Source organism: Aulonocara sp. 'chitande type north' Nkhata Bay, linkage group LG5, assembly GCF_057382095.1.
Source record: "Aulonocara sp. 'chitande type north' Nkhata Bay isolate Kocher_YH1m ecotype deep benthic linkage group LG5, A_spYH_male_GT1.1, whole genome shotgun sequence".
NCBI classification, from domain to species: domain Eukaryota; kingdom Metazoa; phylum Chordata; class Actinopteri; order Cichliformes; family Cichlidae; genus Aulonocara; species Aulonocara sp. 'chitande type north' Nkhata Bay.
The window spans coordinates 34632609-34689505 of NC_141348.1; the positions used below are offsets into that span (position 1 = coordinate 34632609).

At 39.2% G+C, this 56897-nt stretch overlaps 3 protein-coding genes and 2 pseudogenes across 5 annotated transcripts in view; 4 read left to right on the forward strand and 1 right to left on the reverse strand.

The window, feature by feature from the left end:
• The first annotated feature begins 1143 nt into the window (after positions 1-1143).
• On the forward strand, positions 1144-7537 carry LOC147331107 (tribbles homolog 2-like). The gene is made up of 4 exons (XM_086293174.1): positions 1144-1697; positions 4242-4520; positions 4716-5008; positions 5458-7537. Exons 2-4 carry the CDS (start codon positions 4242-4244, stop codon positions 5945-5947), a joined length of 1062 nt encoding a protein of 353 aa, XP_086149300.1. The 5' UTR covers positions 1144-1697; the 3' UTR covers positions 5948-7537.
• Positions 6879-26493, reverse strand: atrip (ATR interacting protein). Of its 2 annotated transcripts, none has more exons than XM_086293173.1 (18): positions 26185-26493; positions 25470-25810; positions 21407-21489; positions 20855-21025; positions 20654-20766; positions 19558-19682; positions 19339-19425; positions 18442-18547; positions 17802-17963; positions 16167-16434; positions 15324-15377; positions 15032-15198; positions 13708-13844; positions 13325-13416; positions 12153-12239; positions 11991-12069; positions 11059-11280; positions 6879-8465 (listed from the first exon to the last, which is right to left on the reverse strand). In XM_086293173.1, the coding sequence occupies exons 2-18, from the start codon at positions 25807-25809 to the stop codon at positions 8392-8394; spliced, it is 2367 nt and encodes a 788-aa protein (XP_086149299.1). In that variant the 5' UTR covers position 25810; positions 26185-26493; the 3' UTR covers positions 6879-8391. The 2 variants fall into 2 exon arrangements, with proteins under 2 accessions (XP_086149299.1, XP_086149298.1); XM_086293172.1 differs by having other exon boundaries at positions 19339-19428.
• A 5152-nt stretch (positions 26494-31645) lies between these two features.
• LOC147331109 (uncharacterized) lies at positions 31646-44780 on the forward strand. The gene is made up of 6 exons (XM_086293176.1): positions 31646-32120; positions 34080-34303; positions 35938-36040; positions 36562-36657; positions 37417-37931; positions 38312-44780. Exons 1-6 carry the CDS (start codon positions 32079-32081, stop codon positions 39765-39767), a joined length of 2436 nt encoding a protein of 811 aa, XP_086149302.1. The 5' UTR covers positions 31646-32078; the 3' UTR covers positions 39768-44780.
• A 4124-nt stretch (positions 44781-48904) lies between these two features.
• On the forward strand, positions 48905-49518 carry LOC147331110 (transcription factor HES-2-like; annotated as a pseudogene).
• A 7241-nt stretch (positions 49519-56759) lies between these two features.
• LOC147331111 (transcription factor HES-5-like) overlaps positions 56760-56897 on the forward strand; it is a 1355-nt pseudogene continuing 1217 nt past the window's right edge. The window contains exon 1 of the transcript XR_015129253.1: positions 56760-56882. The product of XR_015129253.1 is annotated as a transcription factor HES-5-like (transcript). The remainder of the gene's footprint in view (positions 56883-56897) is intronic.

The following is a 56897-nucleotide window of genomic DNA, read 5'->3' on the forward strand; positions in this document are numbered from 1 at the left end:
TATTGATCAGTTGGCCATTTACAAGCAATAGTTATCCAACTTAAGGGTTTCCAGGGAGTGCTGGAGCCTATCCCAGCTGCTATAGGGTGTGAAGCAGAGTAGCAGTTCATCACAGGGCAAACACACAGAGAGACAATCGTTCAGACAGTGGGAGAAAGCTGAATCATTCTGAAGAAACCCACACAGGGAGAACATACATCCTCACAATGAGTGGTGTGACAGAAGTGTTAACCACCTTACCCCAAAAAGTCAAACAAATACAACAATTGGTTGAAAATGAAGATTTGGTAGAAGCATTTGGGGGATTTTTTGGACTCTTTAAGCTGAAAACTCCTCTTTACTTTCAGATTTTTAGAATTTTAGCAGTTTAAATCAGGGGTGTCAAACTCAAATACACAGTGGGCCAAAATTCAAAACTGGAACAAAGTCGCGGGCTAACGTTAATATTTATTGAAATATATTTATTCCTCCAGATATAAGAATGAATCTTTTCTTATGGACTCAAACACGTTTTGCTGAAAAACTGAATATGGAACAAGCAAAACTTAATACTAAACAATATATATATTAGCTGTATAATACCAGTAGGCCAGCTCTAATAGTAATTTGGTATGGCTCCGCGGGCCAAAGTTTGACACCTATGGTTTAGATTATCTCACTGCGTTTGTCCTGCTCCATATAATCTCATATGGAGACGGTGCCCCACATGTTGACTTACTTTAGTGAAGTCATGTGAGCCTCACAGGAATGTGTGGTTCATAAAGAGGCATCACTGAACCCCAAAATGCTTACCAGCTGCTGATATGAAGCAGATTAAACATTTCATGCAACAGAAGAACTGAATGCACGAGTGCACATTTATTATAAATAAAATAAACTATTTGTTCTTCATATGATCCATTTCAAACCGGTTTATTAAAGTTACGTATACCCAAATTTCACTCTGCGCCTTCCATATTGTACTACTCAAAAACATTTCCCCACCTCTAGTTTGTTGGGATCTCATTTAGCTGCTCTAATGGGTCAAACTTTGTCGAGGTCTTTCCTTTAATCAGTCACCGCTCTGCCATGCCAACCGTCTATTTTCTGACGACTGCTCGATACAGGATTGCAACATCGAAACCCCGCCCCCGCTAGATGACGACACCGGGGGAAGAAATATCGAAACCAAACAGAGCCGAAGTCACTCTGAGTCCGCTCAGCAGTCCGGCTGAAAGTTCTGAACTGCAGCAGGATCCGTGGAGACCGGAGGGGATCTTATCCGGACCGGGGTCGTTTTAATGAGACCCGCCGATAGACGGATAAACGGACAGACAGGAGGACCCGAGGACTCGCTTTGTTCACTTTATCTCCGGATATTCACACAGAGAAGGACTCAAAACTTTCTCTTCTCTATTTCTTTTTCACACATAAGTTTTGCCGATTTGCTTTCTTTCTGCTGCTTTTTCATTGAAACCAAAGAAGTCGCTCAGAAACCGCCAGCTGACTGACGACAGGTTGCGCAACCTAGACAATAAGAAGCAAACAAAGACGTCACCACCAGTTCTCCCAGTTGCTGGTCCCAGTTGTTTTTATGTCTACACCGATTTCTGCTGCAAAGACAGACAGAAGCCAGCACCTAAACGCCGACTCTACTGGATTTCTACTAAATCTACTGGCTTCCTGTTGACCTGCAGTCCGGACCAGTCTGCCTCAAGGTAAAAAACCCCCCCAAAAAACCCCAACCTGGCTACTTAACAAAACTAACCAAACCATAAACGAATGCGCCTGTACAGACACATGTAAATAACATTCAAACTGTTACTTATAAAATGCAAAAGTATTATCTGTGAAGTGCACTTGAAGTATTACGTCATATTCACGTGTATTTCACTAAGCTTCGTGCATTGTCAGTTTATAAAACGATAATGCAGGTGTATGAGGCAGAGAAAAAGCGCTGTCCTATCAAATATGAACAATAAGAACAGCAAAGATCATTCCTAAACTTTAAAGTAGTTGCTTGGGAAAATCGAGCTGGAGTTTCGCTTTGTTTCCAGGTATGACGTGCTCATCATCATTTGGGTTTTGCGCTCTCGTTTCCGGTAGTAAAACCTGAAACTGAACTTTTAGACAGCTTCACCCTTATTTTCAGGCCTGCAGATCTGAGCTGATGAAAACTGAAGCTGTAAGTTTTATGACAATTTAGGACCTTGAATGATTTACGTTTAAATGCATGTTACAAACTGACTGGATTGTAGCAGTCTGAGTGTGCAGTGTGAACACTAATCATAAACAGACAGATGCATTAAAAACCTCCCAGAATGACACAGTAGACTCAACAGCAAAATACGGCATCAAATAAATTATGAAAACAGGAAGAAGAGAATAGCTGAAAAGCTCTGTAAAAAGTAAAAGTAAATTCTACAAATCAGATTTTCATTTAAGTTATTTAAGCAAAAATGCCAAAAGAAATTGGGATTTTATTGGAGTGACTGTTGAGTATTATCTGCTGCATATCTGAGTTTCTGACCAAGTTAAAAAACAAAACAAAACACTACAGTGCCACACTGTTCCCGTGCGGTTCAAAAGGTTCGGTGGTGAAAACTGCTTCATCTCCTTTTACCTTTAAAGTACATTTGTGGACGGTCAAAACAGCGGTTCTGACTTATCATTCATATGGAGATAAAAGTAAAAATCACAAGTGAGGCTACGTTAAAGACTCAGAAACAGGAAGCCGAGATTAAACTACAGAATGAAGAAACCTTGTAACAAATACCAGTGGGATTTTTGATAACTGCATTTACTTAAACTCAGCCTTGTCACAGATCTGCTTTACCTTTTTAGATGATAAAGTTGGATTGTAATTAAGATTAAAAATAAATAAATAAATGTTAACAGTTGTGTAAACTCCCGTTTCCCATGAGCTCTAGCCCCTCTCAGTTTGAAAAGTCAAAAGTTTATTCTGTTAGTCTATTTAATAACTGTTGTAATTTTGCTGAGCTATCTAAACTATTCCAGCAAATGTTCACTTGTTTTTGAATATGAAGAATAAACAAAAGAAACGGGCATCATTAACAAAATGCTGAGTGCCACTACATTTCAGCACACACTGTTACACACCCCACGAACGTTTTCTTTTAGATTATTTTTAAGAACCGGATTTCTGATTATGAGCTGAACAGAACGTCATGGAGAAATCATTCATCTTAGATTCAGTGTTTGTGTATTTGGGGGTGGATGACGTTGCTGCTGTGACTCAGGGTGTTTCAGCAGAGTGAAAGCAGCATTGCCCCACAGCAGGCAACATAGCGTTACCACAGCGACCACAGGCTCTAAAAAAACTTTACATAAGTCTCACTCACTCACACACACACTCTCTCTCTCTTGCATGTGTGTGTGTGTGTGTGTAATTGTTGACTGTATTTAAAGCCTGTTTAAACTATAAACTGTTGTGCTCTGATGCAACTATCTGAAAGCTGAAGCACCCATCAGCTTACAGGAAGTTGCATCATGAAGCCTATAGACACACCGACTGTGTAACATGTGAGCAGCGGAGACGCAGAACACGGAGAGATATGATACAAATATAACTTCTCTTACTGTATGTGAAAGTGTTACTGACAAGTGTTCAGCGGACAGAAGGGGCCAAGTCAGAGTGTCACCTGCAGAGGGCGCTGCAGTGCGGTCACGGCCTCTAAAATTAAACAGCCAAATTACCAAACACTGAATGAAACATTACTTAATCATTAACAATAGTGCGCTCCTCTTCATAGTAACTGTTTAGGATTAAGGATTTCTGCAATTTTTAAGAGCTTTTTAATGCTGCATAAATTGAGACTCTTCACCCTTTTATCATACTGACCATATAATGACAAAATGCATTTATAAAGGTGCAATGCACAGATACACACGCCTGTTATTAGTGCTAAGTAAGATACTAATAAATTACCAGAATCTCAGAAAATCACGTTTAAAATGCTCCAGAAGTAACCAACAAGAAAAGCAAAGTAAAGAGGACAAGTTCAGTGATTGAATTAGTGGAGATGAGGCCACCCAGAGGTCAGATTGGGGAAAAAGTGTCTGAAAGTGAGGGTTTGGAGCACTCTGAATCCTGGCCTTTTGGCTCACAGGTATTACTTCTAGATATGGTGGCTTTATTCATTGAAATATTGGCTGTGTTTAATTGGGATAGTTTGGGACTGTACTTGCTGCAGCATATTACATGGAAGTGTACATTAACCTGATGATGTCCCCAATCACAGATGAGCGCCAGCGTGTCTACAACCAGATCTCAGCTGTGTCTTAAGAGGCTTCTGGACGAGCCTCAAGTCGATTCACTGAAATGTAAACGAGCCCGTCTGGCTCCACCCCCTACCTCTACTGGGATATCACCCTGCCTGAGACCCACAAGCCCCGCCCCCACATCCAACTCGAGCCAGTCTTCATCAAGAGTTGGGTCATATTTCCTCTTTGAACGGTGTGAGAGGGAAGAGACCTACAGGGCTGTGCATGTGCACACACAGCAGCAGTACACCTGTCAGGTAACACTCAGAAAAACGTCACTGTTACTTTTAATAAGAATTGAATACATGTTAAAAACTGTACTGTCGATACTACAGAAGTAGTGTTAATGATAATATTAGGAAGAGATTACTGTAAAACACTTGTGAAAGTAGTGACTGTATTGTACATCATACTACGTTACCCATGACAGTCACTCCTTTTTTTCCCCACAGGTGCTCCCACTGCGTGGATACCAGGAGCGGTTGGCGGCCTATGACCGGATTGGTAAACATGAAAACATCTGCGCTCTGCAGGACGTTGTAATTGGCCAAAACAAGGTGTATGTCTTCCTGCCTGGTCACCACGGTGACATGCATGCGTATGTGCGCAACAGGAAACGCCTGAACGAGGAGGAGGCGGGGCTTTTGTTCGCCCAGATGCTGAATGCTGTCATGCACTGTCATGACCACGGAGTCGTTCTGAGAGACCTGAAGCTCCGCAGATTCGTCTTCATCGACAAATACAGGTGAGACTCCGAGACTGGTGCTTTGGTAATAGCACTATTACAGCAGTAATACCTGGGACTGTAAAAGACAGATGTAGGGCCCAGGTGGAAGTGCTGTGAAATATTAACTTTAATGGCCTGCAGGGGGAGACTCTTGTGGTTACAAAATACATTCACGAGGCATATCATAAATGGATACAGTCCATTCACGCTTACATTTGTAGTCACAAAGGTCCATTTTGAGGGAGTCTAAAAGAATGCATACTACTCCCAACAAATGGACAAGTATAAATATCGCTAGATTGATCTTACTAGCATGAAGGAGGCATATGGGGGGGAAAAAAAGTACCTCTATTAGTACTTTTACTGTATGTTACAGTCTTGGCTACTTAGCCAAGACTGTACAAATACTACAAATACTGCTGCTGATAAACTTCTGTCTGACTAGTGTTTTCTTTTTCTTTTCCCAGGACTCGTCTGGCACTACTCGGACTCGATGACTGCGTGATCCTGCATGGTAACAACGACGATGACTCTCTAACAGACAGACATGGCTGTCCTGCCTACGTTGGCCCTGAGCTCCTGACCAATGGGAATGGGTCGTACTCAGGCCGTGCCGCAGACATCTGGAGCCTGGGCGTGTCTCTGTACACAATGCTGATTGGCCGATACCCTTTTCAGGACACGCAGCCTGCTGTGCTGTTTGCTAAGATACGCCGTGGAGCATTTAGCCTGCCCGATTGGATGTCGCCAGAGGCCAAGTGTCTGATTGGCTGCATGCTAAGGAAATCTCCCACTGAGAGACTGACGGCATCTGAGCTGCCGATGCACCCGTGGCTTACCAAACCTCGCATGCCACACAGCAACATGCACAAGATACATCACAGCTCCCACACAACACTACAGAATAAACAAGAGGACAATGACCAAGTGGTGCCAATATGGACTGAGACAAATTAAAAGACATCTCTATTTCCTTGTGAGGACCTGAACTGCTATACTGAATCCCTGCAGCCTAAACCTGATTCACACTTCAGGTGTAAAACCTAATCTGGACTATAAAAACAGCGTCTTCGGGATGTGTGGCTCCGTCCTCACACTCAAAACTCCAAAGAGGTCTTCACAGATATAGACACATTAAAAGCACAGCCGCACTACAGAGACAGTCTAATCCTGGATTACTTGACCCTTATGTGCCTTCTTTCTCTACCTGTGTCTCAGTTCAAGCCCGGCCTCTTTTAGGTGGCAGGGCCTCCAAAGGTGGTTTTCTTTCTCAAATTTTCCTTACAGTGGACTCCCAGCAGTCACTTGTTCCAGCAGTAACAGACACAAATGAGAACTAATGGTGTGTTCAGGTGCACATCCTCAACAAGTGCAGTGGAGAATATCCTACATCCCAATCTGCCCAACTAACATGTACTTGAGCAATATGATTAAGCAACTGTCATCTACTAGACTGCCCCTCATTAACTGAAGGTTTGAACAGCAGATGGGTGTGGCTTCTGTGCTCAGTGCTATCAAAGCTGTATATTAGGCATACCTCACTGACATCACATAGAGCCAAGTACTGCAATAAATTGCTAAAATAGTGTTTAAAGGAAGGTTATGTATACATATGTTGACCTTGTTATTTGAAAATGTTAAAGGTTTAGCATTATATTTTTATATATAACAATAAGGCATAATAGGTCCCCTTTAAGGGCAAAAAAATGTACTTGAGTGTGTTGAGAATTGCCCTGAACGCACCTTTATATTTAAAACTGTGGACTCAAAAGGAGGTGGAGCTTAAAATGGGACATAGCTTTTTTGTTTCAGTGTTTACAATGCTGATTTCCTTCTGTGATTGTGAGAAAGATCAAACACATCTTTCTGAAAAACATTAGGAACCAGATTATACGGTAATTGTTTTTAATATAAAAAATGGCATTGAAAAGGAATACAGCTTCAGCTATCAGTGTTCTCATCCATTTTTACACAAGCAGAGAGCAGCCATGGTTGATAAAATATTTTTCAGATCTTAGCAGACCTTAAAATCAAAATTTCATTGGGTAATTTAATATAATTGTTTTTTGTGGACTTATAAAAAAAATCCTGTATCTCATAATATATAATAATAAATAAATAATTATTTATATTTTGATACAAACTTATAAACTGTTTTCTCATGTTTGACATTTATTTGTGAATGAATAACAACTGTTTATTCTGGGACACATCTTATTCTCTCACAATGTCACTGAGCAATTTAATTTGGGAATAACAGGATAAAGGAGAAGCAACATTTGTTGACTCATTAAGAAAATAATGAAGTGATGATCTTGAGATAATGGAATACGATTAATCATCACTTACTGGTCTTGTGTGTCTATTGAGGATGATAATAATTAGAAACAAACCTCAACTCAGACAATAAGCTGCTTCCTGGTATGCTGTATGATTCTGGTCCAACTTACAGATGACGAGAAAAAAAATAAAGGTTTTGAAAAATGTTTTGGTGTCAAAGTTTTTTTTTTGTTGAATTTTAATTAAATAAACTTGACGTGTTCTGAGCCTGCATATGGTCTCTTTTACATGTACACACACAATCCCCGTATTATCTTAAGACAACATTTTTTCAAGTCTGAAGTGTACCTGTACCAGCATTTTGGTATCATTGGCTTGCAATTTTACACCCTTAATTTTTAAACATAATAATAAAAATAATACATGTTTGTATATAACTGCAAACAAGTGAATGACCCTTAGAGGTGCTAGAAAGAGAGACTGTTGACCTGTCTGTGCAAGTGCAAAGTTTAGGGTAGCTCCATATTCAGAGAGGGTTTTGGGAAAAACTGATGAAATTTCCAAAAGTGGTGCAGAGTATCATCTGCTAATCATCCAGTAATAAAGAACTGGAGAGTTGCAGTAAGACTAGTCTGAGTATAACTGGAACTGTTTCATAGTATTATAAATTATACAGCAGTTAAGAAATTCCACCCTTTTTTTTTTAAATATCAGTAGTTGTACTGATATTTGATAGTTGTGGGGTGATACCCAGCTACATATTAGTTGAAAGCACAGAGAAATAAAAGAGTAGCCTTGACTTTAACAAAGAAAGTAGGAGAAGAGAAAGAAAAGAAAGATTACAAGTAAACATAAATACTGACAGGAGATTTTCCCCCCCTCACCTTCATGTTTTATTATGAAATCCCACCTGAAAGCAGAGTAAACACTCTGTGTTCATTACTTCAGTCAGACCTCTGACTCACCTCTATTCCATTTCTGTGAAACCTTCACTTCACTTAGAAGTCTGATAAGAACCACAGGCTGCTCTGTCCTTGTTCCAGTCTAAAACACATTGCATCAGCAGTCAGTAAACTGTCCCGCATGCGTCACTAAATCAAGAGGTCAGTGGGAGCAGCCATTTAGGAGCCGGCGTCAGTGTCCATGTCATCAGCTTCATCCCCCTCTGAGCGGCAGATCTCGTCCAATGCCAACTCTACAAGATGTGAAAGATGGCAAAAAAAATGTGACAGTTTTAACGTATGAGAACACAAGAGCAATCGGGTAAGGTGTAGAGATGGCACGATACCACTTTTTTATGTCCGACACCAATATCATAAATTTGGATATCGGCCGATACCGATATGAATCCGATATAGGGTGTTTTTTAATCAATAAAACTGTTTTTTTAATATCTTGCTGCTTTTTGTATAAGTTCATACTCAAGTTAAAACCCCCCAAAAAAATCCACTAAAGCTATTCCTGTTATACCTGTATGCAAAAAATGCACTGCACCCAAAATATTTCATAGTTCAGCAAAACCCATCAATCTAATAAACTTAAACCTACTCCATCCTCCCTATTCTAGTATTTTAAAGAGTAAGCAACCTAACTAATAGGGCTCTAAAACTCCCAGCAAAAAAAAAAAAAAAAAAAAAAAAAAAAAAAAAAAAAAAAAAGGGAACCACCCCCCACCTCATGATGCTTAGTCGACGTAATCAACTTTAATTTGATGCAGTGTGGAAAAAAATGCCCAGAAATCAATTATTTTTCAAGAATAATTAAATAGATTCAACATCTTTCTTCAACAGAATTGCAGACTGCACAGATGGTATCTTCCCAAAGGAAAAAGTACTATAGCTTACTAGGGTATATTAGACTTAATAGTTACTATATACAGTAATGGACTTCTATTCATTTTACATCAGATTAAAACTTTGGGTGTAAGATTCAGATAATAATTTAATAAAAGCTAGACATTTTAAATGAGAATAAGAAAGAAAAGTATGTCTTTGTGCCCCCTTCTCCCTGTTCATGCCCTATCGGCCCCCCTGGCTAAACTTTGCTAGATCCACCCCTGCACAGTTACCGTCAGCTGCGTAGAAAAGGATCCTGGTCTAGAAAGTAATATTAAATAAATTCTAACAACAGATTATCAAGCTTAAACGTGCTGCTGTTATTCAGCCGCTGGTTTCCTCTTTCTGGTGCAAAGTGGGAGATAAACAAGCAAGAGAGACGGACTCGCGACAGAAAAGCCAATCAGCTGATCACTGATCAGTTTCATGATTGAAGTAGCAGCAGGAGACGGAGAGAAGAGGCAGTCGCTCCATATATCGGTTGTTAAGCTTAACGCTGGAATGCTTTACAAACATTCAGAGATGAACTTACACACTTGCTTTACTTCTCTCTGGGATAACTTCCTCGGAGATGAAATGCTGGTTTGGTAGTGAGGCTACAAATACACACAGCCGCTCTATCACGTGAGCACACTGCGCTACTGTTATGAGGAGAGTTACGCCGTGTCGCAAGTTTTGTGAGGTGCTTTTTTTGATATTTAATGGATCGGATTACATTTTTTATTTCTCTCCGATATCCGATCCAGTAATCTACATCAGTATCGGACCGATACGTAATATTGGATCGGTCCATCTCTAGTAAGGTGTAAATACTGGATGATGTAGCTAGCAGTCATACTAAAATGGTCAAATTGATAATATCAATGACATTCAGACATGATTATGTTTTATTATGAGCAATGCACACTAAGTAGCTCTGACGTGGAAGACAGACAACAAAGAGAATTAGTTTAGATCACTCAAAGAGAAGCAGACCTATAAAGCTGCATCATGCATTAAATATGGAGAAAAAAAAAAACAGAAAGCCATCCTGTCATGTTGGGCTGATGAGTATTTGTTTTCTTTTCTTTCTTTTCGTTTTGCACTACAGCAATACTAAAGTTACATTTAAATATCCAGTGATCCTGGTACATACAGCTAGATTTAAATACTGATGAACAAATAAAAAGCTGTTTAGGTTCGGAGATCTCATCAGGATGCCCCCCCAGAAACTGCCTTTGGATGTTATCTGGGCACGTTTAGCTTTGAGGAGACCCCAGGGAAGACCCACAACTTACGGGAGGTTATAAATATATGATGTGACCTGTGAGCACCCAGCAGCTGCAGCAATGGGAGGTGGAAAATGTTGCTGGACAGAAGGTGCTGTTTCTTTCCTTAAGTTTTATTTCTGGCTTTTCTGATATAATACAGGAATAACGGAAGGTGGGAGAGAGAGGCGGAATGACATGCAGTGAATAGTGCGGGGGCAGTTGAATATAGGAGTGCTGCACTAAGGATTTTAGAGTTAAATTTATGGAGCACATGCTCTACCAGGTGAAATCCAGAAGCACCCCAAACCTCAAGTTTAATACCAGCATAATCACAGATCATCAGGTGGAATTCTAGTATAAAAATGGTTTGACAACACGTACTACCAGAGATGCCTCATCACACAACTGAAGACAGACATGTTGTTATCTAACAGCTAAAATTATCTGCGTGATACATGTAAGATTCGAGGTGGTAATTAGTCATATCCAGGAGGGGGTGTGTGAGGAAAAACTCATCATGCTCTTAGCGGTTAAGAGAAAGGAAAGCCAAAGCTCTTCATACAAAATTCAGCTATGTTTGAGTTGGTGTATTCAGGTGTAAACAGTTATAGTGGAACTTAAACATCACATTAAATCTTCCTAAATAGTTTAAAAGATTAATTCAAGGCTTAGATTCAGCGTGCATGTTTCTGTGCGTCCATACCCTCGCTCTCGGTCAGATCCGGGATCTTCCTCAGCGTGTCTCGTACAGCAGGGATCACCTGGTCGTACATGTGCAGCAGCGGCCTGCAGCTCTCGGAGAAGCTGCCATGATGCAGAAGCAACCAATGCAACAGCAGCACACACTCTCTGAGCAGAGATGCCGCTGAGTTGTGCCACCATGGCAAAGAGGAGCTACAGCATGGCTGCAGAGGTGAGGCAAACCCTGGAACAAGAAGCAATGCAAAGAAACCGTGTTTTTAGAGACAGACTGTCAGAATTATTATAGTTTTGTATTTATTATTGGGTTTGTATTGTTATTGTCATTTTGATTTTCAGTAGATTCAGTTTAGTTTTAAATTCAAATTCAAATTTTATTTGTCACACACACACAACCATACACAGTATGACATGGGGGTGAAATGCTTGTAGCTGTACAATGCCCGACCATTAAATGACAGTTCATTTAAAGAGTGTATTTTCTTATTTCAGTTTTATTTTTATTGTTTGAAATGTTTAGTTTTAGTTTTTTATTAGTTTCAGTGTTTGTTTTAGTCTTTTTTATTATTATGGTAAGTAGATCAGAGGCAAGATTTCAAAATAAATGCAAGTATTACGATAAAAACCTTTCCAAAGCAAGTTGACTCAGATTGTTATAGACATCCAGAACTTCATCCATCAATGGCTCATCAGCCAAGTTGTAACAACATTTTATCAAAAACTAAGGATAATTCCGTTATATTTTTATTTTATTTATTTTTCCAAGTTCCAAACCTGCTATCCTTAGTTTTAAAAATTTCCAAGGTCTAGTTTACTTCTGTTAATTAATTTAGTTAATTATTAAGTTAATTATTTTATAATAGTTTTTAACTATAGTAATCTTTCAGACCATTGTGTTACTGACATTTCATGCTTTCAACCTGAAATATGACCAACCTGTTGGGTCTGTTTGCTCCTGAGAACCACGCAGATCTAACCACTGACGATGGAAAACAATCACTGCTGTCTGAACCAGCTGTGAAGGAATCAAACACAAATGCATAAAGATGCAACACTCGTCACTCTTCACAGGGACACAACATTGTTTCACACAGTTACCTCAGTATAACACTGACAGCTGCTCCGCTGGTTGGTAGCCCAGCTCTCTGATCTCTGAGTCATCAGTCTGCTCAACAAACGAACCACCTGACACACAGAAAAAACCCCACTGATTATTAACGCAGACATATCGTAAATTCTCAAATAAAAGCAGTTCATGTGTTCACAATAACAGCATTCCCAGAACGATTAAGCAGTGTATTAAATGCATTGCTTAAAGTTAACAACTAGAAGAGGGAAAAGATTGTTTAAATCAATGCAATTGATAATTAGTAATATTAATTAAATCAAACATTAATAAAATCAACAAAGCACTTTGGGAGAAATGTATTGTGCAAATGTAAAGTGCAAAAGAAAGAAACACGATGCAAAGAGGATAAACAGTCATAGAGAACAAAGAGGATGAGCACATTGGTGGTTTTTTTTTGTTTTGTTTTGTTTTTAAATAAATGCATCCTTAGGGTTTAAACACTAAATTTCAAATAAACCATGAAATAATTAGTGACCGATATTTTTTCATATACATTTTGATGGCCTTTTTTAAGATTAAGAAGTATGACTCAGGGTGTATTTTAAACTTCAGGGCTTCGCGTGGCCTGTATATTCTCATCCTCCCATTCTAACTTCATCTGGCCTGATCATCATTTCAGCTGCCAACAACTACAGACATCTTACAGTTTGTTCTTAGCTGAAGGAAGCAACTGAATATCTAAAATATTTTCCACATTTCTCTGAACAGGAGACTCACATTTGTTACATTTTCTAGGACTGTTATAAAAAAGTAAAGAAAATATGTGAAGGTTAAGATCCTTAACACAACTACTTGTGTAACTTTTCATAACATTAGCATTCTTAGACAAGATCCTGTCTAAACATGTGGATCAAAGCATGGCTACCACTTATATATATATATATATATATATATATATATATATATATATATATATATATATATATATATATATATATATATCTGATTCAGAGAGTTTAGACTACAAAGCCACAGAGTTGTTGGAGGGAGATAGAGGAGCCCAGACTAACACAAAAAGGATTTTTCTTCTTCCCAGTTTGGATATTCAGAGCACACACAAATCCTGGCTTCAGATGCAGCTGACACACATTAAACAGAATACTGTACAAGTCAGTACACCTTTACAGTGTGTGTGCACTACCTGAAGGTCTAGCTGAATCCAGTTTGTGTGCGCTGTGTGGTTGTCTGGTCTTGTCCTGATGAACTGAAACAACTTCAAGAAAACACAGGGATCTAAAAGAAAAAGAATAAAAACTGCAATTGATTTATTCTGCTTCACACAGAAACTTCAATAACTTTGTGATTTTTTGAGCTGAAATAAAGATACATAAAAGCATAACAGCACACAATAAATGTCATCATCAGAAACATAAGAGGTGGAAACATGGCACTGAAATCTATGGAAGGATTCAATTAGATATAAATAAATAGTTCTGAGACTTGCTTCTTGTAGGACTTTGGTCGAGCATATAAATGATATTAAACTTCAGACAAGGTAAAGTGCTGCAGAGGGGGCAGCCTCACCATGCTGAGAGCATAGCTTCTTCGCCAGTGCTTCATGGTCAGACATCGATGTGAGGATGGACACACACTGTGAAACTGTCTGGAACCGGCTGTCCACTGACACACACGTACACACCACCGGCATCACACACTCTAACCTGTGAGAGGGAGGAATGATGCACACATGACTAACAGAGATTCATACATTTCTAGGTTTACACATATTGAGGCCTATATAAAAATCTTGAACATGGTTACGCACATCTAAAAATGAAGAAATTCATCATAAGCATCTTTCACATAAAATGAATAAACTATAGAAAACAAACACAAACTAGAAATTGCAGCTCTGAATCTCTTTTTGATTAAACTATAATTTTGGACTCTTGGACCCCTGTTGGTTTGGATGTTTCACAGACAGGATTTTTGAAGTTAATATCACAATGAAAAACTGATATTACCAGTAAAATTCACATTGTTGAAACTGTCAGGAGTCATGTTGTTAAGAAATGCATTTAATGATTTATGCTGAATAATTATCATCATTACTTTCCAGCACCTTCATCCAGGTCTTGAATGAGTTGTTGTGATTTCAGACTTGGTATGAAATGATAAAAGGAAAATGAAATTCCTGACACCATCTGGAGTTTTCCAGTTTAAAAGCTGGCCCCTGTGCAGAATAACTGTGGGATGAGTTTCACCATTTTCCAGAAACGTCTACAACTGATGGTAATGAAGTTTATATTTACATTTCATCACATTTCTACTTTTAGTAAGATGACCGCATTGACCATGAATCACCGCAGGTAGTTTACACTAAGATGTTACGCAAGTACTGTGAGCTAGTGGAAATTCAAACAACCCTATCACTCATCACTCCTCTGCCTGCAGCAGTATTCCACGCAACTGCAGCTGTATCATATTCATGTGTATGTATAATCCTGCAGACTTTGCACAATATATAGAAGCATTATCAAGCATTATCAAGCATTAAAATGGAGTTTCTGGTCACTTTCTCTCTTCTTTGCAGTACTGACAAACTTGAGAAACATAAACATAGTTTTTTCTTTGTTTCTTTTTCTCTTTATGTTTTCTTCAAAATCATGAAGAAGTCCTCTAAAAGACAAAAGCAACCATCATGGGATCTGCGCATGTCTATACCAAGTAAGTAACAGGCGAAGTTTCACTTCCACATTACTTTTTAATATTATATTATTTAATGAATTGCTTACATTCTTATTCACAAAGTCTTTTGGTTTCCATATTGCTAAACTATACTAAACAAATGTGTTGCCACAGAATAAGATCTCTTAACCATCAGATTTCAATTAAAAATTTTGTGTACCTGTCAACGTGTTTGTCTGGCGTTCTCTCAATTAAGACACACAGAGTCTTCATGGCATTGAGGGAAATCGCCTCAATCTGTGGGCTGCTTCCACCGGGCCACGGATCACACAACCGCAGCAGTGACTGTAACAAAGTGTTCTGAGAGCAGAGGTCCACTCCATCCGCCTAAAACAAGAGCGAAGATGAAATTACATCATATAAATCTTATTCTCTGTTCTGGTCAAGACAATGAGGGAAAGTTAATAATGTTTAATATAGCACAACAAAGTGAATAGTAATTCCCTCAGTACCTTACGGTCGATGGCTCTGCTCTGACTCTCCTTTGACAACACAGCCTCCACCACCTGAGGACCACGTAAAATGTCATTACTGCACAACTGAACAGCATTACAATTCATTTGGATAACACTTTACTGATAAAGGTGTGCTATGTTTTTTTTAAAGTCTGAAAAATATTGCAGCAGTCGTCTGAAACTTTATTATTTTTCTGGTATTGTTCTGTTATGCACATAATGTCACAATAATGCATCTAGTTCATGCTCATATTAAACAAGGACAAAGTTTCAAATTAAAATGTCAGCGTATGTAGATGTAACCCCTGTGACCCCAAAGTTCAGGCTTCAGACAGCTCTAAATACTCAGGTTCTGGAGCTTTTTTCTACTCTTTTTTTCTCATATTGTTGGATTCATGTAAAATAATACAGATGTTTTCTTTATATTATTGTAGGGTATTTACCTTACAATATAAAGTGCCTCGAGGCAACTGTTGTTGCGATTTGGCGATATATAAATAAAACTGAACTGATTTGAGTATGATGTCAATAAGGCCAATAACAAGATCACTAATTATCCATGCCATTGCCAAAGGGCAAAAGGCAGGGTACCTAATGGTAACTAATTAATAAGCTGTTAATTAGTGAGTGCTAAACTCAGATTAATTTTTCAACCAAAAAAATATCCAATGAAGCCAAGGCTGTTTTAGACTAATAAAGAGTATTTAGAAATCTGAACCATGCAACGCTACTATTGTGAAAAACAATATGGAACTCCCGACATTCACCATGCAGTTTGCAATTTGTATATTTGAGCCACCATTACACATTGTTACTATACTGTTGTTCTTGTGTCATCACCTCATCACTGTGGACAAGCAGGAGACAAAGGAGCCTCAGAGCAGCTAGGCCAATGTCCTCCACTTTAAACCCACATAAACGAGCCTCCTCCAGTCTTCGCAGCCCAGCAGAAGCTGCAGCAGTGCGGCCTGCTGGAAGTGTATTGGCAGCTGAAGAGTCTAAACCACTGCTGCTAGCGGAGGAGGAGCGGAGCGAGTCCAGAGACTGGCATAGCTGAGACAGGTGAAGGTCCAACAGAGAGAGGAGGAGGACACCTCCAGGACACGACCTATTTACATACACAATTTTTATTTTATTTTTTTAGATTTTTCTATCCAAATCGTTTAACCTACAACCAGTGAGTTATTTTCCATGAAGATATTTTTCTCGTTCTGACTTAAACCATTCATCCTTAAAAAATGAATCTGCCCTGTATTCGCCTTTCTCAATAGCCATCTAATGACTGATATGTCTATCAGCAAGGCAATAGCTGTCATGCTGTTTTCACTCCTTTAGCTGCCGTTGTTTTTAAAGAGTTTGTCTCCATAATTCTGTGTTAAAGAGGAGAGTACATGCAGGAAGAACAAAGCCAGAAATTAATCAGGTTTAATGATAAAATTTTCTTTCCAGTCATCTGTTTCAGACTGGAAAGTTAGGAAAATTTATTCCAGCCATCCTCTTCCACTTATCTTTATGAGGGGGGCTGGAGTCTATCCCAGCTGTCACAGGGCGAGTGGTGGGGTACACCCTGATCAGATCACCTGTCTATCGCAGGGCTAACACATAGAGACAGACAACCATTCACACTCACATTTACACCTATGGGCAATTTAGAATCACCAATTAACCCAACCACACTAAGTGCAAGTCTTCGGACTGTGGCAGGAAGCCGGAGTACCCAGGGAGAAACCACGCAAACACGGGGAAAACATGCAAACTCCACTTCTGTGAAAATGATTTTTTTTTTATTATTATACTGGTGCTTTAAAACCAATTATAAAAACAACATAACACTCCATATAAATATATGGCCCTTGTAGCAATGGCCACAAAGTTTCTCACCAATGACAAAATAAGTTAACATAACCACCAGGACTAAAATGCTAAATATTTAGCTGGCCTACAACTCTATGTAGCTTTTATTGCTTTTAAAAAATTGTTAGTAGTTAATAAAAATGTATTTTTACACCGAGAAGTTAAAAGGTTAGCAATGTAAATGGACAATTACACTGCAGAAGTGATATGCCTCAACTCACTGACTTTGGAAGCTGCCATTTACTGATTCTGCATTTTATATAGATTCCATAAAATATTTTAAAGCAATAATGAATAAAAGTATCAGGTATTTCACCACATATCTTGAAAAAAACCTATCAAATTTGATTTAAAACAAATGAAACACTCTTTTGATGTGCTCAAAAAAATATCAAAGTAATCTATATACAGAGATCCTTCAGAGCCAAGGACAGAATTCATGTACGATATGGGGAGAATTTTCAGCATATTACATTAGACCATTTAATCTGCTTTTACACTGTTTATCCACAAGAGGACTCTGCTGTCTATAGATCAGAAAGTGTATGCTGTTCTTCTGCACTTTGCAAAGAGAGACTTTTTATTGTTTCAACTGAACGGCATCAGGGTCAGTCATCCTACCTGTTTTTGCTGCTGGCTGCAGATGCCGGTTGGCTCTGACTCAGCATGTTGAGTCCAGTTACAGCCAGACTCTGGACAGGATTAAGAGCAGCTCTGGGAGCTCCAGCTCCACTGACACCAGCTGCAGCATCAGAGTTGAGCAGAAAACCTGCTGACAGCCGACTGAACACATAAACAACACACAACATCAGCACATCAGTTAGTCTTACAACTTCATTTAGGTTTGAGAAGTATGACTAGTGATACAATCAATGCTACGGCTGTTTTTGAAACACTATTAGGGTAAAGTCAATGCTATAAAGTTTTGTATATTGTATGAAAAAGTTCTGTTTTTGAGGACTTGGCAACAGCATGTGATGACTGATTATCCAAATTTGAAGTCTGGTAGCTTGTTGAAGTCAGTTTCAACAAACAACAACATCAACAACAAAAGAAACCCACAATATGTTTGTTCCTAAAGTTGGATAAATTAATTTATTGATATACTTCATTTAAGCTGTTATTACATAAAATTTATTCTATCATCACAAATGTTAAACCTTTCTTTCTACTTTGCCAGTAACTATTACAGCACTGCTTTATACATATTACACTACATGTTACTGCTCAGGCTGTCAAGATTAAAGTGCAAGGTGTTTACCTGGATGTCAGGTGAATGTCAGTCAGACTCATACTCAGCAAATGAGAGAGCCCGAGGCTACTGGGAGAAAGAGGCTGCTGCAGCAATAGCCCCAGCAGGATGCCACCTGGTTGGAGGATGACACAGAATAACAGACACAGATTTTAATCAGATTAATACTCACTCATGTGATTGTTGGGGTTTTCTCTTATCTTTGTATTATTGTAAGGTAAAGCACCTTGAGGCAACCCTTGTTGTGATTTGGCGCAATATAGATAAAAGAAAATATAACTGAACATATACCAATAAACGTTTACATCGGTTCCTTTACAGATTCTGATAGTTGACGGCAGCTGATAACAGTCTGCATATGTGGTGGAACATTTATTGAAGCTGTTACTGTTTCTGACCCATTCCGTGTATATTCTGATGACCCTACATCAAGTGAGCATCAGAAAACAAATAGCTGGCAGAATGCTGCATAGATGATGGTGAACCTCACAGAAATGAAGGAACCGTTAGGAGGGTACAGAAATTTATACCTTCCACAGTACAAGAAAAATCGCATGGTAATGAGGTCCCAGATGCAGAGTCACTTTTGTGTATTATGTCATGCTTTATGAAATAAAACAACCTACATGTAACCTATTTCAAATTCTGATACATACATGAGCTGGATCACAATCAGGCAGACATTGTGTAGCCTGACTGTAGCATAAGGGTGTACAGGCTATTTTCTGACAGACTGTGTGTGGGAAACAGAACTAGCTACAAACAACTCAACTGTGTAAGGTCAGGAAGGTTTAATATTTCTTTCAGCTGTTCAGTAAAATCTCTAAAAATCCTAAAATTTCCTGGTAGCTTTAAAATATGAAATCTTTCAGGAACCCTTTGAAGGCACACTGCAGGGGGACTGACCTCTGTGCTGCAGATGAGACGGTCTGACAGACAGGAAGGGGTCTGGTCGAGACACATCACTAGATTTGCTGCTGGATGCTCCTCTCTCTGCTGCAACATATACATAGATATAGACAGGCAGAGTTTAACCACGAGCAGATAATTTTTGTCTTTGTAAATATATTGCTCCTACTACTGCCCCTATATTTTTCATGACATCAGCGTTGTCATACAACCCACCATCTCTCCGTGCCTTCACTGGTGTCACTCTGGATGATACCTGGGCTCCAAACATCTCCTTGGTGATGAAACCATTTCCTATTGGAGAGGATGAGCTGCTGCTTCCATGATTCAGGATTTTAGGACTGTGGGGAGAAAGAAAAAAAACAACAACAACCCAGTAATAATTGTGACCTCTAACTCTTCTGGCTGTATTAGAACTTGACTGAAGAGTGGAATTGACTCAGTTATCTGGACTCTACATGATAAAATGTGGCATTAAAACATTCAAAGCTATTATCTATCACGTTTTCCAGTTTTCCTGTCATATACAGTATACATTCTTACAACGGCAGCTTCCCGTTTTTTGTAGTCAAAGTTGTAAATAATGAAGTCTGAGTATGTATAAGTAATCCCTATGAGTTAAAAGCTGAGGATGACATTCCTGGTTCAGCAAGGCTTAAATCTGTTCTAGGAAGCACCCTGGACCCAGTGCAGGTGGTGGGAGACAGAACGACTCTGGCCAAAATAACATCTCTGATGGACAGAGTCTCCCACCCCATGCATGTAAATGTTGCTGAACTGTAGAGCTCCTTCAGTGACAGACTGCTGAATCCTAGATGCGTGAAGGAGTGTTTCTGCAGGTCCTTTCTCCCTGCAGCTGTCAGACTGTACAACCAAAACTGCTCCCAACAAACATAGATGTTTACATCAGCGCTGTAATTTGCACTAATCAACATAACTACTACTGTTACAACTTGCACATTACATACACACTATGTGTGTGTGTGTGTGTGTGTGTGTGTGTGTGTGTGTGTGTGTGTGTGTTTGTTTCTGTTCTGTCCTGTTTGTATATGTGCTTTTATTCTGCTGCTGTTACAACTAGATTTCCCCTTGTGGGACAAGTAAAGGATTATTCTAAGGCATATTTATTCATGTTAAACTCTCCCTTTAAAGTAAAATAGTAAAAGCAGAAAGCTGACAGCAATAAACAGAATTTTGCAAAATGTTTACAAAAATAAAACAGTAAAAGATTAAAAATGTTAAGACAATCTAAACCCCTAAGTAACAAAGTATTTGATTATCAGCTCTGCTGATAATGTTGAGGATGGCTGACCTGTTCCTAGGCAGCGGAGAGGCTGTTTTGTTTTTGTCTGAAGTGTGCAGTTTGGTCTTCATCTCATTGATCTCTGCTTCTTTAAACTGCAGTTCAGACTGCAGAGACTGAACCTGTGCACAGAAAACATGCCAGTGTCACATTATTCCAAAGGATCATAACCACCATATGCTCTATGCTTATGTGTTTTTAGTGCCTCACCTTCCTGTTAAGCTCCTTTTCCCTTTCACTATACTCTTTCTGTCTCTGAGTGTCCAGTAGGGTCTGATTCTGTCTCTGAGCCTCCTTCTCCTGTTGAGCTGCTTTTAGAGAGTCCCTCAAGACCCGGATCTCCCCGCTCTTCAACACAATCTCCTCTTCCACCTCCTTCAGCTAATAACATACACAAAACACAATAACTTATCTAAATAAACAAAAAAATGCAGAAATCCTGCTTTGTAAGACATTTGCTACTGATGAAAATAGATACATACATCTAACGTTCTAGTACAGATATCCAAATTTGAACCAAGGCTTTATTGTATACTTCCATGTTATGGAGAGAAACTAGAAATGGCATAGAGTCTCAGGTTTGTTAAGGAGTATAGACATTATAAAGTTAAAATACTATAATAATTTTCACAAAATATTAAAGCTACGTGAGAGGAAAAAAATGAAGGAAGGAAAATTTGCAGCCTCCACTTTCTTAAAAAAGAAATCAGGACCTTTTGGATGTTGTACTTTTGGACAGTCTCCATTTTAAAAGAGCCTCACCTTCCTCTTCAGCTCTGCATGCTGAGCCTCCAGGAGACCGTAGGAGTCCTCTCTGTCTGACCCAAACTGCTGCTGCCTGTTACCTGAACAGCAACAGCTTTATCAATGTGTTCAGTACAAAAATCGACTGTATTAATACTTTGATAATGATTTTTGCATTTGCATGTTAAAGGACTTTACAAAAACTTTTCAAATACAAACGATTAGCTACACACTAATTTTTTCAAAGGTCTTTTTCAAAATGTAAGGAAACACATGAGAAGATATTTTGTTTTCTTATCCTCCTGTTTACAAGCAAAGATCGATGATTTTACTCAATTTGAGCTCTTGATTGGATTAATTAGCAGGTCCATATCAAATGTTTTATTTACAACTTTTAGCCATTCATCTGTTTTTGATGGTTCTCCTGACTCCTTCACAAACATCACATTTTGTCATCTATTGTTATATCATCTTGTCTATCTATACACACGACTGTACTTGTGAATCCTGTCTCTGAAAGGACAAAACACCATAAACTGTGCCCACGTTTCAAATGCCCACTGGCTTTTGGTTACATAGAGGAGCAGATTCTGTCCCAGATGAAGGTCCAAAACACTTTTCTTAACGTGATAAAGAAAAAATAACAGGAACAGATGAGATGGAATTCACACCTTTTCAATTCTGGACTGGGAAGATAAAATTGCATGTGGTTTATTGTGTTAAATAACTGTTGTTAAAAAGAATACTACCCTCACAGGAACTGTGTAGACATAAGCATAATTCTTTTTTGAACACTGACAGTGATTTATTCAGTCTCCATCTCGTATATTAAATTAGTTTTTATGATATTTCAAGAAATACTACAACAGGTTAGGGGTTGTTTTTTTTTAGAAGGAAGACACTGAAAAGGTACTTTAATGTGCTGCTTGCATGAATATCAAAAAATAATTGAATTTGCTTCAGCTATTCCTAAAGGCAGCTCCCTGAGTTTTAGATAAAAGAATGAAATATGACATTTAACACATGTAGGACGGTTATTACACTGGTTTCCACGTAATTTTAGAACAGATTTTAAAATCTGAATGCTTGCTCTTAAAGATCCTGCAAATCTTCATCTTCATGAACTATGAAACAGCTCCACCACTTGGGTTATTTTCCAGGTGTCTTCTACTACTACTACTGAAGACATAACCTTTATGCTACTGCAATAACCTACAAAATCCTAATAATGGTGTGCCACCATTATCAGTATGTGTTTAGCAGTGCCTTTCAGAAATCCAGGTACTTATCAATTAATTTCATTTTGCTTATTGCTCTACTTTTACTTTGGGAGTTTTATCATATTTCCAAGGCTACCATGATTTATATTTATTATTTCTACTTGTTTTGCTTAACTTATTATTTTTTTCATCTAATGCTTTTTTTATTGCCTTGTTGTTGAGTGCAATTTGTAAAGATTTTATTTATTCACCTGCTCAAGCCCATCTATGAACTAACCAAAATTGTATCAAATTACATTTCCCATATAGTTTTGTGGCTGCAAAACTGTAATATGGACTTTTTTATGCAGCTCATTTTGCTTCTACAATGAAAGTGCTACTTTTTTTTTTCAGAGAGCTACATAAATAGTTTTTCTTGCTTGCAATTTTCAATGGTAGACTAGAAAGACAGAAATCAATCTATTCAATGATTAATGCACACGATGAAAAGGAATTAAGCATACTGGAATGTACAGTGGGGCAAAAAAGTATTTAGTCAGCCACCGATTGTGCAAGTTCCCCCACTTAAAATGATGACAGAGGTCAGTAATTTGCACCAGAGGTACACTTCAACTGTGAGAGACAGAATGTGAAAAAAAAAAAATCCATGAATCCACATGGTAGGATTTGTAAAGAATTTATTCGTAAATCAGGGTGGAAAATAAGTATTTGGTCAATAACAAAAATACAACTCAATACTTTGTAACATAACCTTTGTTGGCAATAACAGAGGTCAAACGTTTACTATAGGTCTTTACCAGGTTTGCACACACAGTAGCTGGTATTTTGGCCCATTCCTCCATGCAGATCTTCTCGAGAGCAGTGATGTTTTGGGGCTGTCGCCGAGCAACACGGACTTTCAACTCCCGCCACAGATTTTCTATGGGGTTGAGGTCTGGAGACTGGCTAGGCCACTCCAGGACTTTCAAATCCTTCTTACAGAGCCACTCCTTTGTTGCCCGGGCGGTGTGTTTTGGATCATTGTCATGTTGGAAGACCCAGCCTCGTTTCATCTTCAAAGTTCTCACTGATGGAAGGAGGTTCTGGCTCAAAATCTCACGATACATGGCCCCATTCATTCTGTCCTTAACACGGATCAGTCGTCCTGTCCCCTTGGCAGAAAAACAGCCCCATAGCATGATGTTTCCACCCCCATGCTTCACAGTAGGTATGGTGTTCTTGGGATGCAACTCAGTATTCTTCTTCCTCCAAACACGACGAGTTGAGTTTATACCAAAAAGTTCTACTTTGGTTTCATCTGACCACATGACATTCTCCCAATCCTCTGCTGTATCATCCATGTGCTCTCTGGCAAACTTCAGACGGGCCTGGACATGCACTGGCTTCAGCAGCGGAACACGTCTGGCACTGCGGGATTTGATTCCCTGCCGTTGTAGTGTGTTACTGATGGTGACCTTTGTTACTTTGGTCCCAGCTCTCTGCAGGTCATTCACCAGGTCCCCCCGTGTGGTTCTGGGATCTTTGCTCACCGTTCTCATGATCATTTTGACCCCACGGGATGAGATCTTGCGTGGAGCCCCAGATCGAGGGAGATTATCAGTGGTCTTGTATGTCTTCCATTTTCTGATGATTGCTCCCACAGTTGATTTTTTCACACCAAGCTGCTTGCCTATTGTAGATTCACTCTTCCCAGTCTGGTGCAGGTCTACAATACTTTTCCTGGTGTCCTTCGAAAGCTCTTTGGTCTTGGCCATGGCGGAGTTTGGAGTCTGACTGTTTGAGGCTGTGGACAGGTGTCTTTTATACAGATGATGAGTTCAAACAGGTGCCATTCATACAGGTAACGAGTGGGGGACAGAAAAGCTTCTTACAGAAGACGTTACAGGTCTGTGAGAGCCAGAGATTTTCCTTGTTTGAGGTGACCAAATACTTATTTTCCACCCTAATTTACGAATAAATTCTTTACAAATCCTACCATGTGAATTCATGGATTTTTTTTTTCACATTCTGTCTCTCACAGTTGAAGTGTACCTCTGGTGCAAATTACTGACCTCTGTCATCATTTTAAGTGGGGGAACTTGTACAATCGGTGGCTGACTAAATACTTTTTTGCCCCACTGTAATTGCCGGTGGAATTAACATTCCACAGCATATTTAAATGTTTAATAATTCTTCTTCTCCTCTTTGCTGCTTCCTTTAGAGTTTACCCTAACAGATAACTTGCTTCCATCTCAAACCATCTTTAGCATCCTCCTCTTTTACACCAGCCCTCTGCCCATCCTCCTTCACTATATCCACAAAACTTCTCTGTGGTCTCTCTCATTTCCCCTGCCTGGAAGACCCATCTTCAACATCCTTTGTCCAATATATCCACACTTCCTCCTCTGCACACATCCAAACCTTGTTAACCTTGCCTCTCTAACTTTGTCTCCAAACAACTCCACCTGAGCTGCACCTCTGATTTACTCATTTCCAACCTTGTCTATTTTTGTCACTCCCAATGAAAACCTCAACATCTTCCACTGACACCTCTAGCATCTCCTGTCTATTTATCGGTTTCCAAACCCTGCCATCTTGTAAACCTTCTATTTCACTCCCGTTCTGTTCCTTCTGTTACAAATCACATCTGAAACTCATGTCCGCTCACTCCACCTTTCCTGCACTCTCTACTTCACCTCTCTTGTGCACCTTCATTGTTTTGAATGACTGACACGAGTTATTTAAAATCACCCACCTTCACCTTTCCACCTGTCTTCCTTTAATTTACACACATAATGCTCTGGTGTTTAATTAAGGGCATATTTTTACATAAATAATGTTAATAATAGTGTAGATTAAAAAAATACAAAATAAATACTCACCCAATGGTTCTCTACTTGGTATCCCCGCATTCTCTCTGTGGCTACTGTTTAAAGAAAATGCATTTTCTCTGCTATGATTAGATGTGGTTTTATTCACAGGTTTGTTCTGCCCAAAGGAGGATGGCCAGGATGACCCGCGGGCTGGCTGAGTCGTTTTGGATCCTGTCCCTGGCTCTACACCTTCCGAAGCCGACGTGATGGCTTGCGAGGCGATATCATCGATTTCATCTAAGACTTCCTGGGTGAATTCTTCATCATCTCCAAAAGGGTCATCAAAAGCCACTGCTGTCACTACATCCTTGTTCAGGCCACGGAGACGCTTTGTTGGGGGACAGTTCATGCTGCATGGGGGGAACATATCATTAGCATTTGTGAGTAATTCTCATGCATGCATATTCACAAACACTAAGAATAGGCGACTGTGTGGGTCTCTTAGGAATAACTAGTATAACTGAAGATAACTATTTTAATTAAACCCGTACTTTGCGATTAAAACTGATTCGTTTAATCGCTTCAAGACTAGCCCTGAAATAACTTAGTTAGGTACAGCATCAGCTAATAACTTATTAAGCAAAGTCACGTTCAGGAATTGAAAAAAAACTCAGGCTAATGTGACTGAAGCAAAAAGAAAAAAAACCCCAAAACGCATGTTTCTTATTTTAGCTTAACTACATGCATGAACACGTACAAGTTTCTTCTGACTTTATTGCGTTACCTTGCCTCTGGCTTCTCTGGCTGTCGCTGCTGCCAGCTAAGCTAGCAAAAACTAGTCGTGATTTCCAATGGGAAGTTAGCCTGCTAAGCTACAAAACCTCATTCAGTCAAAACAATATTTGGATTTATTGATTAAAAAGACATAGAGAGTGTCTTAAATAGAACTCCTTTACACGGCGCCCATGAATTAAACTGTGAAATGCTGTATAATATGGTACAACAGCACATAAACAACACCAAACTAAAGTTGACAAGACAGAAGTGTGTCGTTCATCCCGCTCCGGTGTGCCTGATAACGTGACCAATCATAGTACTGCTTTCGCTGTTCGGCCAATCATTGACACCGAATTCCTAAACTGGGTCTTTTACAGGTACCCGTTTGAGACAAACTATACTAAACGCGCAAATTGGTATCCTTAAAGGAGTAGCTACACATAATAGTTACTGATCTTGTTAAGGGTGAAGTCATGACTGAAGCTTTCCTTAGAACACTGTTTGGAAATAAGGGAAATACCTTTATTATATAGCCCAGAATGTTTTTTCTTCGCCCACGTGTGTGTGTGTGTGTGTGTGTGTATGTGTGTGCGTGCGCGTCTGAATTGGGGCAGGGGCAGAGACTATTTGGGCTATTTCTTACGTGTAGTAACTTCTTGAAGTGTCTGGTGGTTGCATGGCAACCACATAGTGATTAAAAAAATCCGTTATCCTGTGTCCAATATCACTGCCTTATTCACCCTTCTCTACATAACATTAAACCAATATTCTTCATCCCCAGTGGAAATTAACATGGGTGTAGTAAGAAAATGAAATTTAATTCATTAAACTGTGCCCTTGTAACACCCACCACGTTGGCGTGTATAATCTGACATCAGCTGCCAGTTTTGTATCCACATCCTATGAATCCCTACATGTACGCTCTCTTCATATAGAAGCTTCTTGTGGCTTCTCAGCAACAGCAAGTGTGCTTTCCATTTTTAGACACAGACAGGTTTGCGTGTCGCAGCTGAGGCTCTACTGTGTGTGCGTGTATGTCTAACACTGACACATGCTCACTCTACCGCTGCCTCTCTTTCTTTTTCCGCCTCCGTACTTCAGTACAGAAATGGCAGAGCTCAACGACAGGCATCCAGATGCACCCTTCAGCCTTATGAGCAGCAGCACCATGACACGCGCGCGCGCGCGCGCACACACGCGCAATCATCACCAACATCTGCACTAGCACAGTGATGCCAGTAACACCAGCATTCAGCACCACTGCAGGTCTCATCTGCACAGATTATTCTCTTCACGTTTTAAAAAGACAATTGAGTAAATTAAGAAAGCAACATAAATACACTCTCTCACACACAAACACATATATTTGGCAGGGAAGCTGGTTACCATAACAACCAAACAGTCAAAGCTCAGAGTGAATCAGATGAAATGAAGCCCACATACAGTACATGTACATGTGACTGCAGAGCAGAAGAGTAACCCTGTGTGTTTTCTTTCCTCTTTTACAAGATCCTCTCAAAATCCAGGTGTTTGTTCTGCTCACCTTATGGTGGTGTGTATATACATTCCTTGCAATGCACCCACCACATCTAAGGTATGAGTACCATCTTCCAAGAGTGAGACAATGCAATGCATTTAATTAAGCATTAAGTAAGGTAAACCCACCTTATTCACTGTCATGCCTGTCAGGTTTTCTGTTCTGCACTGCACACGTGCGATTCACTGTTTGCTTTGTGACATTCAGACGTGGGTGACATTTAAAGAAAGAGCTGAAGGTGCGTGTAAAATTGGGCACGTTGATGAAAGGGGAGGTAGAGAACATATAAGGAGAGACCAACAGTGCATGTTTTCATTCTCACTCATTCTGCATCACTAATGGATTTTACAACTTTGCCACTTAAGACATAATTGATGACGATCCTCATGAGTGTGAGGGACACACTGTTGACTTCTCACAGATTCAGCTGCATCATTGAACTTTATTATAGCACACACTTTGAGTGACATGACAGTCAATTTGGGTTCTGTTTTATTCCTTCTTGTCACTTTCTGCATACAATGTGCTTTGCTAAATATTAATTTGTCCGTATGCAACTGTATGACTAGTTCCTTTAGGGTGTTCTCACCAGTTTCACGGTTTGTTAAAATTATTTTATTTTCATTGTGCATCAGAGATGAAGCCTGAGATAATAAACTAATACTCTGTAGAAAGGAGAACAACATATAAGCAACATATTATTCTGATATTTATTTTAATTAAAATTTTTAAGGTGTGTACTCCTGATTGCAGTAAAAGTGACTGAACACTGACATGTTAAGTTGCTATCAGATTAAAGGGGTTCATGTGTGAAAGGCACTATTACACAAAATACAGTAAACATAGAGAAAATCAATTTCTCAGTTGTCACTGTGTAACCATGTTTTAATAATTTGTGTTAAAGCAAGAGCTGAAAAGGGTTTTCTAATGGCTGCTGAGATCATATTAAGGTAAAAGACAGATGCTTGAGGTGCATGGATCATTAGGTGGTGAGGTTGCTGACTTCTAAAAAAGTCAGCAACCTCACCACCTAATGATCCAGTTAGATGACAGAAAAAAAAAAGCACCGGACTGTTTCCGTGCTGCAATGCAGAGATAGCTTGTTCCAGTATGATCATACAGTAATGGCACCATAATAAATTAATTTCTCAATATTTTGGATGGCATACTAATATTTACAGTTCATGTTTAAGCAAAGATGCATGCCTAAAAGCAAAGCAACAGTGCACTGTACTCTTGTTTTATATCTTTTAAAGTCAACTCACCACATTTTTTTATAAAGAGCGTTTTCAGATATATTCAATTTGTGAATGTAAATTCTTTCTGTGGTCTGTAAATTCAGATGGTTATAGATCTGTTGAATATTTTGTTCATTGATCTTTACAAGAAACAGAAGTACACAAACAAAGAAGTCCTGCCACTAATTATTGCTTCAATGTTAATTATGATCAACCTACATATAATAATTGGCCATGTACCACAGGCCTTCAACCTTCAGAATCCAAAACATTGCAGCAAGAGTACTGACAGGGACTAGAAATAAAGAGCATATTTCTCCTATATTGACTTCTCTTCAATGGCTCCCTGTGAAATCCAGGATCAAATTCAAAATCCTGCTCCTCACGTATAAGGTCTTGAATAATCAGGCCCCATCTTATCTTAATGACCTTATGGTACCGCATCAGAGCACTTCGCTCTCAGATTTCAGGCTTACTTATGGTTCCCAGAGTATTTAAAAGTAGAATGGGAGGCAGAGCCTTCAGCTTTTAGGCCCCTCTTCTGTGGAACCAGCTTCCAGTTTGGATTCAGGAGACAGACACCCTCGCTTTTTTTAAGATTAGCTTAAAACTTTCGTTTTTCCAGATAAAGCATAAAGCCTATAGTTAGTTACACTGCAATAGGTTTATGCTACTAGGGTATTCCAATGATGCACGAACTGGTCATGGCAGATGGCCGCCCCTCCCTGAGTCTGGTTCTGCTGGAGGTGTCTTCCTGTTAAAAGGGAGTTTTTCCTTCCCACTGTCACCAAAGTGGTTGCTCATATGAGGTCATATCATTGCTGTTGTTTCTCTGTTTTCTTTGTATTATCATAGGGCACCTTAAAAAATGGAGCGCCTTGAGGCAACTGTTGTCATCATTTGGTGTTTTATAAATAAAATTGATTAAATTGAATGAATAAAGTTTGTTTCATGTGTCACATTCAACGTACATTGCTCGTAATTTAACAGTTACCACAATTTGTATCCGCAATGGAATTTTGTTGGACTAACCATTAAATATCAACTAAGATTTGAAAAACCACCATAGGGCAAAAGCCAAGATACACCCCGGACGGATCGCCAGCCTGTTGCAGGGCTAACACACAGAGACCATTCACACTCACCAACGAATTTAACCACACTGACTAGATATCTTTTAGGTGTGGAAGGAAGCCTGAGTACCTGCAGAAAACCCAAAAAGACGCAGGGAGAACATGCAAACTCCACACAGACTGGCCTTGAGTAGATTAGACCCCAGGAGTGCCTTGCTGTGAGGCAACGGTGTTAAGCTAACCACCACACCAATGTGCTGCCTACACACTGATTTTCGCTTGTAGAAATATGCTTGGATTGAACAGATAAATTGTAGCAAATAATAGCAGGGCAATGCAAAACAAGAAGGCTGAGGCAAAGGACTTAACAAAAAAGGGCTAGAACTTTTTGTCAGTTTTGTTTTAGAAAATATCTTCCTCTGTTAGAATACACTTGGATCAGGATCTGTTCGAGACACTTCCAACACTCTGTCTGACCATTTCTGTAACTTCCTAAAAATTACAATTAACACTCACACCCACTTCACGACATGATTGGCTATTGTGTGAAGGTGGTGACTGTACGCTGGGTGTGAATCTCTCACTATTTTTTTCAATTCGTTACGCAACAACTTGTCGTGCTTTTCGTGAGTACAACTGAGTGTAGCACTATAGGTGTTTTTAATCAGAGAAAAGGCACTGTATTATTAGCTGCACTTACACAATAACTTAAAACTGCAGACATTTGGTACAGGATAGATGCCAGGCCTCACAGACTGGTTCTGATTATGCTCAGGTCCCTCTCTTTTAAAAATAATTATTAAAAATAAATTATTTATTCATTTTAAAATGAAAATCTGCAAATGAGCTCCAGCGCCGCTTCATCACACCTGCTGTCCTATTCCAAATGTATTAATTTGATACTATTTTTTTATTGCTTTGAATCATTTTCCAATTCATTTCACAATGAAATCAATCAATAGAGCTATTTGGCAAACTTTTTTATTTATTCCCATTAAATGCAGAATCTATACGTTTCAGCTATATTTCAGCCTCAATATTTAACCATTTTTCATTTATTCGATAACTTATTCAACATTTTTTTCTGCCTTCCTTTCAAATTTGTCACCCGCTGCTATTAAAGCTGGTTCTTTTTAATGTTATAATTCTAATAAATCTAGCCATTTATATTGATACTATGAACTGCTATTATTTTTTAACAGTTTACATTTAATTTCAGCTTCACCCATTTCTTTTTAGCTGATATATTTACAAACTACCACTACTACGACTTTTTTGCCATCTATGACTCTGGTGTGCTTTTTTAATTGTAAGATGTATAAACTCATAAAGCAAATGTATCCTATAGAGTAGGATGCGATTTATAGTACCGCAGGATACTGTAAACTATGCTCCCTTGTTATAAGCAATCAAGTATACTCTCTTGTACAGCATATACCACCTCGGTATACTTTGTATTCACTACACCTCCCAGCATGCATCAACTGGGGGATCCTGGATGAACAGCAAGAAGATGGATGTCTGGATGGTGTGTCTCCTCTGCCACTGTGGGTATATTGCTGCAGTAGAGGCTGCCTTATGCATGAGGCTTTGCTGAGGAGTTTCAGTCACAGAGGAAGACATCCACAGGGAAAATGCTGCCTCCGATTGGCTGATGATCCTTTAAAGACTACCAATCAGACACCATCCTCATAGTGTGACTGCGTGTTTCCCTCTCCATCTCTAAATGTACTGTGTCAGCCTGCGCATATTTTTATGTTTGCAGCGTTGCATGCAAGCGTGTCTGTGTGTGTGCAGGATGCCAAAATCAGAAGCCGTAAAGGAAGGGGAGGGGCAAGGATAGAAACGCTGAAGAAATAGATAGAGGGATACACAGAAGAGAAAAGAGGACAGTGGAGAGGGGACAGATGCCGAGAGACCAAGAGTGAAAGGCACACTGAGGAGAGACAGAAAGCGTGAGGAGGAGGAGGAGGAGGAGACGATCTGCTGAAGGAAGCAGCAGTGTCGTTGATTTTCATAGGAGTCAAGGCAGCTGTCCTCTGTCACCGTGACGATGGGCTGCTGGCTTTCTGGACCGTGGATGGGCGACCAAACGGTGAGCCGCCAAATACCTGCCTCACTGTTACGGATAATGCTGTAACAGTGTTTTATGATGTCTCATTAAAGTAGATGGAATTAAGCTTCATTCACATCCAGGTTTGAGTGCGTGCGTACGTGTGCATGTCTGTGTGTCTGTATGTGCAGATGCAAAAAGGCATCATCATTTCTGCAAGACTACATTTTTGTGTGAGTGCGCATGTTTATAAATGGATGATAAACCCAATTCTTCAGCATTAAATCTAAATACTTTTTGTACGCGTGTCAAATTTTTAATGTTGTGTGTATAACATCTTCATCATCTCCTGAAGACTACTGCCGTCCTCTGGCTACACACACAGGTGCCATTTTGTGCTTCTCAGCTCATGGTGTGTGCGCGTGTGCCTGTTTGCTAGTGTGTGTGTGAGTGTGCAGTTGAATGTAGAGGAGGGTGACTCATGGTTGTGATGTGCTGGAGTTAACAATACTGTCCATGCGTCTAATTCGATAGCCACTGAGCTGCATGTGTGTGACAGTGTATGTGTGTGTTTGTGTGTGTGCATGAAGCAGGATGCTGCTTGAAGGTATTAACCCTTTAAAGCAGCCGTGGATACCATGTCACTATTTTTCATATTTCCTTTAAACTGCCATAATTCAGCTGTTTGGGTGTTGCATACCGGAAAAAAACTACCATCTTTCTGCAGGCGGAGGGTCTTCTGACCTAGTTGCGTAATATTGAAAAATTGAGTCCGTTTGTGGTCTGTAGTGTGTTCACACTGCAAAACAAACAAACAAACAAAAAAAAACCCCTACATGAAGTGCATTTAAAATGGCAGCGGGCAAGCATAAATTTGATTGTGATGTTGATGAATGCAGTTTTCCCACAGCACATTACCAGATTATGTTTGTTTGTAGAACCTCATCATTCAATTAATTCTATCATGTCATTAGGGCAAGAAGCCACATCTTTAGTCCACACCACCCACTCAGTTTGTAACTCAGGTGTCCAATTTACACATTAGTGGTTTCTAAGCTTAAGGCCATGTATCTGCAATAAAATCACAAGGGTTTATTTTTCAGACTTGACAAAGTTCTTCCAGAGCCACATAAGGCCTGCCGTTTTCACAGGCTGTGAAGGATTAACCATAGCTACTGTTCTATGTAGCAGCTGTTACATGTATTATATTTAATCAGGAAAAAATAAATCCACAATAAGACACGTACTAACAGTACCAACTGTCTGCAGTGTGGAGTTCTGTTTTGTTCTACCTCACTACCATAGGGACTAAAAAAATTCTGTTGCTGGAGAAAATCTAGGAGTCAGAACCAATCCAAAAAGATGACGCACGAATTACACAAATATTTTATTTTGACCAACCCCTAGCTAAGAGTAATGCTAGTTATCCTTCAAGCTGTAGGCACTTTTTTCCCCTCGAGGCTGGTATTTATAATCAAAACCAACCACTACTCTGGTTATTATTTTTTACCTGTAGCTGAGTATAGTTCTTTTGGAGCGCTTTGTTCTAACCCATTGGTGGCAGGACTTCACTATGCAGTTTGCATGTTGTCCCTGTGAATGTGAGTGGAAATAGTTGTTTTTCTTTTCCTGAGTCAGCCCTCTGATGACCCAGGGTGTATTCCTGCACTCTCAAAGTGTCACCTGAAATAGGCTCAAGCCCACCTGTGAGCTCTAAAGTTTAGAAAATATATAATTGAGATGGAAACCCTTTGTTATCAGAAGATTTCACATTTACAATCAGACAGTTTGACGTGTTAAAAATGAGACACTTACTCTGTTAAGTCTTAAGCATATACAAAGGTTATATTAGTTAATGAAGGCAGGATTATTAGAGTATCGAGCTAATGTTAATGTGTCCATTGGTGGCGATTGATGTGTCCTTCAATGAGCTTTGTGTCACATGAATTCAGCAGCAGGCAACTTTGCTAACATCACAACCCTTCTGTCTGTTTGCCTCAGATGAATGGGCGGAGTCTAGCACACCTGAGCCAAAGGGATGCTCTGCGAATCCTGGCAGCCAATCAGCGTCCAATCACCATGCAGATCAAGGGCCAGAGGAGGCGTGGCACAGAGGCAGATAGGGGATCCTGGGAGCCCCTTCCCCTTGACCTGAAGCACCTCAATCTGCCCCTCCCTCTGATGGGGGCGGGCCTTAACACTTCTAGTCCCTCTTACCAACACAGGTAATAAAACATATGATTTGTTATGTAATGTTAAGAGCTGTAAAACCACTTTGTCTCACAGTGATTTTAAGAAATGCCGGTATGCAGTTACATCGGATTTCTTATGACCACACTGTACTAAACAACTAAATAACAATGTCATTATACTGTGCAAACATCCTTGTATGCCCTGAAAAGTTAAAAGGAGCCAGTATCATAAATAAATTATAGTGTTTGCTGCATCCCTGTGCAGTGATGATTGGAAACTGTTTAATTGAACAAGAAAACTAAATGCTTTACTGATATTTGTAAAAATGTAAAAACTTTTTTAGTAAGAGGATGCTTCTTGGGTTTTTTTTTTTTAAAGCAAAAGCAGTAAATATTCAATCATTCCACTTTTAAAGACCACAGAAAATGACTTTTCTTAAAAGTAATGCAGTACATTACTTAATTATGCTAGAGAAAGTAATTTGTTTCACTACTCATTTCATTACTTTCTCATTACTCTGTAAAATGATCTAAAATACGCTGTCTCATAATTATCCATCAACAATATAAACCTGAGGCTACAGCTTCACATACCAACACAAACTCCTATCCTAAAGAGGATACACATGGGATCTTTCTTTAGTATTTAAACATAAACACAAAGCTGACAACACAATGCAAAGTTTAAAACCAGCCCAAAGAGACTTAAAAGCGATCGTCACAGTGATTCTCTTGTAAAAACATGAACAGGTAGAAACTGAGGCTGTAAACATGACTGCCCATCATTTACCTGTTGAAGTTCAGGCTCTGGCTGCTGGGTTGGGGTCAGCATACACTCAGCTCTATAGGTTTATTACTCTAGATTCTTGGCTAGCTTTGTGCTAGCATGCAAATAACACAGTTAAATTACTGCATTACTGAAAAATGTAATGGGATTACATTGTAATGTATACATATACGTGTGTGTGTTTGTGTGTTTGTGCATGTGTCTGAGTGACATAAATTTCATTATCACATGTTGAGTACAATGTAATGATTACAATGATTATGCATGCGCCCCAGGTGGCAGGCTTCAACTAGAAGCCTGTCAGAATCAAGGATTACATGAATGACTACTTAGCCGTTGTGTCTTTGGCTGTTAATCGACAACAGTACAGTCAAAGGATTTTCAAAGCCGCTATCATATATTGCGGTGCTCCTGAGATGCCGTCACATGTGGTTCCAAAACACCAAGATGGTGATGTAAACACACTCAGGATGAGGTGTCACAATAGACTTCATGACCAGTTGATCCCGTCATGGTGACTACACCCGTCTCTCATACTGTCGGCAGTCTCATCTTTAGTTTGTCTGTGAACTGTTGATTGTAAGAGTCAGTTGTTATTTTTTTAAATGTGTGAAATAAAAATAAATAAAATAAAAATTTAAGTAACTGGGACAAAGTTCAACTTAACAGACTATACAGTGAAACAGACACAAATGTATAACCATGTTATGCAGCCTGAAAGTTAAGGAACGTTACTTACGTCTTCCAAGGGGGATACCCACTTGTCCAATGAAACGTTATCCATGTTTGTTTTGAAGAACGTTAGTGTCTTCGGACCTGTATAATTCCAGGATTTTTGCTTTAAAATGTCTGAATTCTGTGTCCTTGTCATCTCTTTCAGACATTATTACAACCACCTGTCTCTGCCTCAAGATCACTGTGATGGCGGACGGTATAGCTACCTGCCTAGCTCCCCACGGGACACTGTGGACATTGGTCGCCAGGTGATATTAAGAGACAGACAGACAGACAGACAGACAGACAGACACACACACACACACACACACACACACACACACACACACACACACACACACACACACACACACAGAAGTGCATCAGAACACTTGCATCCAGATTGTCGATGAGGCCATATAGCACAGCTTATTACTATTTTCGTATTTTCATAAAACACAGCTCAGTAGCTTCTCTCACGTGTTTTTTTGTTTTGTTCTGGCTGACATGGCTGAAAAAGCTCATGAAAGGAATATTAAATGGTCTACCAATTACACCTCTAATTTCTAATCACAGTTTGATTTCCAAAACAACCAACAACAAAAAAACAACCCTCATGCACACTCATCTGTGATTCTAGAGTTGCACTGCGGATGAATTTGTAAAAGTTCATTTGCAATATATGGGTACCTTCACACTGTAGTTTCTGATTTGACCAAGAATGAGTTTAATCAGTAACAAATTGTATTACACATTCTCATGTTCTTCTGTCACTTCCTACATTACTCAGGATCTAGAACTAGCTGGCCGTCGATCAAAGGGACAGAACTGCCTGATGGGATGCTGCAGTACTAACTTAGAAGAGCAAAACGCCTGCCACAGTCAGGTATGTAAAAATCTGCTTTTCCATAAAATTGTTAACGTTGTTGTTTTAAACATATATCTGGCGAGTATGCAAACCCTGTTTGTTAAATCAATTATGAATTGCTTATACTTGCTAGTACTCTCTGTGCAAGTAGTAATAAAACTTACTCATTTCAGTCATGGAGTCATTGAGCCTCACAGCTGCACCGGCTGACACGTTCCTTCATTAACATAAATGCACCCACTATTATTTATTCTCAGTTCAACTTATACTATCTGGAAATATTTTCTGTTTTAGTAGTGTTTATTTTCAGTGACTAGCTAGTTTTTTAATAGTCATTAAGGGTTTTTTTCTATTTTTATTTTTTAATGAAACATAAAAGATCCACCTCTTTCATATTAGGCGATATGAGCTTGTGGTTCAATGCTAGACAGACTGGCAACACTATTTACAGGCATACACGATTAAATTTGTTTAGATTTGTTAAAATCAAAAAAGAATACTGGCACCCTTCCTCTTTGGCCATTGATGTTGATTTAACCGTCACTCAGGAACTTTTAAAAGCAGGAAACAACTGAACAAAAGGCAAGTGAATAAACTGAGAATTAGAGCAGATCTCAATGCTTACCTTTAGTATTTAACAGTTTTTCACTCTACAGACACAATCAGCCAGGTTTCACTTTTTACTGAGATTCTTCACACATTTAAAACATAAAACATGTTGTCATTTTTAGTGTTTGGTGTCATGATGCACTGGACTGACCCTGCCTGTTTTTATAGACAGATGATGAGGATTTTATGCTAGAGAAGCCAATGGGTTTCCTGCCCCTGCACCATGAGTTGGACAGTGGTCTGGGCTGGACAGATGGCTCCCTTCACCAGGGTGACCTCTCAGGTCTGGAGACCGAGGAGGGAGGTCTGGAGGACTGTCATTCACATGGGGCCCTCGCCCCAGGAGGGTGTGGGGGTTTTGGAGGTGGTGGCTCTCCTTCCTCAGAGTCCTTCATTTCCTCAGAGCTCAGCGACTCAGGCTTCTATAGTGTAAGCACCGGGGAGTTCAGGCACTTCCAGAGGCTGCTGGAGAAGCGAATGCGTCTCTACAATGCCAGGCTGCAACATCAGGGTGAACCATGCGAAAGGCAGGAACGGCGTGACAGCTGCCCCAAGAGCCACCGTGAGCTGCTGGAGGCCATCCCTGAGGCGCTGACAATGCAGCCTCAATGTCAGCATCTGCAGATTGGGATGGAGGATGGTGCTGGGCCTGTCATGGACCTGCCATCACGTGGCCTAGTCAGGTAATTAGAATATCAAATTTTTATCGTGGTGCTGGTTTCTCTAAGGTCTGTCAGATAGGTGTACATAGTTAAACCAGTCTTGTTTTTAATATTACTCACTTATATAATACCAGTTACAAATGATACCAATCTAAACGAAAGCCAACACACAAAACAACCATTGATTGCAATGTGATTTAAAACTTGTTAAAAAAATTTTTTAAAACACTTTTTTTTTTCAGAATAAAAAAGAGGTATGCTGCTTGGAACTCAAACATTTGTGTTAATTTACCAAAAAAAACATATCTTTGTAAAATACAACCCATGGATTACAGGGACTACACATGACCTAAAACCTTTTCTTTGGTGCCTTTTTTTCATTAAACTCTTTGTATTTCCAGGGTTTCATCAGTCCAGTTCCACAAAGCTGATCGGCCCTGTCTGAACCGTCACAGCTCCAGCAGTGGCGCCCTCTTCAATCCCTCCCATACACACACTGCAGTGTCACGAATGACAGGCCCAGTCCTCTCAACCTGCAGCACTCCCTCTAGCCACCGGAGACCACTAGTGCCAGTGCAGCACCACCAGGGGTCAAGCTCAGTTGGGATGCTGAGGAGAAGCAGAACATTGCACCATCGGCCACCTCCACAAGAGTACCGTCGACGAGCCAGCCACCCAGCTTCCCCATCCTACTGCGCTGCAACCCTGCACCACTGTGGAGGCGTCGCACCATGTAACGTCTTGCCACCAGGCTTGCCAGAGGAAGCCGAGCTAGTGACAGGTGTGATGGCTTCCCACCCTGGAGGCATGGCCCTCTCACCCCAACAACATGCCACCACTCTGGGGCACATCAGAGGTGCCAACAACCATGAGCGTTGCTATGACAACAACTCCAACAGCCAGCTCGCACACCATGACTGGTGGCACTCACAAGAAAGAAGCTTGATGCCTGAGCCAATGTTGGTAGAAAGGAACAGAGAGATAGAGAGGGAACTGGAGCAAAAAAGGCAAATTCAAAAAGAGAAAGAGCTTGAAAGGGAGAGGGAGACACAGATTCAGGAGGAGATGGAAAGGGAAAGGCAGAAGGAGATTGAGAGGAGCCGAGTCGGAGAGCAGCAGCACCTCCAGAGTCTTGTCTTGCCTCCTCAGGCCGGTGACGTCAATGACACATGGCCAAAACCCGCCAGCCGTCAGTCTCATGGAAGTGGAGGTGGCAGAGGCCTCTACAGCACTCTGGAAGGTCACACAGGAGCTTGTGCTACAGCTGGACAGGATGTAAACAAAGGACCAATTAATGCAGGTTCAAGTTTAAACCACAGTTCTGGTCTGCAGTCAAAATTTAATCCAAACTGTAAACCCAACACAACCACACGAGTCTCTAGGAGCCAGTTGCTTAGAGATCGAGCCTCTCAGCTAGCGGATGAGCGCAGCGGGATGAGCACCGACGAGGAGACCAGCACTGACATGCTGATGGGTCGATACTGGAGTCGAACGGAGAGGAGGGAACAATTTCTTTTGGCCCGTGAGCAGAGGCAGCAACAGCAGCTACAACAGCTGCAGGCCAGTAGAGGGACTGTACGAGATGTCGTTAGCAGGGGAGGACCCGTGGTAGGAGGAGGAGGAGGAGCCTCCGCTGATGATGGAGGTCTTCTGGACAGCAATGGAGTCAGAGGTTTTGCAGAAGGCAGGTGCAACACGGTCCTGGAGCTGAGTCAGAGGAAGCTGAGTCGTATGAGGAACAGAAAGCTGTTGGATGACTGGACGACAGTAGAGGAGCTCCTGACTCATGGGACCAGGCTGGACAACCAGGATGACATGCTGTGTCCCAGCTCCCTGCTGACAGTCACCACTGTCTAACTGCATGGACACAGTGTCTAACTGCAACTCTGCGTGTGAATGTGTGTGACATTAAGCTAACAATACAACATTTTAGCAATTGTTCTTGTGCTGTCTCTCCGAGGCCAGATGAGACGATGATATTAGTTTTAACTACATGTGTCACTTACAGAGAGGTCCAGGACATATTTAGCCTTGCTAAGCACAGACTAGCTGCAGCTTGCTTCCAGTCCTTGTGTTAAGCCAGGTTAAACACTGCAAAGCCATTCATGTATTTTTTAAAAATGATCCAGGGCAACATGAGGTATTTACAGCTAAATAATCCTTTTATGTCTCACCCAGTTCAGCTGGTTTTTGGTCAGTCCAGGATTTTCAGATTTGAGTTAATTTATGGTTGATAAACAGATGGCCATAAATTTCATGTCAAACCAAACCCAAATTATGAGCTGTGAATTTTCATAGTAACATATGGGTCCATATGACTGGCATTTGTCCACGGTGCACATACAATGGAGCGTGCAATGTTTACCACACTCTGCTGTTCATACCTTTGTTGCAGCAGTAATGTGTAGTGACTTTGGATGAACAAGGTCCTCACCATCTCTGTATTTGAAGCATAATGATGAACCTAATACTCATTTTCTCAAGTCTCTGGGGAAGACAGAGAACAAGAAGACTGACAGAAAGTTGAATTGTTCCTTTAATGAATGTGTGAATGGGAGGGAACCTCACTGTCATTGCTGTACATCACCTCAACTGATAGCTTTATGTGTGGGTGTTTGACCACTGTATAGCACTCTGGACAAAACGTCTGTGTCAGTACATGGCGCTTGTTATAACACACAAACGAACAAGGTCAGATGAGTGTGTTTGTTTGCATCATTTCTTTCATGCTCCATCTTATGCCCCATTTATTTCACCGAAGCTCTGATAGATTTACAGAGATTTAGGTTTTCACTTAGATCCTCAATCTAAGACGTTCGGGGAGCAATACTGTTCTACGTGATGCACCTGGCTGCGCACTAATGATGAATTACATGCTTTTTTATCAGCACTACAGAAACCATCAACTGTAGCAATTCAGACAATGACAACTGAGATTTAATGCCAAATCCTAAAGGTTTCTTTTTTGTTTTTTAACAGAAACTGTTTACAATTCAAAGGTCAGTGGGAGCTTTTCTAACTGAAATGCTAAATAGTGTGACCTGATTGACTGGCTTGGGCAACATGAGTAAAAACATGCTGATCAAGGGGGTAAAGAGTTTGCCATGGAGGTTTTTCACAGGTGACCACAGCTTTAGTCTGTGAAATCAGTTGTAATAGTCTTTGGGAGTCAGTTTTATGCTACATTCACGTCACATTTTTAATGCCATGAATTACATGCAGCTGATTGGAATATTTGTCCCACTTGGTGAAAAGAGAACCAAGAAAGTGCCAGTATAAAAAAAACGATAAAACTAATGGGAAGCCATAAAATAAAAATAAAAGCCATTGCCACTGGCAGTTACATCTTAATGTAATTTAATAAGATGGATACAATTGATTCAGATAATTAAAAAGGAGCCAGAAGGAGCTGCACATATTTGTTACCTTCTGGTAAGCCAAACCTTGTATTTTATTTTTGATCGTTTAACTATAGGTCACTTCTATGATGAGACCAAATGATGGCAATGGACATTACTAGTTGTAGCTAGTGTTTAGCTAAAATACACCATTACTGCTGAGTGGCACATTCATATTGCAAAGATGTTATGACAACATTTCATTCCTTTCTTACTGACGTGATGAGAATGCAGCATCAGATTTCTGGCCCTTCCTGGCTCATGGGTCTCTGTTCTTGGTGTCTTTACTGTTGGCTGGATGTTTACAAATCTATCTGTGCACTAAATGTTTATGCATGTTTACTGAAATCTACATGCGTTGACTTTGGTGAGAGAATTTTCAAGAAAAAAGTTACACCTCAAGACAGCTTTAGATTAAGTTTGCAGACTGCTGCTGCATATGGTTACAGTCAGAAGGTTGCTTACACTCATCATAAATGTTATAGCAGTTTTGGGCTTGTAATGATTGCCTTGAACTGCTATTTTTTTCCAGACTGACATGATTGTAAAGCATATATCTTTATTGACCTCTAGAAACAAGAACTAGGTGCACAAGTTTGAATTTATTTAGGATTTCTCAAATCCACACAGGATCAAAAATAAACATACTTAGTCAGAAGCGCACATGCTCCCACACTAATGTTTGGTTACATCTCCACCAGACCCTTTTGGTAGCCATCAACAAGCTTCAGGCAAAATTCTGGCTGATTATTTAACCACTCTCCTTGAAAGAATTGGTAGAGTTCATTAAAATTGGTTGGTGTCCTGGCACGGACCCTGCTTTTAAGCATAGTTCACAGATCTTAATTAGCGTTTAGATCGAGGCCAACGAATTTAAAGGTCAGAAGTTTAATTTAAACTTGTGCACCCAATTCTTGCTTTTTAATGACCTATACTGTACAATCTTTCCCTCTGGAAGAAGTACAGTTCACAGAAACCATTGCAATCCCCAGAATTACCATGACATTAAGGCCAATGATGACTGTATGTAAATTTGTGAACACAACTGTATGTCTGCCCAGAACAGACAGAGCTAAAGTCAGCGTCGACATTCCACTAAAAGCTGGTATGAAGCGTGAGTAAATCTGAAAACTTACTGATTCCAGGTCCGCGGTTCAGGAAAATGTGCAATAATACCTCAAGCTAGTTTTAATATGACAATGACGGTGTTGTGTACGCTACCTGTCAGGGTTCCATCGAATGCAGTAACTTGTTTTCGATTCAACAGATGCACAAAGTGACAAGTCACCACAAGTGTACAGCAGTCGTAGAATTTACAACAGCAACAGCAAAGGTTATGTATATATTTACGTTATTTCTTTACATAGTTTTCCATGAGAGGGACCTAAGAAAACAACTTTTTGCACATCGTTTTTATACAAAAAGTTTTCCCTACTTTTCTGTACCAGGGACCGAGGCCAGTGGAACGACTGTAGATAGAATGACAGTGTGTGTTAATGTTTTCTTTATAAACTAACATAGTGATTTATGGAGGAAAAAATCGTTTATTGTGATTGTGTTGGACATATTTCAATATTTTCTTGTGATGGTTTCAAAACCAATGTGAACCGTTTTTATGATCTTTAAAATCTTTCCGAGCTACTTTAGTTAAAAAGCTGGTTAAACCTTGATTTACTGTTTTCAAGAAGTGAACACAAAATGTGAATATTATTGTCTCTTTAAATGGATCAATTGAATTTTACTGTTGTTTTGTGTCATTAAGACATGTAGATATTGATTTTGTCAGATGGTGCGTTTGAGGACTGAGTCGGTAACAGGACATGAAAATGCCATCAGACGCCTCCAGTGGTTTATGATGTGATTCTGTAGGTTTATAGCTGTGTTACGGAGGCTGTATATACAGCACAGAGATGAACACTGTAGTATTAGTATGCTTAAAACTCACATCCACATTATCAGCATTCATGGATAGTGGCTCATTTTGGTCTGAATGTTAAATGTGACTTCCATGAATTATGAGTAAGATAACAAACACTGTAATGCTTAAAAGTGACACAGACAATACAGACAAATGTTTTCTGTCTTCTTCAGAGTGAGATGTTTCAGATATATATCAGTTTTATCTGATAGTCAGTTCCAGACCCTTTTACTGTGAAGCTCCATGAAGCTTGAAACAAAGGTTGTATGACTTAAATCTCAATGTTATCAATCTGTGAATATGAAATGAATAAAGGAGAAATTACAGTTTTGCTGTGTTTTAAAAGCGAAAGACTTAAAGGCAGGAAACTCATAGACTACTTATTTTAGAACTTTTTATTAAATTCCTCATGAAGCAAAACTAGATAGACGGTAACACGGAAAAAATAGCCCTGTGAAAAAGTAAAATGGAGACATAACAGCTGATTAATATCCTCTATCTTGTGAATTTTGAAACAAGCTTCTCCTGTTTCGTGATGCGATGTACTGTGCTGCATTTGCACACAGTTCAGTCATGGCTGGATTAGCAATTGGGCAAGTTTAGCAAATGCCCAGGGAATTCAGACAGCCAGGGTCCACAACAACCAGGTTTACTCTGTATTATTTGGGTCTGCTTCATTTCATTTATCTCAAATTAAATCAAAATCTGCAGATTGTGAGTACAGTGTAAACTTCTGCTAAATCAGAGTTTCAGTGTATAGGTTTAAATCATTGTACTTTGTTTCTTTTGCTGTAAAATCTGCTTCATTACATTATTATTATTATTATTTTCACATTTCCAGAAACTAACACAAAGAACACCCACAACAGGATTATCTTAATTCATTATCAAAGTGCTGTAAAAAAAAGAATTTTAAAATTAAATGATTTTTTTGGCGTTTAAAATATTAAAAATAGTATTCAACCTTATGCTAAGACACTAATAGCCATAAGTTGTATTAAAAGATGTCAGCTGAAGGTTCCAGTTTTTGTGCTAAACTAAGAGGATCCTGCACTTCACAGAAATTGCTGCTTTCTAATTAATTAATCTCACTCGGAAGAAGACAGACAAAATCTTTTTTTTTTTTTTTAAAGAAAATTCAAACAGTTTGAAACCTGTTAAGCATTCAGTGAGGAAAGACATGAAATCAACCTTGCACCCTGTTTATTTCCCCGTTTTACCTCTTTCAGCTGTGACTCAAACACTCTGAATAATGGATGACGAAGAGAGAAATTTTCCTTCTCACCCACCCCCCTCATTCTCTTTGCTTACGTTACACAAGGACACAGAGGGCTGAAAATAGCGCTGCTGTCCTCATGTGATGTGAAATTAAAAGCACACTGGAGCGGAGATACTTGCTGCTGGGGGATCTCAATACTTGTTTTACTCCATCTGACAATACTTCCATCCAGCTTGCAACACCGCATCCATCTGTCTGTGCAAGGGTACTTTTCACTACGGCAAGCTTTTTGGAATATAATGATGTACATGTGATTGTAATAAAGAGATTTTAATTAGCTATGAAATTGTTGTTTTGTGCTTTTATTCAAGACTTAACTTTTGTTGCCAGTCAGACACAAGCAATAAACTTCTGTCTGTACACAGCTGTTTTGAACAGGTGAGGGTTTTTTGAGCCTAGCCATTTTCAACAGATTGCTGCAATTCAGTCTTATATCACCTTTATCACTACTACTCTAGAAAACTCGGCTTTCAATGTGTCTTTGACAATATTTGAATTAAAATAAATAAAGCCATTTCAGCTTCAGGTGTTTTAAAGGATAACTCAAGAGGTCCCACATTGCAACCAATCAGATCACCATTAGTTAATGCTGCATTAATCCATAAGTAAAAACAATGAAAAGTAAGGACTCTTAAACTAAGTAAGAGTCCAGCTGAGACAAAAGGTTAAGACATCTAAAATTTCTGAACCAAGGTTAAGATAGAATTGGATGTAAAAAGGAAATCCTGCCCATCTGTTTTAGAATAGTCTTACATTGGTGCGTGTTTATATTATAACGACACTGACTTAAACTTTATGTAAAAAACTGATGATGCTCGCTATTGTTGATAACTGTCCACTTTTAAAAGACTATAGGCATGTAGTCATTTATTACTGTATTGCTACACTTACTATAACATCATGTAAATAAGTTTCTTTTTTGTGATGTACATTAATTCAGTTTTTACCATCATGTACTTTGCTAAATGAAACATGTAAAATATCATAACCAGATAAAATGAAATAGTCTCTTTGGGACCAGTGCTTTGGCTGTATCAATCTAGGCTGACTTCTCTCTCCTGTAAGCTCCACAGCTCAGGCCAGCATCTCCAAAGACAAGAATCCGATCAACAGCTCCCTCTGGAGGACGTGGGCAACTGCTACAGGCTGGTTTTAATATCAGACAAAATGAGATGTTGTTTTTGGATATCACTAAAATCAAATCCTCTGACTTTTTTTCTTCTGTATGTATAGATAAGCATCGTTTTTGGATGTTTTTTTTTTCTGAGTTAGTGTTCAAAGTAGTTTCTTAAGAAACAACAATTGGCAGATAATGTAGAGCAGTGTTTCCCAAACTTTTGAAGCCACAGCTCATATTTTACATTAGAAAATCACATGGCGCACCACCAAACAAAAATGTTACAAAATGAATGTTGATAGGGCCTTCATCTGGGTCGGAACTTTCTCCAGGACCCACGTCATATTGACTACTTTTTCTTTTCAAATATATTTATCTATTGTTATTACTCGCTGTGTTGTCTCACTTGCAGCATGACTATTATATAATTTCTACTTCGTCTTCTTCTGTTTTACTGGCAGCTGGCAACCCATTTAATGTAGTTGTACACGGTCACTTAGTAGTAATCAGGTGGAACCAGATAATCTTCCACGGCACACCTGATCATTTCTCACGGCACACCTATGTGGCGCGGCACAGTGGGTAGGAGACACTGGTGTAGAGCAGGGGTCTCAAACTCAAAGGAGCTGTGGGCCACTGCCGGCAATGTCATCTCATACGAGAGCCACTTTAGCCTTTAAGTACTACAAACAAACAAGAAAACACCCACAAATATTTCTGAAACTGCAAACGTGAACACATTTTTTTCCCTCACTTTTAACTAACTGAAGCTTTTAACTGAACAACCAAATAGATAAACTGGTACTCTCTTTCTGGCCAGACACGTGACATCGCAATTTTGTTTGTATTTAACAAAAAGAAATGCAGACATAAGTGTACACATTAGTGAAAACTGTTTTCTTTACAAATAACTCACTGAGCTACAACAGCCAATCCCTAACGTTTGTACTCTCTGCTCATATTGCCTTCATATTAAATAAGATTTTTCTTTTTAAAGAACTTATTTTAACATTGCACTCAACAACAAACAAATCTTCCCTAACAAAAAAAGTAACTTCAAGGGCCAAATTGCATTATATTTCTTCACGTCAATATACGTGAAGAAGTAGGGGTGATGTGGGCCACTAGTTTGAGACCCCTGGTGTAGAGGTTTGAGGTTGTGTTAGGCAATACGTTTCTCACAGGCAGTCATTCATCCAGGAATGAAGAACAAATGCTAGCCAATAGATCCCCCCCATGACCCCCCCAATAATCAGACCCAACCAATATAACCCCCCCCCAATAAAATTATGAATTATCCTGCATAAATAGGCTGTTGATTTTCTTTACTCACTCCAGGTATTACCAGCAAACTAGTTGCATGTTAAAGCATCTGGGAATTTACCCAGGTTTATTTATTTATTTAGACAGAGATCTTGACACCCCCCCCCCCCCCCCCCCCCCCTCCCCCAGTGTTCAGCACAAAGTTACGCCGATGATTAGGCAGCTTTGGTAGAAAGTGCAGATAATGTCATTTTTAACGGTTTAAGTAACGCTGATGATGAACCTCGTAATCTTTATGTAGAGATGACAGTTGCTCTGATATTTTTGAGTGAAGTGAGAAAACATACCGATGTGATGTACCAACACATCCTACCTTCCCTGTTTGTGCAATTCCTTTGAATACACACAAACACATCTAATCCTTTGCATTTAGGCTCACATGTCCTCTTTTAATTTGTTTTTGTTTTGTTTTTTTAAAGAAAAGACTTATTAGAGGATGAAGATTGACTGTTGTGTGCACATAAAGAGATCTGATGAACTGACACAGTTCTTCTTGCTCTATTGTTAAAGTATTGAGGAGAAAGTTATGGAAATTTTAAGGAAACAAAAGGTGTTCCCAGATTAATGTGACACATAATGAGACACAAGGTAGTGATCCACCAGTAAAAGTGGTAAAGGGACAGACTGTGAGAAAGCACAGAAGAGTCCCGGTCAGATCCCCAGAGGGACAATACACGAGACCTTTGACCTTAATAGAAAGATTAAAATGAATATGATCACACTTAAGGAAAGCTATATTTGTCAAATCAGTGAGCTTGGTAGAAAATCTGGTGTAAATCAACGCTGCTAAACAAGAAAAATATTTATTTGCAAATTTAAGATGAGTTGAGTCATAATATGTCAGTTATGTAACAATGTAACATGCTAAACTCAATGTAGTGAGCATAGAAAGCTCTAAGGACAAAATTCAAGTTGATTTGCATCCTTAACCACTCCGGTGCCTGACTATTTTCCTGGGGGATTTGGCACACTTTCAAAAACAGCTGCCTCAACCTCCCCCTTCATGAAAACATATGACGTTCATCAGCATCCGACAGCATAAAGGTTTCATGATAATTAGATGTTCTAACTTCACCCAGTTGCAAAATGTAAACTGAAACGATGGATCCCAGAATGGTGGTGATGTCAATTTCTGCCTCTGTTAGAGCTCAGTAACCATTTAAAGACCTTTGTAGTGCACTGACATCATCATTTAACCCTACAACTGTTTACAACTTGCATAGTTCCCATTTCTGTATAGCTGTATATCTCAGATTTCTGTAAAGTTATTTATTTCATATTCTGTATAGTTTTTCATATTTATATCCTGTTCATATCCTGTACATAGCTTGTACTCACTACAGCCTGTACATACTTATAGTTATAGAATATTCACAACATACTTCATACCGTGTACATTATAACATACCATAATAGACCCATTTCTGTAATATACTCACATATCTATATTATTGCTAATATATATTGTAATATATCTATATCACTAAAGCACTTCTGGATGGATGCAAACTGCATTTCGTTGCCCTGTACCTGTGCATGTGCAATGACAATAAAGTTGAATTCTATTCTAATTCTATTCTATCATTCAATACTGTGGGAATCTGACAGCAACTTCCTGCTCACAAATTCATACAGAAAGTGTATCAAGATGATGAGTGTGTGCCCAGTCAAAGTCATTGATCTCAGCATCAAGGCAGTGTATTAGTATTCTCTACAAGGTCACAGTTTTCTATTATCTGCACACAGCTCTCTGAGTCTTTTACTCCATCTCCACTTCAGTCCACCACCGGTCACCTGAAATCAAACTATTGTCCCCTACTAATATGACCAGCGCACATGTGGGAGACCAGATTTCTTTCCTCTTATGTCCGGCACTCTACTTGGTCAAGACTGTGGGAAACTCCAGTCAGACCAAGGCCCACACATTCATATGGTGATGTGTGAGTATAAATAGGAGGGATGAAGGCAGCAGAGATCAGAGTCTCTCTACAGAGACCTCTACAGCACAGAGATCCGGCCATGGCAGCTACAGTCTCTCCAGTAATGACTAATTCTCAGGACCATGTGACTCTGAATCATAAGGTAAATTGGATATTATCAGAATGTCATTCATTATTCATTAAAGATGATGTTTAATAACACTAAACCTATGCACCAGAACTGTTTTATTAATGACTTTGTTCTTCTTCTTGCAGCTCAGAAAGCCTCTGGTGGAGAAGATCCACAGAAAGAGAATCAACAGCAGTATTGAACAACTCAAGTCTCTCCTGGGTTCTGAGCTCCTCAAACAGCAGCCAGACTCAAAACTGGAGAAGGCAGACATCCTGGCTTCCTGCAAAGACTGCAGCAGAAGTGTCAACCTGTGGACTCAGCAGCTGTTAAGGGCTACTCAAGATGTATTCAAGAGCTGGTGCATGTTCTGTTAAAACAGGAGGTGAAGACTCAGTCTGAACCACATCAACCAGCTGCACATTTCCTCTGAAGGAAACCTGAGTGAGGCGGACTTCTCTCCTCTGATTGTCACAGCCAAAGACAAGAGTCCAGTCTACAGCTCCCTCTGCTGGCCATGGTAGAAGCTCACAGACTGGAGTCACTACTAGATCAGCTATACTGATGATATTGACTGAATTCTATGAAATTTCAATGACTTAACATTTCCTGAAGAAACAGTGATATCGCTATCTTTCAAGTAAAGAGAGAAAACACAGATAAGCTGAAGGACCAAGGCTTGGTCAGCTGGTTGGTTAAATATTTGAAAAATAAATTCTTTTTTGGGGAGTTTGACGTTTAAATTTTAAACTAAGTGTACTTCACACTTCCTTGTCAAACATATTTCCCATGGAAGTAATTAAATCAAACATATCTTTTGTTTTAAGAAAGAACGTTTGACATTCTTGGTGTTCCAATCAAATCATAAGCTGACCAAACAAGCATATCCAGCTACTGCTCACTAGTATTTAAAGTAACACTGTACATTACATTGTGGTGATATGTGTTGAAACTATTGCTTATTGTTCTGACACTGATATGAGGATTTATGTCACAATGTTTTTGTCTTTTGTAAAGACAGTTGATCTTTCACTCTTCATGTCCTGCTGATGTTACCAAGTTACAGCTGCGATGCATCATCACCATTATCTGTTTTCAACCGCAGCCTGAGTTTATGCTAAAAAATGTATAATTGAAATCAAATGATTTTGTGTGACATGTTATTTTTATTTTACAAATCATCCCGTATTTTTTTGTGTTCTTCTTTTGTATGGACAACATGTCATGAGTTGTCCATACAAACCTAAAGAACATCTATGCTGAAATAAAGAGTTTTGCTCCAAGTTTTCTCAAAAATGCAATAACAAATTAGGCAATCACCTGCACAGTTATTTAAGATCAAATCAAGGAAAAGGACACTTTCAAATTAATCTGAAAAAATCTTTAATCTGACAAAATCTTTTATCTGTGTTGCAGTTTATAAATGAAGGTAAGTGATTTACGCCAAATGTAAGTGATTTCATAATGTCTCTACTTAAGTGCAAAAACTAATGAGTGATTCATCACTTTGGTGCCGTTCTCCTTCCCAGGTGGAAAAATGGTAAAACTTTAAAGATAACTAGTGTCTCCTGATGTGTTGGTTATGAGACACACTTCTATTTTTCTTCTTGTGAAAGCACCAAAACGACAGAGTGTGGGAAAAAAGAGGAGCCTTGCTCACAGACCCCCAACAAATGCTGACCTAACCCTAAGGTTAAGAGGGTATACTCGAAAGCCTACTCTTTCAAGTTAGAACTCTTTTAATTATATATATATTATTGGCTAATATCAACCAAGTTATAAAGCTATGAAAAAATGAACCATGTATAACAGAGTGGTGTCCGGGTACATAATAAAGATAAAGATTTCAGTGTTATGTATCGTTATAAACAGGACAAAAAGGTGCAGGTTTTACAGACAACTACAGTATGATGCTGAAACTCCATAAAATACCAGTACCAAATACCAAAGGAGATTAGTTTACTGTAAATATCAGAAGATGATTCTAAAGAGTAAATATACAGTTCTTAATAGATTTATTAGACCACCACCAAGGTTTATGGTACAGCTGCCCTTAATGAACAGCATTGTCAATTACCAAAATATTTTTTCTTGCTTTGTTAATGGTTAACCCATTATTATGCAGAAGTGTCTTATTTGAAAAATTTTAATACTAAAATGTATTTTTTTTGTTATCCTTTAAATTATAAATTTACTGTTGAAAACAAAGCTGAAAAAACAGTAAAGCACAACATTATTTTTCACTTACTTGCATTATTGAACAAAAAAAAGTTTAGTGGTTGAATGTTGTGCTTGATTATTTTCTGACTTCTTAGACGGTGTATTCTCATTGCCAACGTGTAACATACTGAAGATTTGTCACATCCTGAGGTGTCTCATAGCTACGCGAAAGGTACCCTTCCGCATCCTTATGAGACGTAACATACCAACACGGTATGTTGCGTGTTGGAGTGAGAATAAACGTGCTGTCTCGGAGAAGTGTGATGACTGAAATTTGGGTGTAAAAAGGCAATTGGTGGATTTGTTACTGTTAGAACAATAAATAATTAAATTTTTAGTTTTGATGGATTTCTAAAATACTTGTGTTTTCTTGTTTTTTATGAGAGGTGGTCTAATAAATTTGTAAAGCAATGTATTTATTGTTAATCTCAGTGTATGTTGATGTTGATATTTCATTGATGTTGCATGAATCCTTTAGTAAACACTGTACTTCAAGAACTGGTAACGCACCTGAGTGTACAGTGGTATTGTGGATTTCTTTTGGAAGAAACCGGATTTCTTAACGGACACTATATTTGCTACTGATAAATTTCCCAAAGATAATCTTTTTTCAGTTTTATTCTTTCAGTAGGCAGAATGTGTGAAAACTTTGTTTAAATTGAGTTCGAAACCAACATAGACTATTGTCCAGTGGGATTTGGCGCACTTCAGAAGTAGCTGTCTCAATCCCTCACCCTCATTTGCAAAATGTTAAGGCTTGAAGAGATGATGATGTTCACTTTTCTACATTTTAAGAAATGACAAAAAAAATAATGATCCAGCTCATAGACAGAAGCAATCAGATCATTTCCCTCCAGATGGTTGGTGACGTCTGGCTCTGTCTCTGTTGGAGCACACGACCACCAAGGATCACAAAAGCTCCTTTGAAAGTCTTTTGTAGTGCACTGACCACATCCCTCAATACTAAGTGTGGGAACCTGGGAGAAACTTTCTGCTTACACCATCTACAAACCACAAGACAGAGGTCACACCTGCCCCATCTGGACATGCCTTTTTTCTAAATAGCTTCAAAAAGGTTTTAAACAAGCTATGAAAATTTTAAGTTCTACTTTTGCACCCACAGAGCATTGAGTTAGTGCTTTATCCGTATTAATTTCCTGAACAATACCCATAACAAACAGAATCACTGACAGATATATACTATGGGTTTGTAGGCTGTATTTGCATGTAGTGGTCAATTGATCTCAGCATCAGGCAGCAGATCTACTTTCTTTAACAACCACTTTCCCAGATTCACACAGAGCTTTCTGACTCTCTTACGCCATCTCTGCGTCAGCCCACCACCTGTTCTCTTGAGATGTAACTATTGTTCCCAACCACTGAGCAGCTGGCATTTCCTTTCTCTTATGTCAGGCACTCTGACTGGTCAAGACTGTGAGAAATTTGAGTAAGACCGAGACCCACACATTCATATGGAAATGCAGGACTATAAATATGTGGGATGAAGCCACCAGAGATCAGTCTCTCTACAGAGACCCTTGCCATGCTGCAGAGGCCCATGGCACCTACAGTCACTCCAGCAATGATTTGATATTCTCAGGATCAGATCTCAAGAATCACAAGGTAAATTGGAGACTCTCAGAATGCCAATTTATGAATTACTGCTTCATAATGATAGACCTATGCACATGAACTAATTTCTTAATGATTTTGTTCTTCTTGCAGATCAGAAAGCCTCTGGTGGAGAAATAATGCAGATAGCAGATCGACCGGTGACCTGAGCAACTCGTGTCTCTCCTGGATCCAGAGATCATTAAACAGCAGCCAGACTCCAAACTGGAGAAAGCAGACATCCTAGAGACGACATTATGGCTTGAACTTGAGAAGACTTCAGCAGAAGCACCAAGTTGTGGACTCAGCAGCTATTGATTAGAGCTACTTCGGATGTGTCCATCTGTACCTCCTGTTGCAGGAGGACTTGAAGATTCAGTCCCAGAAAAATTAGCTGAACTATACAAACACCTTGCAGACAGATGTTCTTTAAAGGAGAGAGGCTGACTTCTCTCCTCTGAGCTGCACAATCCTCACTACCTCCACTAAGGAGGACTAAGGACATGAGCTGGGTCAACACTGCCCTCTGGAGGTCATGGTAGACTCCTACAGACTGGAGTTGCAACTTCATGAGTTGACCATACTGGTCAAAGATTACTGGACTGAATTCCTGAAATTTGAATACCTTGTTATTCTGGATTAACAGAAGTGTTAATATCTCCACACACTGTGTGTGTTTTGTATTTTTAAAAAGATATTTCCTGAAGAAATGCAAGCAATAATATCTTTCTGGTTAAGAAGAAAAAGAAATGTCATGCATGTTGCATGAGTGAAGTCTGATTGCATTGGCAATTATTACTTTTATATTGTACTATATTGTACTTAAAAATCTGATAATGTTATAGTAACATTATTTTTTGATCACTTTGGTCAAAACCTCGAGTGTCCTTTTTTATGGACAAATTCTGATACTGAAACTGCGTTTACTCAAACAGATTTGTTGTAAGATCCAACAAATCACCTTTATATTAATGCTTTTTTAAAAGTTTTTTAAAAAAAATATTATTTTGTGTGATTATAGAAAAATGATCCGTTTTAGGATTAGTACATTTATCCTTTAACTGTAAAAGCTTTTTTGTGTAACAATATCACTGTTTTTAGTGACAATGTGATTGCTAACCATTAATAAGGTTTAATATCATTTGATCTGTTTAAAGGTCAGACTTACTCTATTTGTTTTGTTCATTAAAACCTTTTGTCCATTTGCTAAATAATGTTAAAGAACCCTGTACTGTGCACTGTTTTTGGTTCATAAAGACAGCTGTATCTTCACATTCTCTGAGTACAGTGTAACTCGCAGACACGAGCTACAGATGTGATGTCTCATCACCTCCTCTTGTAGCTGTTATACTTCATGTGGCGCCGTGTGCCTTGTTAAATAAACAAACACTGCCAGCTGACAATTTTGCGTTCTCACATGAGTCTGTAGTTTTACTATATACAAATGACTTCCTCACAAATGACATCATTATCTATAATTACCATAAAGCTTTGAAGCCATTTAGCAAGGTTGTTTGATGAACAGTTTCAGTTCATACCTGAATAGATAAAGCCACCAAACCCATTGGAAAAACATTTAAAATGATGCAGCTGTCAGTTGTGGGTGTTATCAATCAAGAAGCGTTAACAGTTTACCCATTAGTGATGTCACACAATGCATTTAATGCGATGTATAATGAGGGACACTGCTATTGTTGTTACAGTCAAAGCAGTGAAAGGACAGAGTGGGAAACCAGGGAAACTCACTGACGAGCTCCAGTGGGACTCTAGACCTTTGCCCTGAAGAGATAGAATATGCATTTATAATCCCTCTTATTACTCAACATTTATCTGTTAGAGGATCACCAAAAAGTTTTGGTTGTTAATCTGTTACTGTGGAAAAGCAATGGATAGCTCAACTGTTTTAACTTCTTAGTTTAACTGATTATTAATCTAATCTTGACTCTGTGATTATCTTAACTTCCATATATGAGTAAACTGTTGTAGATATAACCAAGTTATATCTACAACACATGTACCTACAAATATAGACACGTTGAAATAAAAGAAAAAACTAATCAGCTACGTGCATTTATTGTTTAAACGGGAAGTTTAATGTACTGCTGACTCCTTAAGTGTGAATTCATGTCTTGTACTGATTTGATATAATGTTTTGTCATCACTCTGCGATTCCAAACAGTGGAATAATTTTATATCATCCATGAACATTTTCAGCGTAACTTCTATATGGCTTAATGAAGAGCTAGCAGGTATTGTCACAACTAGGGACATTATCTTTTAGTGTCTGACTGACATGGTTAGCATGGTAATTAAAACTGAAGCGAAACAAGCAACTCGGCTCTGTAAAGTAACTGAAACTCAACCAAGCGGAAATAAAGGAGATTTAAAGAAACAAACTTAAAACTAATTAAAAATAAAGCTGGCCAGTGTGCTCAGGTTGACATGTTAGAATTCAAAAACTACCTGTGTGATATCTTTTAAATTTGATGGTTACTTGAAAGAATTTACAGTGAGTGATCAGTACTGTAATAATATAGCAAATGGTGATGATGAGGAATTATTAGATGGGTTAAACATAATCCTAACCTATAGATATACGAACTAAAAGGTTTAAAATGAAGGCTATGAAAACTAAAACGTTAAAATGAGTGAACATTTGTAATAATTTTCTGTACAGCTATAAAAATAAAAAGGATTTTGCTGTGAAAAGCATTCCAAAAATGTGTTATTGCGCTTTGGGAGTGCAACATTACATATCTATATCTATTATCTATATCTAAAAAAAGAATGGAAAAGAAATTCATTAAATTAAGATGACTATGTGTGCCAGCTTCTTAGATGAAACGGCAAACTTTGATGAATGGAGAGATTGTGGGAAACCTCTGAGGCAAAGAGTCACACTTCGAGATAATTTGCATCCTAAACCGCACCAGCATGCGCCTATTGTCCAGAGGGGATTGGCACACTTCGGGAAACAGCTGCCGGAAAAACCCTTTTCATGCAAAGTCTGACCGTCGAGTTCACTAGATGTTAAAAAATAATATCACTCAAAAGTTAAAAAGTGGAACTAAGATTCTGTGATTTTGTTGAAAATAACTTCAGTTACTGTAGAGTATATTTTCAAATGTAATTAAATATTTGAGGCAACCAATCATGTTGTTTCCCTCCAGATGGTTGGTGACGTCGGCCTCTGTCTCCGTTAGAAACACGGCGAGCAACCATCACAAAAGCTCCTTTCAAAGACCTTTGTAGTGCACCGACCACATCATTCAATACTGAGTGTGGGAAAGTGAGAAATCTTCCTGCTCACACTAACTACAGACCACAAGACAGGGGACACACTTACTAGATATGGATATCTGACACCTGAGTCAGAGAAAAACTGCATACTTATCCAGACCTTTCCTGGTAGAGTTGTAGTTGATAATGGAAAAGTCTTCATCAGTTGGATCAGCTTCTTAGTACAAAGAACATGCAATTTCTGACTGAGGACACAGTGTCCCGAGCACAGTTTAGCTCACAGCAAATGTGAGAAGAGTGAAGACATCAGAAGCAGAGAAACAGTAGGAGTGAAATCAAATTTTTCACTGATACATGGTCTGTATATGCACTTGTACAGCTGTAACTGGTTGATAAGTGTGTGCCCAGTCAAAGTCACTGGCACCAGGCATCAGATCAATAGTCTCTACAGGGTCACCACTTTCCCAGATCCACACAGAGCTTTCTCAGTCTTTTATTCCATCTCCACTTCAGTCCACCACCTGTTCCCCTGGGATGTAACAATTGTGCCCTACTAATATGACCACAGAGCATCTGGCAGGCAAGATTTCTTTTCTCTTATGTCAGGCACTCTGATTGGTCAACACCGTGAGAAGCTCCAGTCAGACCAAGACCCACACATTCATATGGAGATGTGGGAGTATAAATAGGAGGGATGAAGGCAGCAGTGATCAGAGTCTCTCTACAGAGACCTCTACAGCACAGAGATCCAGCCATGGCAGCTACAGTCTCTCCAGTAATGACTAATTCTCAGGATCATCTCGCTTTGACTAATAAGGTAAATTGGAGATCA

What these genes read in the sequence shown, in the direction of transcription:
- LOC147331107 (XM_086293174.1), top strand. Translation starts at nt 4,242, where the DNA reads ATGAGCGCCAGCGTGTCTACAACCAGATCTCAGCTGTGTCTTAAGAGG. An exon ending in AGCAGCAGTACACCTGTCAG is followed by an intron (nt 4,521 to 4,715) that starts GTAACACTCAGA and finishes TTTTCCCCACAG; the next exon opens with GTGCTCCCACTGCGTGGATA. An exon ending in GTCTTCATCGACAAATACAG is followed by an intron (nt 5,009 to 5,457) that starts GTGAGACTCCGA and finishes TTCTTTTCCCAG; the next exon opens with GACTCGTCTGGCACTACTCG.
- atrip (XM_086293172.1), bottom strand. Translation starts at nt 25,809, where the DNA reads ATGAACTGTCCCCCAACAAAGCGTCTCCGTGGCCTGAACAAGGATGTA. An exon ending in AAAAGGAGCTTAACAGGAAG is followed by an intron (nt 20,767 to 20,854) that starts GTGAGGCACTAA and finishes TTCTGTGCACAG; the next exon opens with GTTCAGTCTCTGCAGTCTGA. An exon ending in GCAGCCAGCAGCAAAAACAG is followed by an intron (nt 16,435 to 17,801) that starts GTAGGATGACTG and finishes GTATGTAAATAG; the next exon opens with GTCGTGTCCTGGAGGTGTCC.
- LOC147331109 (XM_086293176.1), top strand. Translation starts at nt 32,079, where the DNA reads ATGGGCTGCTGGCTTTCTGGACCGTGGATGGGCGACCAAACG. An exon ending in AGTCCCTCTTACCAACACAG is followed by an intron (nt 34,304 to 35,937) that starts GTAATAAAACAT and finishes CATCTCTTTCAG; the next exon opens with ACATTATTACAACCACCTGT. An exon ending in CCATCACGTGGCCTAGTCAG is followed by an intron (nt 37,932 to 38,311) that starts GTAATTAGAATA and finishes TTGTATTTCCAG; the next exon opens with GGTTTCATCAGTCCAGTTCC.